This window comes from Rhinolophus ferrumequinum, chromosome X, assembly GCF_004115265.2.
Source record: "Rhinolophus ferrumequinum isolate MPI-CBG mRhiFer1 chromosome X, mRhiFer1_v1.p, whole genome shotgun sequence".
NCBI classification, from domain to species: Eukaryota; Metazoa; Chordata; class Mammalia; order Chiroptera; family Rhinolophidae; genus Rhinolophus; species Rhinolophus ferrumequinum.
Window position 1 is genome coordinate 107,793,788 of NC_046284.1, and position 72,089 is coordinate 107,865,876.

The 72,089-nt window shown below is 38.5% G+C and overlaps 1 protein-coding gene and 1 non-coding gene across 5 annotated transcripts; one reads left to right on the plus strand and one right to left on the minus strand.

Annotated features, from left to right (window-relative positions):
• Positions 1–9,539: 9,539 nt before the first annotated feature.
• Positions 9,540–50,518, minus strand: ZFX (zinc finger protein X-linked). Of its 4 annotated transcripts, none has more exons than XM_033108041.1 (8): positions 50,363–50,518; positions 32,897–32,985; positions 29,413–29,976; positions 13,968–14,117; positions 13,623–13,766; positions 13,101–13,253; positions 12,422–12,562; positions 9,540–11,629 (listed from the first exon to the last, which is right to left on the minus strand). In XM_033108041.1, the coding sequence occupies exons 2-8, from the start codon at positions 32,955–32,957 to the stop codon at positions 10,446–10,448; spliced, it is 2,397 nt and encodes a 798-aa protein (XP_032963932.1). In that variant the 5' UTR covers positions 32,958–32,985; positions 50,363–50,518; the 3' UTR covers positions 9,540–10,445. The 4 variants fall into 4 exon arrangements, with proteins under 4 accessions (XP_032963932.1, XP_032963921.1, XP_032963942.1 ...); XM_033108030.1 differs by lacking the exon at positions 50,363–50,518 and adding an exon at positions 49,844–50,274; XM_033108051.1 differs by lacking the exon at positions 50,363–50,518 and adding an exon at positions 49,472–49,595.
• A 15,576-nt stretch (positions 50,519–66,094) lies between these two features.
• LOC117030322 (U6 spliceosomal RNA) lies at positions 66,095–66,199 on the plus strand. The gene has a single exon (XR_004424366.1). It is a non-coding gene; the product is annotated as a U6 spliceosomal RNA (small nuclear RNA).
• The last annotated feature ends 5,890 nt before the right edge of the window (positions 66,200–72,089 follow it).

The window sequence follows — 72,089 nt, forward strand, 5'->3', positions numbered from 1 at the left end:
CTGAAGCTGAAGTGGAATAATATTGAATGTCTAAATATATAGGTATATTACTAAATATATAGGTATATATAGTCATGGGATATGGAGTACAACATAGGGAAGATAGTCAATGATATTGTAGCAGTTATATAAGATGTCAGAGGGGTAGTAGCTTGAGGGGTGGGTTATCACTTTATGAGGGGTTTAAATGTCTAATTATTATGTTGCTTTGTACACCTGAAATTAATTTTTTAAAAAAACTGATATGTAGATGGGGTGATCACTTTGTAAGGTATATAAATGTCTAATCACTATGCTGTACACCTGAAACTAATATAATATTGTATGTCAACTGTAACTGAAAAATAAAAAAAATTTTTAACTGATATGTAGAACTATCTAGAAAGTTATGAAAAAGAACAATATACAATGGGACACAGCTAAAGTTGTATACCAAAGGAAATTCACTGCTTTCAAGGAGTTCATTTTAAAAGAAATTAAAATAAATAATGTATAAAACAGAAGACATTTTAACTAGATAACAAAACAAACCAGAAGAAACTAGGAAAAGAAAATTAACAATAGTACATGAGGAATTAATTAAATAGAAAACAAACAAACAAAAAAACCAAATAAAAATATTAAGAGCTGTTTCTTTGATAATATCTGTGAAATAGCTATAACTCTGAAAGCCTTTTTAAAGAAAAATGAGAAATAAAATAAAAACATTCAGGATAAGAAAGGAGACATAACTAGATACACAAAAGAATAAAATAATCATAAGAGAATATTGTGTGCATCTTTATGGCAATAAATTGAAAATCTAGAAGAGTGGTTCTCAACCTTGGCTACACATTGTAATCACCTGAGGAGCTTGGAAAATCACTGTTGCCTGAGCCGCGCTCCCAGAAATTCAAATTTAACTGGTCTGGGGTGTGGTCTGGGCACTGGGATGTTCAAAGCTGCCCCATGTGATTCTAATGTTCAACACAATTGAGAACCACTGAATTCTTTTTTTAAAAAAAGATTTTTAAAAAAAGAAGGGGAACAGGACTTTATTAGGGAACAGTGTGTACTTCCAGGACTTTTTTCCAAGTCAAGTTGTTGTCCTTTCAGTCTTAGTTGTGGAGGGCGCAGCTCAGCTCCAGGTCTAGTTGCCGTTGCTAGTTGCAGGGGGCACAGCCCACCATCCCTTGCGGGAGTCAAACCGGCAACCTTGTGGTTGAGAGGACGTGCTCCAACCAACTGAGCCATCCGGGAGGCAGCTCAGCTCAAGGTGCCGTGTTCAATCTTAGTTGCAGGGGGCAGAGCCCACCATCCCTTGCAGGACTCGAGGAGTTGAACTGGCAACCTTGTGGTTGAGAGCCCACTGGCCCATGTGGGAATCGAACCAGCAGCCTTCAGAGTTAGGAGCATGGAGCTCCAACCGCCTGAGCCACCCACTGAATTCTTATAGGGTTTGGGCTGTGCGGTCCATGGACTAGACTAGTAGCATCAGCATCTCCAGAATGTTTGCTGGAAATGCAGAACCGCGGGCCCCATCCCAGACCCACTGAATCAGAATGAGCACTTTTACAGCATCCCGCAGGTGATTTGTATGCACATTAATATATGAGGTGGACTGATCTAGAGAAAATGGATGATTTCCAAGGGAAATATAGATACCAAAATTTATTTAAGAAGAAAAGTTGATGGACCAATTAATGTAGAAGAGATCAGAAAAGTAAAGACCTACCATTTCTAAAGAGGCATCAGACCCAAATGCTATCACATCTGGGTTCTGTCTAATCCTTAAAAATCAGGCATTGCCTCTCTCTGGTTTTTAAACCATTCCGAATTAGAGAAAACTCTCCAAGTTTATTTTATGGAGCCAGCATTACATCGATATTCAAATCTGACCATAGCAGTATAAAACAAGAAAACACCAGAATTATGAACATAGATACAAAAATTCTCAATAAAATACTAATCAATTTAAGCCTCAGTATATTGAAAGAACAATAAAAATTGCCTAAGTAAGGTACTTCTATCGTGGAAATGTAAATGTGGTTTAACGTTAGAAAATCCATCACTGTAATTCAATATACTTTATTATTAATTTATCATACTTTAAAAATTTTTTAATTTTTTTATTATACTTTATTATTTATCAACCATTAAAAAAGCAAATCAAGTATTTATATCAACAGGTGGAAAAAGACATTTCATAATATTAATTAGTCATTTCTAATAAAATTTCTAAGTAAAATAATAATGGAAGGAAACTAACATTGGTAAATGCTATTTTATAAAAGCAACATTATACTAAGTGGTTAATTAGTAAAGTATTGCCATTAAAAGCAGGCATAACATAGAAATGCCTGCTATAATATATATTATTCAGCATTGTTTTAGAAGTTCTAGCTAACATAAGACACAAAAAGGAAATCGTTGACATCTTTTTGCCATATGACTGCACACATAGAAGTTCAAAAGACTACTAAAGCACAATTAGAATTGGGAAGATAACGTGGAAAAGTAGCTAGGTTATGTGGTAAACATAAAAATCCAATAGATTTCTCTACAACCTAGCAGTATCTAGGTGGCTAAAAATTATAATGGACTTAGGAAAAGTATAAGATCTATATATAAAGTTATGACATTTTATTAAAAGATGTAAAACAAGATCAGAATATGAGTAAGTGGAGAAACATGGATGGATATGAAGACAATATGATAAAAATGTCAGGCTCAACTTAATATTAAAAATTCATGCAATTTGAATAAAAAATCTCAATGGGTCTTCTAAGGGAAACTGGGTAAAATGATCTTAATGTTCCTATGGGAGAATAGATGTCAAGAAAACTATGGAAAAGGAAAGGACTTGCCTCCTAGATATTAGAGTTCACCACAGAGCACTGTAAGTAAAACAATATATCGGCACAAGAATAACAAATAGATCAGTAAAACAGAATAGACTTCAGAAATAAATCCAAAGTTATATATGAACTTAACAATAACAAAGAGTCATTTCCGTTCATGGGGGTCCAGGATGACTTGTTCAATAAACAATACTGTAATAATTGGTTCTCCAAAAGAAAAACTAGACCTCCTACCAAACAGTATATACCAAAATAATTTTAATTGTATAAAAATCCAGGGGTGGCCAGATGGCTCAGTTGGTTAGAGCACAAGCTCTGAACAACAGGGTTGCCGGTTCAATTCCCACATGGGCCAGTGAGCTGTGCCCTCCACAACTAGATTGAAGGCAACGAGCTGCCGCTGAGCTGCCAGAGGGGTGGCTGGATGGCTAAGTAGGTTAGAGCACGAGTTCTTAACAACAAGGTTGCCGAACGGCGACTGGACTTGGAGCTGAGCTGCGCCCTCCACAACTAGATTGAAGGACGACTTGGAGCTGATGGGCCCCTGAGAAACACACTATTCCCCAATATTCTCCAATAAAATTTAAAAAAGAAATCCAAACAAAATTAAAACAATACAAATATCAGAAGAAAATCGAGGCATATTTTTGTAGAAGCTTGGGGTAGAAAAGACCTTTTTAAATAGGACAAGAACCCCCAGGAATCATAAAGGGAAAGGAAACATATTTGATTATACAAATTTTTAAGATTTGTGTATATCAAAAGGCAACATAAACAAAAACAAGATAAATCATGGACTAGAAAAATGTGCAGCAATGTATTAGAAAGCTAATTGGCCAAATGTACAAAAGACTCTAAATAGAAAATGGAGCATGGGATTTGAATAGGTGATTTACCAGAGAAAATTCAAAGGGCTATTAGACATATGAATGTATTACTTAACTCCACTAAGAGACAGGTCAAAACAGATTGAAACCATGATGGCATGGAGAGAGGTTTTCTTACCTGTGGTACTGCTCTAACATCCACTGTTTGTAAGACCGAGGATAGTGGCCCCTCCCATATATTTCTGTGGGAGTGTAAATTGCTACAAGCCTGAAAACTTCCACATGCAACAAATATTTCTTTAGCACCTGCTACATACGGTGTTGTTCTAGGTGAACAGCAATGAACAAAACAGACAAAAATCTTTGCACTCCGGGAATTTACATTCTAACAAAAAATAATTTGCTAATATCTAGTAATTTTTGAAATAGCACATATCCTTTCCCTTGGCAATCACATCTTGGGGGAATCTATCCTACAGAGATCGAAGCACAAGTGTGTAAGGATTATATGCACAAGGATAGTTATTCTAGCATTCTTGCAGTGGCAAAAAACTGGAAACAATCTAAGTGTCCATCAAAAGGGGAATAGTTGACTAAATAACGGTGGGCCATCTCTAGAAAGTTATTCAGCTATTAAAGAGAATGAGCTAGAGCTTGGTCTACTGTCACAGAGGGATGGATACGAAATACGTGACTTCCAAAGATGCGTAATCTCATTTTAGTAAAAAAATTGCAAATGCCCCCAAGCTTCCTCTTGCTATTTCCATATCTTTCTTTGTAGTTTTGTATGAGCATGGAGGGAAGGTGTAGTCTGTTAACTACGATTACTTCAATGTAATCAGCTTGGAGGAAGTGTGGAGGCAAAATCATTGTCTTTATACTTATTTTGTGTTGTTCCAACATTTGTTACATGTATTTCGCAATTGAAAAATCGAACAAAGTTAAAGCTCAGTAAAGACATTTTTAAAAGGATAATGTTCTGGCTGGCGGGATTGAGGCAGGAAGGCATTTTATTTTCTTCTTTGTACCATTCTGAACTGTGCATATTCTCTCCAAAAAAAATGTGCAGAAAAATTTTAAGGCAACCAACAGATATGGAAATACTTGATGTTTGGAAAGAAAATTGCTGAACATAGAATCAATGTTGTGGTTACAAGACAGTTAAAAGATTTATGTGTATGGACTAAGATTGGAAAAGAACAAAGATGAACAACCCCTTTAATAAAGCAAGTCACATTGTGGGTGATCATTTTTCCAAACTTTGGTATGAAAACATGCAATAAAAATAATCCACAAGGTTTCCATCTTTGCAAATTTAATTTGCCCTTTAAAAGTTTTTTTTTTTTTTTTTTAACAAAAATTAAAGCATACTGCCCTGGGAGAAACAGGAAATTAACCTTCAAAATTCTGTCACAACCACAAGATGGGACAGTAAAAGTCAACAGGGGGAAATGAATATGTATACGCAAGACTACAGGTGAAAATCTCACTTTACTATTGGGCTAACGCCAGAGGGCCGCTCAGAATTGGACTAACCCTTATTGTTTTATGAGGATGGCATAAGGGAAACTCCTTCACCTTCCGAGTCCCAGCCTGGGAGGGCTGGAGAGGCTGCTGCAGCCATTCTCTCTCACTTGCTCCGCCTTTCTGGGGGGGACAGCAAGCAGTCTCTCTATAGCTCACACGGGGTAGGGTGGGCCCCACACCTTCCAGGGACTGGCCCCAGTCAAGGCCTAGACTGGGGGGAAACAGACTCGGCCTCTGGGTCTCCTCGTCCAGCTTTACTAGATGAAGTCACACTGTTTGTGGTTTCTTGTGTCTATTTTCAATGTGGTTAGAACCCAGAGAGGACAGGTATAATTAGAACCTCCAAAACCACAACAGATGGCTCTGCAATACTTCCCCTTATTTCAAAGCTCAGGCAAAAGAAAATGGGTTCTGCTTTTAAAGCTAAACACAAGCATGAAGGAAAAGCAGAAACTGGCCTCTCTTGGAAAGCAAAACAATATAGGTCTAGTTAACTATTCTATTTTCATCAATGAGTTTAGCTATTTCTGTGATAAATCACATCATGAATAAACAAATGCCATCTGTAATTCCTAAGTAGGCTTTCTGCAGCCAAGTTCCCTAGTGGCTTTACAACATCAGCAGGTCACTACAATGCCAAATCCTGTGTTCACCAATACCAATAACACAAGAGACCAAGCGAATAGGAAAAACCAAGTAAAGGAAAATCATTCTGGAATTTTACCTCAAACTTAATAAGACTAAGAATTTCCATCTTATACAGTGTTGGGAATTTAACTGTCATTTGTTTCCTCATCTCCGTGTGTGTGTGTGTGTGTGTGTGTGTGTGTGTGTGTGTGTGTCTATAGCCAACACTCCACTAGGGTAACTTAAAATAGGAATTTATTTACAATAGCAAAGATGTCAAAAATAACAGGAACAACATATAACAAATCCGATAATTATTTTATGAAAAAGGCAGGCAATATATACACAAAAGGTAAAACAAAATCCAAAAGGGCAAACTTAGTTTCGACCTTATCTAAACAGCCATAGAATGTGGCAAAATGGTTTTCCAGATATGAATTACTTAATGTTGGGCCAATTAATTACACACACTTTTCAGCTCTTCTGTTTTATGTGCTTGACCTTCCTCTGAGTTCTATTTACCTTTGAGAAATGTAACTTAGGGGAGGCCACACAAGATTTATGAAGTACAGGTTATTTACATGTGTACTAAAGGATTTACTCATTGACTGGCAGGCTCACACTTTAAAAGGGTTAAACCCAAGGTATAATTCGTCTTAGCCCCATTTCACCTCCAACTGCTTATTTCTGGTGCGAGTGTGTTCATGTGTGTGTGCATTTGTGTTTCTTGTCCACCACACAAATTGTTGCACCAGTAATCTCTGAAGTTCAAGTGCTCTAAAACAGTTTCCCAAACTTGAGCACGCATCAGAATCACTTGGAGGACATGCTAGGACATCAGATCACTGACTGGGTCCCAAGCCGTTTCCCAATCCAGTGGGTCTGGGGTGGGGCTGAGAATTTGCATGATTAACAAAGTCCCCTGCTGCTGCCAGACACCGAAAACCACTGCTCTGAAACAGCACCCCTTTAAGATTTGGACTGGTCATGCTTTTTACATGAATCCTAGAACTTGTGGGAAATAAAGGAAATTGTTAATACTAAGTAAGATTCCCAGAGAACAGTGCAATACATGATCTGACTGCCTGGGATCAGACTGGTAAGGTGTTGTCTGTCAGGCATTTTATCGCAACTAAGTTTCTCAATATGCTGATTTTGTCTCCTTTACGAGTCTGGACAGATGCTCACCATGCCCTCTTGATCATTTACCTCAAGTTTTGATTATTCACTGTTTGAAGGATTAGGCGAACACTTGTTCCTACATAGCTGAAGATCTGCAGGATCTCATCTTTAAAAGTCAAAGATGCCTCAAATCTATCGTGTTCTTTTTTAAGGAATGCAGGTAACTTTGACCTAACTTCTGACTTTTATTATGACAATGACCATTCTCTAGTATGTTAATGTCTACTAGAGCCCTCCAAACTGGGCACAAAGGGCTAACTCTAGGGCAGGGCTTCTCCTGTGGAGGTGGGGACAACCGCCACTGATTAAATGTGCTGTGGACTGATACTGAAATGAACTTTAAGTGCTCTCAAAAACAACTTTATGCAAGGGAAATTTATCTCAGGGGAATTAGAGATGCTAATAAATCCTTTATGAAGATAAAAGAAAAAAATGAATTCCAAGGACATGCTCATCAAAGGACTCACGAATCACCTCTTAACTTCTCTGAAATATTACTTGTAACTTAGCAGGGCTGAAATATTATCAGTATTTGCATCCGGGTCAACAAAATTCAAAGCAATCAAGCATTTGGCATTCCACTGCTGCATAAAAGGAATTAAGAAATGGGGAAATGAAAATAATCCACTGCTTTTGATGTTTATTAGGTTTACAAAAACTGTACATATTTTTTTAAGAAAAAGCATTAACTTAGTACTGGTATCAAATAGACTAAACATTCATTAACAGGAAAATATTCTGATTTTTATTTTTGCACGTTATTCTCAAGTACACAATTACAATAATGTCACACATCCCTATATGATTTTCTTTTTATGTATTTTACTTTTTTTACAAAGTGTACAGAGGGAGGGACATACAATATTTAATAGGATATTTCTACAGAACAATAACTTATATTATGTCCTTGTAAAAATCTGTACCTCTTTAAAACATTTAACTGAAACATCCATTTTTTTAGCTTTGCTAATCAAAATTGTTTTAAGAATTAAAACTAGGTTGTAACTAATGTCAGTATATAATAGTGACTACAATTTAATTTTCTCTTTATACAGACAAATACATTTTATCATATTCACTTGACCAAACCCTTAAATACCTTTTAAAGGTTTCAATATTGTGCTTTAAAAAGAAAAGAACTGTGTATGATTCCAGATTATGTAAGAGAAATATAAAGTGTGTAAAATGCTGTGTTCTTTATCTTTCAGTTTATTTAAAAAAATATAGTTAAATGACCAATTATTTATACTTTCAAATTTTACAGAATGTTTTAAAATTAATAAATTTTTACTTTCATTTGTGTTCTTAATCATCTCTGGGAAAAATAAAAAATAAGGGAGATTTTAAAGGTTCTCACAAAAAAACAGACAGAGCTTTCAAGAATAGTACTGCGGGGCAATGAATCACACAATTTTAAGTTACCTTTTTAAAAAAAGCACGTAATGGAGGCCAAGAGGGCATAGGAGTTCCCACAGGGATAGGCCCATGCCTTGGTTTTGACTGGCATTCAGGTTGGAGTTCATACCAGCCCAAAGTACTTGATTTAGACATGGGCTAAATCAATCTAGCACTTCAGAGGCTTGCCAAACACCAAATATTTAGATTTCTAACCCTATCAACTCTTGAATACAAATATCAACGGCAAGAGAAAGATGAAAGGTAAAAACCTAAAAGCACGAAGGGGACGGAGCACCATAATGAAGTGGCAAGGCAGCTATCAAGTGGGAAGAGAAGTCCTAAATCTCCCACGATGTGCCAGATACTCATGTGCTGATAGCCAACTTAAGGACCCCCAAAAATGTTTTGTTCTCCAACATTTATCTTAACATAACCAAATTCGAATTAACTGAGTTCATTTTTTTAATGTATTACTGATTCAGAACTATTTGTTTAAAAATGGCAACTCTCAAAGAAACACAAAACTGTGAAAGACTTGGTGATGTTTCAAATAAGGCCTCAGATTTTCCTCACGCACTGAAAACATACCTTTATCTTCTAATCAATGCCAACTTGAGTGTTAAGTCTTTTAAAGTTTGCTAACTGTAACTAACAAATAACAGAGCAGGCTGAACTTGCCAAGTGTAAATCATAATTAGCACCCAATCTCTGGTACGTGGAGCGGTAGCTTCCGTAGTCCCCCTCGTTTGGTGACACCGAGTTCCCTCATGGGCTTCTCAGAGAGAACTGAGGGAGGTACATTTGGATACTCAATAGCTTTTCAGAAAAATATAAAGGCGTGGAGCTGAAGTTGTATGAAAACATTCTATCTAGAAACATCTTGACTTCTATTTTTTCAATTACCAAAGATATTTAAAAGAAAATATCTTTACTCTTTAAAAATACTAGTGTCCTTATTTTCCTTCCAATTCTTCACCTGAGTAGTCTCTCTGAAGAGCATGATTTACAAAATGCTCTCTCATACATCCCTGCATCTTTCATGTTATTGTAAATTTCATTATAGATTTTAAACTACTACTTGGGGTTGTGTGTATAAATATGTAAAATAAGCAATACACACAGATACATGTTTTATATATATATATATATATATATGTGCATATATATAATTCAGGGTACATTTACATATATAAAGTTGCAAAAGATTCTATGAGCCACAAATTACCTCTAGGAGATTCCAAAATGCAGTCCTCAATAAGTCTCATTGGTAGCACACAACCATTCCAAGACAAAGCAGCACAGACAAAATGATCAAAATACAACAGGATCAAGCAAAATTTTTCAATAAAGTTTACTGAAAGTTTGCTACGCTGACAAAAGATGTAAATACTCCAAAGAAAGCCCCCCCCAAAGTATATTTCATCTGCTAAACAAAATGAAAAGTAAACACAAACCCAGCCACTGTTCTTTACTCAGCAATGCCAGGGATGCAAAAGCGCAAGTGGAAACTTTCATTGTCACGTAGTCTGAAAAGATTAAGCAAGACAAGTAAATGACAGCCATGTTAGTATAATTAGACCTGGCGGTAAAATCTCCCATTTTATGTTAGTAGATGTCTCTGACAATTTTATTGTGAGAAAAATATGGGGGGAAAAATGAGTCAAGATGATTACTTTTGGAGTAATCAATCTAAAGTTACCTTAACTTTAAGTTAAATGATCTTAGAAGAGTACCATGAAGGTAAGCAAGGTAAATATTTAAATAAATATAAAACTTCTAAGATAGAAAACTTCAGTATAGAATCAGGGATTACTTTATTAAAAGCAACTTTGCTTGTTGCTGCTTTTCCCCGCTGATTAAACAAACTGAATAGAAATCAGAACACACTGTTGAACAAAATGTAAAAAAAAAGTCAACTAGAGGCAATACTTCTATTTGTACACGGCATAAATCAATATACAGTATTTTATGTGAAAGAGACTGGCTTTAAAATTAATTTTCTGCTTCAAGGCCAACATCTCTGCAAATGTCTGAAGAAGTATTGTTAGGGCAGGCCAACTTCTTTATGATGCCGCATGATGTGCTGGTTCTTTTCGGAAGGTCTTCGGAACCCTTTCTTGCAGTACTCACATCGGTGAGGATAGTCTTTTGTATGAATGGAAATCACATGCCGTTTAAAGCCTGAGGCATCTGTAGTGCTATACTCACAGTACTCACACTGATACACTTTCCTGCCACTGTGTGTCTTCATATGCTTTTTAAGCTCATTTTGTTGCCTAAATCCCTTTCTGCATCTCTTACACCTAAACGGAAGATCTTTCGTGTGAACTGAGAGAATATGGCGACTTAGAACAAATGGATCTGCAATCTTAAAGTCACAATGTCTACACTGGTGCATTTTTTTACCCTTGTGGGCAGCCACATGCTTCTTGAGTTCTGAAGGCCTGTGAAAGCCTTTATCACACATGTCACACTTATGGGGGTAGTCCTTCGTGTGAACTGAAATTATGTGTCGTTTCAAATCACTTGAGTTCGAACTCTTGTGGTCGCAATGCAAACACTGGTGTGTTTTGCTTTCTTGGTGGATAAGAGCATGTTGCTGCACCTCTTTGGTATCTGAGAAAGTCAGAAGACAAATGTCACACTTGAATGGCATCTCTTTACTGTGCTTAGTTTTTACATGCGTTTTCAAGTTAGAAGAGTCTGCAGACCTATATTCGCAGTACTGGCATTCGTACGGCTTCTCCCCAGTGTGGATTCGCATGTGCTTTTTGAGCTCTGATGGGTGACGAAAACCTTTACCACACTCCACGCAAATATGAGGAAAGTTCTTGCTGTGGACCGCCAAAAGGTGGCGATTCAATAACCCTTGTTCAGCTGTCTCATATTCACAAAACTTACACTTGTGCATTTTGTTGGCTCCTTTTTCCTTATGCACCATTTTGTGAGTAAACAAAGCCCCAGCATGAGAGAAATGCTTCCCACACTCATCGCATTCAATGGCCTTCTCTGCCTTGCTGGTCAGCTTGTGGCTCTCCAGGTGGTTGTGTAAACTTATCTTCTTGTTGGTAGTGTAATCACAGTCCGTACAGCGGTACTTCTTCTTGGTAAGGTGTTCAGGATGGTTTTTCATGTGCCTTTTCAAGAAACCTCTTGACTTAAACTTTTTCCCACAAATCATGCAAGGATAGACAGTCAAGGGATGTCCATCAGGGCCAATAATTATTGCTAAGAAAGGAAAAGAAAGGTGCATGAGTGATCAAACCAAGTTCTGTTCTGGTATCTTCAAGAATTTAAAGTGTGTGTTCTGAACACTATTGGACAAGCACTGTTGAGTTAGGCTATTTGCTACTTAACATTCCTATTACCAGTTTTCAACATGAGAGATATAGCAACCTCATCATAAAGAGGAACCTGGTCTGGAAACTTCATTCAGTAGGACTGTATCAATCTCACTCCCTCCAGTTTATAAAAATAAATGAATAAATATATAACTTCCATCAACTAGTGATTGAAGCTGTATCAATTTGGAAATTGGTGGGAAATTATGCATGAGAATAAAGTTTCATAGTCACAATTTCTGCTTTGGTTATTCCAAAAAACAATTTAGATCCATTTACAGTAAAGCTTGACTATACCTATAAAATTTTTAATATGTAACTCGGCATATGAGAATAGATAGGAATATGTCACATGAACTGAAGTCCCTGTCCTGCTGCTCTGTAAATTATGCCTGCTTTATGCTGACATAATCAGATTCTTCAAATCTATTTACTTAAAAAAAAACAAAAAACATCAGTTTTCAATTTTTTCATCCATCTTTGATCCATTCCATTTTATCCAAGGAAATCATTCATGAATATCACTGAATTCTTAAAATTATATTTTCCAATTCAATACACAAAAACTACATGTGGTCTAGCAGCTGAAATGCCATCACAACACCTCTGTGGATACATACGAGAGCTTCATCTGAGAGCTCGCAAAGCACGCTGCGTTGTGGGACTCATGTGCCCTCACCTGTTTGGTACTGCCTGGAATCAGGTCTTCTCCTTTTCTTTGGTTTTTGTTTAGCCAGTCTGCCGAGCCCAGCAGACTCATCTATGTGCAAGAGGGCACTTGCAGTGCCATTCCGGTTTTCAATTCCATCAGAATTATTACCTAACAATGCGCATTAAAAAACAAAATTATACTGTATTATAAATTATAAAGAATTAGGGATTCTTTATTAACTACAACAACAAAATGTAAACCATGATACTCATGAATGACACAAATTCTCCATTCTAGGTAATGGGTTTCATGACCACATTTATTCTAGCGAGACCGTAGGAAAATGGCCTAGCTTCCAAATCTAAAAAATACATGTCAGCATTTTGCCCCATGGACTCCCTTGTTGTCTCCCAAAATTGTAAAGCTTGGGCCAGATATAATCAAGATGAAAAGTTTCAGCTTGAAAGCCTGTGTACTTCTTGCAGTACATCCTTCTACGTAATATACACATGAAGGAAAATCCTGTTAAAAATAAAGACAAAAAGTAGACTTTATAAAATCTTCCTCTACTCTTGTCCAAATCTAAAAACCCTTACAAGGTACTGGTATTTCAGATTTCTGAAACCTAAGACGACAGAAACCATCTTTCAATCATGAATTCATGTTCAAGAACCAAGTCAATCCTAAGAGCTGCTATGCGACTTACCGTAAGCTGCTGCCCATGCTATTGGCATAAAGGTTTTGATTTCATTGTCATCGATTTGCTGTTCATGTGCGGCGGCGGCTGCCGCTGCGGCAGCAGCATCCTCTTCTCCTACAATCACTTCCATATAAACTTCATCAGCAATTTCAGCAACATCTAAGTAGAAAATCATATAAACTTTTGTGGCCAGGTTTACAGCGATCCCGGGAAAGAGAATTTCATTTAAATGCAGTAAATAGATAAGTACCAAGAAGGTTCAGATGTTCTATACCTACAACAGCGCTTTCACATAGTAAGCACCCAAGTATTTTAGTGAATCATTCAATTCTTGGTTTTCGCCATAGTTTGTTTGTAAAGCAACATTCTAAGCATACATAATGAGTCACTGACGTTTACTCTGGAATATGGCAGCGTAATAATCTCTACAATAATGCTACTTATTTCCTTCAATTACTGGTGTATTTTTTTTAAAAAAGAGCTACAGGAACATAAATATTTTCTCCCACAGAAAGGCCACCTACTTACTTAAGTCTTCATCTTCTTGCTGAGAGTCATTGACAGTCATATAAACCATCTTTTCCCTTGGCACACGAATACTGCTAGTCTGATCAAGTAGTTCAACTCCATGATCATTCTCAGGCTCGCTCTCCACAATGTCTACGGTGCCACCTATCAGGGAAGATGACAGCTCCAAGAATTCATGTGAAAACTGCATTTCTACCTGTTTTACTTATTACACTTGACATACTTTGCTATTGCTACATTGGAATCCTTGCTTACAAGTCCTCTTCACAAAAGATTTCAAATGTTCTCAATCGAAACCACCCAAAAGTTATCAGGATGTATACTATGCTGAAGGTTTCCTCTTACCTAAGTCATCCTCTCCGGGGTCAGCTTTAAAAATGTACACCTTGATGACTTCTGGGCAAGTGCCATCCACTTTACAAGGATCGATTTCCGACTCCGCATCCAAGGTCATTCCAGAGGAACCGTCGTGTTCTATTTTGCCAGCATCATCCACTAAAAAGGCAGGAAACACGTTACAAATAATAGTGGCTACTTAAAAGGTTACTGTTTTCAAGTCTTTTTCATAAATATAAATCTTTAGCCTGATTCACATAAAATTGAATGATTTTGAACTCAACACGCAGGGCATGATGGGAAATGTGGCCAACGGCTAAGGCAAAGCCTGATCACGGAGGGCCTTGTGCAACCTGGCAGAGAAGCTCAGACTTGATCCTGGTAAGCTGGAGGTTTCTCAATCTGGTCAGGTGTCAAAATCTCTTAGGGAACTTAAAAACACTGGCCAGTGCCAGCAGTTCTATAGAATCAAAATCTATAGGGATGGGGCTTAATATATAGACAGATTTAAAGGTTCCCTGCACCAGGGATTCTGATCAGAGGTTTGAGAACCTCTGCTATAGGTGACAGGACACTTTTACGCCGATCAATGACAGGGTAAGATTGCCATTTTTTCTACACTATACTGGCCTTAAGAAAGGTAGATCCAAAGGGATCAAGACGTAAAACAAGGATACCACTTGTGAGTCTACGGAAATAATGCAGGCGACACATGGCAAGGCCTCGAATCAGGACAGAGGTAGTACAGACAGGGAAGAAGGCTGGACTTGAGGCCTTATCCTAGGACGGAAATGGTAGGACTTGGTGGCCAACTGAAAACTGAACATGACAGAGCAGCCAAGGGTAACTATGGGATTTCTGATTTAGATAACTGCGTGACTGTGGGAAGAGATGTTAAGAGAAACGAGGAAAAGGATCTTTCTTCCCACACGTTTAATTACTTTAAGGTCCCTAAAAGCTCTCAGAACTGGTGCCTGCCCCTCTCCCTGTGCTCCCAGCACCCTTTGATCGTTTCTCTCCGAGTGTACAATTCACTGTATTGGCATCTGGGTTTCCCCTATTATCTTTCCACACTGATAGAGCAGAACCTGTATTTTCCTTATTCAATCTTTTAAGACAGAGTCTGGTGGTAGATGCTCAGAATATTGATGAATCGATGATTCAATGAATGACTGAGATGTGAAATCAGCTGCTGGATATTCCAGTCTGAAAGCTAAAGGCCGACAGATTTGGGAGTCATCAGCTCCGTGGTAACTAAGCCTTGCAATCACACAGTGAGAACCTGTAGTGTGAGGCCAGAGTAGACTGAGGAAGTCCTAGGAGTTGTCACAGTTTAAGGAAGGGACAAAAGGAGTTCACAAAGGAACCCAAGAAAGGACAGCTGGAGAGGTTGGTGAAAAGTCATGAAGGAAGCTAGGGCCTTAAAAATTCCAAGAATCCCTAGTAAGGTGCATGGCTAATGCAGCATGCACGCAAGTCAAGGAGAGATATCTGCACTGACTGGAGTAACCCAGAAGCCACTGGTGTTCCTGGTGAAAAGCGGTGCAGTGGAGGCTCTACGGGGTCAGATTAAAGTGAGGGGAGCAATCGGTGGAAGGTGTGAATTTCTTTAAGAAGTCTAACTTAGAATGGAGAACAAAGGGGCAGTAACTAGAATGGGTTGCAGGGTCAAGGCATTTTCTGTTTAACTGATAAAAATAGTTGTGCGTGCACGATCTGTGGGAGAAAATATACTAGAAAGTGAAAGGCTGAAGTCAGACACAGTGAAATTTCTGGATCAAGATGTCAGAAGAAAAGGGAGATGAAGCTAGGTACAAAGATAAAGGAATTTTCCTTAACTAGGAGGAGAAATATGCTATCCTTCTGAGACCTGAGGAGGTAAACGTAGATGAGAACATAGCTACTTTGTGTTTAGAGAAAGCGGAAATACAGAAAGTCAGAGGAGTTCATGGCTGGTGGCTTCAACAGCGGATATGAAATAGGACGCAAGGACTTTGGTAGTTACCAGTGAGTTAAGAGGTTGGGAAGCTAGAGAAAATGAGCTGATCCAGGACAAGCTTAATGATATGAAGAGTCAAAAGGATCAGTTGGGTAAACCCTTTGGGGTTTAAAAAAAGAGAGAGAGGTTCTCTGAACTCTGCACATAACTACCTAAATTCAAGTTTCTTGACTATGCTTTATAAAAATGGTTTGTAGGGAGAAAGAATCAGCATTATGTCCTTATTTCTGGCCCGATGTATACTTCCCCTTTCTCAAAGCTAAATATTTTTATGGCATTCGCAGCTGACGGAACCAATATTATTTTCTTACAAGTGGCTTTGGAATGTTAAACCGAGATAGCATTAGAAGGATGAAGATCTCACCAAACCAGCAGGAGAATCCTCAGTAAATCTGTTGTATCTTCAGAGAACTCATCTCTGACCGTTGACATTGTTGATGAAACTTGGCCTCTTTTGGCAAGATTTGTCAAAACTGATTCTAACAAGTATTAGAAGATCAAATGTCCTTGTGTTTACAAAGAACAAGGTCAGACTGGCTGTTTTTGTGTATATTAGTTTGTCAGTACTAGTAAGATAAAACCTTTGATGACTGGAAAATCTAATCACTTTGGAGCTTGCAAAATGTCATGTATTTAACTGTAACTTGGAGTAAAAGAACTTTCTGTTTGCTTTCATAAATGTGTGGGAATTTATGCCTGTACATTTCAAATATACAGGCTTATCTGAGCTGAGCATAGCTATTCTGTCACTTGGCAAGAGGAGAATTCACCTTTAGAATTTGCCCCACCAACTCAACCTATGAAATTATTCCAACTATGAAATATACATAAGTGATTTCTTTAAAAAATATTTTGATGGTCCTGTTAAGTACTCAAAATTTCACTGTGATTTTAAAGCTACCATTAAAAATGAATTCCTAAAAACAAAGAAGGCTTCGATAAAACTGAGTGAGTCGTCATACGTATGATTTCTGTGTAAGTGTCTTCTTCTAATGTAGTAATGGAGAACTAGAGCTTTAGAATAAGGCGTCTCCAAAATAGAAGAGCATAATTTCCTGAAATTAAGACTACTTCTAATAACAACTACCACTTACATGGCATTTCACAATTTCCTTAGCATTTCTAGGTACTTTTATTTCATTTGATTTTCACCTTTTCCAGATAAAGGCTCTGAGATGGTATATGACCTGTCCAAAGTCAGTGAACTAGTGAGGGGTGGGAGACAGAGTGAGGAGGTGCCTGTCTTTAGAATCCAGACATTTTTATCTCCTGACTTAAGAAATGTTCACTATGTAAAATTTAGTATTTTAAAAAATTACAAATAGTCCCACCAATCAGATTCCATCATTATGTTAATAAATTTCCTTCCCAGTTTTTTTTCTATTTAAAAAAAAAAACATGGCATCACAATTTCCTCAAGCCTTATAATTATCTTTACATCTCATCTAGCATTTTAAATTTCAAAACTGAAGAAAAATTTGACTTAGCAACAATCTCATTAGCAATAGCAAACCCATAGCAAAATATAGGCATACTTTATAATGCTTCAAAGGAGCTTCAGTAAAATCCCCTGAAGACCGAAAATTGGGGGATGGTTATTTGCAATGCTAATAGATACTACAGTATCTAAAAATATAGTCCATTAAGATTTCAGAAAACCCAGTAGTTCCTGGAAAAGAAACATTACTTGGAGGGGAGGGGGGGAAATACACCACTTCAAGTAAATTGCTTGTTAAAGGAACATTGATCTAAAATTTAAAAATCAGCAAAAACTAAGCTTATATGGAGAACATTTCAGCGGGAATCTATACAATAAGGAACAACAGTGGTTGTGACAGATAACACCAAACAATCACCCACCACAACCACATGTCAAGCATGATGCTAAGCCCTTAAAATATATCATTTACTCCTCACAACAACCTTATGAAATAGGTGGTATTGTTTTGTTCTTCTCACCTCTCTAAGCTTCTAGAAAATTTTCATTATAATTTTTGCCAAGATAGAAAAATACGTCACTGGATTGCAGTGTACATTAACATCATAAAGAGATCCCACTAAACACCCTTAGACGCTGCCCTCGGTCAGCTTTCCCAAAACAAAGGTCCAGGCACCTTCCTCTCTAGCACAGAACAGTGCCATTTCCTAGCAAGTAAATTCCTATCTAGCAACTGACCAAACTGCCTTTAGTTCTGTCTCCCCCAGCAGGCCCCCCGAGTACCCCATGTACTCTGAACTTAAACAATGTTTTTATTTCCATTCCTTTGTTTCTGCAACTTTGCTTTAAGATATATACATAGTTTATTGCCGAAATTATACAGCTTATTATTTAAGAAAAGGATTCTAAAAGTATAAAAAGTAATTAAAATATGCTCAAAATCCCACTACCTGGAACTATCAATAGAATGTACAGATTATTCAGACATTTCTATGCATATTTATAAATAAAAGGATGGAAGTATGAACAGTTTTAATGAAACATGCTAGTCTTAAAAATTATTACATTAGCATTCACTCGACCTGTGGTCAATGCCATTCCCATTCCCCGGCTCTCTAATCCCTTGCCCCACCCCTCTTCATTTCATCACACTGGCTTGGCCTAACCACAAACTTGGCTAAATGCAATTTTCCTCTTTGTCTCTCACAAGCACCTGTGCAGCTCAATCAGGTTGGAAGCATTCCTTCTCTCTTTCTCTCTCTCTCCCCCCTCCCCACTACCCAGGCGGTTTTACTTTGAATTCATGACCCTGAACCTGCAGTTGACCTTTTCTACTTTCCCCCATTTTCCACACCCTCCTTTCTCCTCAAATCTCTATTACCACCTCCCCAGCCTCGCTCTCAGGTGATCTTACTGCACTGGAAACAGAAACAATCAGAAGACCCATTGCCTACAGCATCTACCCACCTACCAGCAACTAAAGCCATGGACTCTAACTGGAGCCAAACCATCTGTGTTCCTAACTAAAGCCGCCTCCTTACTGCTCCAGCACCTCTCCCCTCTGTACCCCTACACCCTCCCCTGGATCATTTTCATTAGCATACAAAGCTATTCCCCCCCCAAACAAAAACTCTCATCCCGTTTCTTTGCCGCCTCCTTTTCTCCAACTCTTATTCCATATCCTCTAAACTCACTTGAATCAGGCCCGTGACGTCCCCAAAACATCATCAAGGTCACCCGTGCTCACCCTCATTTGACCTGTCCCAGCTTTCCCCACTCGGCTTCCGGGACCCAAGCTCTGGGTTTCATCCTCCTCAGTCCTTTGCAGGAGCCTCTTACTGTTGTTGCAAACCCCAGGGCCTTAGTTCTCAGTCTTGGTTTATCTCCAATCCCTCCTTTGGTGATCTCATTCTGTCTCAGAGTTTAAATTTCATCTATATGCCAGCAACGCCCAATTTTGCATTTCCACTGTAGTCGTTTCCCAAATTCAGATTTGTACATGTCTTTGATGTCTATGAGACATCTATCTCACAACTAAGTCTCTGCTCAAATGTCATCTCAGCAAACCCTGACTACTTCTGTAGCCCCAAATCTATCTTATTCTCTTTTGTTTCTCCCCAAGCAGTTATCATTTATGCCCGTGTACCTCTGCTAGAATATAATTCTCAACAAGGAAAAGGACTGTCATCTATTTTGTTCACTGATGTACTCCAAGTGCCCACAATACTGCCTGACATATAGAAAGCACACAATGTTCACTTGTTAAATATATGAATACTGATCTTGAAGTAAATGTTTAGTTATAATTAGTTCTTAACCTTGTAAAGAAAACTATAAAAACAAAAAGTCACATTTTGTTTATACTACATGACTTAATTTTAAAGCCAGTATCTACTGTCACTCTGAAAGATGTGGAAATAAACACATTTATACCCCTCCACTTCCCAATATTTTATAGTTTTATATTAAGTGAATTCAATACTCACTACAAATCCTTTTATCACAATTTCTCCATTCTAGAGTTCTTTTTATTGATTGATCCTTTGGTTCGCTAGGTTCATTATCAAATAAGGCTGTCAAGAAGGGCTAATGGATACTACAGTCTCTGAGTTCCTAAATATTTAAAAATGTCAATCTATGACATTTTGGCTGAGCATAAAATTACTGGGTTACATTTTCTCAGAACTTTGTAGACAATGTTCCACTGTATTCTAACACAGTATTTGTGTGGATGTCCCTATAATGTTTTAAAGTTCACTAAATATTACTATGATTATGGCTTGGTGGTTTCATCATTCTGTCAATTTCTTGAAACAAAAAAGATTTGATCTCTATTTCAGGAAAATTTCTTCCATTACAAATATTTTTCTAGTTCACTGGTTGTGACCCCTTCTTTTGGATTTTTCTTACGTGTCTTTGTCTCCTTTATCTGTCTCCTATACATATCCATCTTTTCCATAATCATTTTTGTATCTATTATTTTTTAACCACTTCATTTTTGTGATTTCATAAAGCCCAGTCCTTCTGCCCCTGTTTATACTGAGTTTCTCCGAAAATAAGACCTAGCCGACCATCAACTCTAATGCGTCTTTTGGAGCAAACCTTAATATAAGACCCGGTCTTATTTTCAAGGAAACACGGTAGTAGCCCCTAGAATCATTAGATTCTAAGCCATTAGACTGTATTGATCTCCAGAGTTTATGCAGTAAACACAAGGGATTGGACTTATTCATTCAGTCATTCCCGAAACCACTTTTTATTGGATGTCTACTATGACCAGGGTTGTGCTTAATTAGAAGCTAACATCAGACCCACTGGTCAAAACACCTAAACTGAAAGCCGAGGCCACCACACTCCACATCCGCAGTGGTGCCTTTCACACTGCAGCTGGCCAGATGACAGCTGCATGCAGCAACCCTGCAGACAGATCAGCATGTCCAAATGTGCTCCGCCTCTAGTTAATGGGTTTGCCATCTGCCCAGCTGCACTAGCCAGAAACCAGACAGGGAGCCTCACAGCCTCCCTCTTCCTCAACCCTAAATTTAATCCAAATTCTACTTCCAAAATGTGTCATGAAGCAGTTTCTGCCAAACTCTACTGACAGGAGCCACTTTCAAATTATCATCATCTGTTGCTTACCTAAACGACTCTCAGTGTACTTTTTGTTTCTGATTTTACTCCGATGTCCACTCTCAATACTGCCACTAAGATGACCTTTCTAAACCATAAATCTAAGTATATTATTAATCTGCTTTCAACACTTTAACAGCTCCCTACATCAGAAAGGTAGAGCAGGCTTCTTAGTGTATTCAAGGGCCTTTATGATTTGTGCCCTATTTTGCCACTCTTACTTCTTATTGTTTCCTCCATTTTCCTCACCAAAGACATTTGCACCCCAAATAAAAAGTCTCTGAACAAAGACCTTTCATACCTCGTGCCTTTAAATATGCCCTCCTTTCTGCCATTCCTCCCTCCTCAGCCACCCACTGAACGTTGTATTCATCCTTCAACTTGAGTTCACCCCAAATTATTTTAAAGATGTAATAATGGTATTATTGGTTTGTTTCAAATCCCTGTCTTTGAGAAATACATATTGAAATGCTTATGAATGAAATAGTATGTCGAATTTGCTTCAAAATATGGGAGGGAGGAAAAATAAATAGGAGAAGAGATGAAATAAATTCATTTATGTCTTCAACCAAGGTTCCACGGAACTTTGGTTTATAACACTTTCACAGCATTTACCTCACTCAAGTGTACCAAAAATTTCCCACCATTTCTTCCCTTAGTGCTTCCAAAATACTTTGTATACCCAGTTATTGATCTTTTCACACTCAACTATAATTACCTGTTTCTGTTTGCCTTTTCTCCAAGACTGTGTACTCTTAAGCCAGAGATTTTCATTGTTTATCTCTAATAGCTAGCAAGGTTCCTAGCTTATCGTGGCTGATTAATAAATGTTTTTGAATGAATGAAGACATAAGAAAAGTAAACATGGACAATAGTAAAAACAGTTTATATATGATTCCTCTTTTTCATATAAACATAAATTGGGGAAAAAACATTTTTGAGGTAGAAAAACAATGGAATAGGATATATGGAGGCTGTATGGGGTGGCTTCTGCTATAAAGAGTTAACTAAGACAATGTTTAACTCTCCTCCAAATTATTTCCTTTGTTGAAATTGGGTATTCAGTAATATTGTGGATTTTAGTCATCACTGGACTTCTTTCTATTGGGCTCCTCCGTCCGCCAATAATCACTATTTATCCCAAACTCTACTGCTTTGTAATATTCATTTTAAACACACATACATATAAACACACACACACACACACACACACACACACACGAAGAAAGGCAGTATGAGAGTGGAGAGTAGACACTTTGGAATAAAACACACTTGATTTCGAACCTTTATCCTAAGGCTAGCTGACTGTGTAACCTTGGACAAGTTACCTAAACTGAGCCTGAGTTCCCCAATCTGTGAAATCGCGGTAACACGAACATTACAGGGTTGTTGCAAGGAAAATAACATATATTAAGTTCTGGCACAGAGATACTATTTATTAAAGGTTTACTATTACCTATTTTTATTATTACCAACTTGTTACAAATATCCAACTACATAATCTTTCTTGGGATAAGAAAGACTTAAGTCTTTAAAAAAATTTTTTAATTATCCATATTTACTTGATAGCAATCAAACCACAAATACAATCCTAAACATTTTTCCCCTGAAAAAAGAGAGCTTCATTAACAACAAATCTCACCAAACTAAATTACGTCTTCTGATAGAAATGCCAATTGCCTCATGGGTCATTAGAAGATGGATCTGATGAGTCTAAAAGCATTCTGCACACATTAGCACCTGAGCTCTTCCTTTGAAATATTAATTCAAATGGACTTAAATTATATATATGCCACCAGCCCAAAAGAGTTTAATAAGAATTAGTTAAGAACTAAGCGATCTAATGATTTATTAACATTCAGCTTTTATAAAAGTAGTTGCATAATGTAGAAAATAGTGTTTTAAATACAACTTTATCTTAATGAAAAAGTCATTGGCCTTAGAATATAAAAACAGCTAAATGGGGAGAACACAGTTATCACGGTCATCAAAGTTTTATTCCAGTTATGGTCTGTACAAAGCAAAATTTCTAATTTTATAATCAACATGTTAAAAATGGTAACATTCCTTCACTTAACCAAACTAGTTTAAAGGGTTCTAAGCTTAAATTATTTGCTATAATTTTTGTTAATTTGTCTCTTTTAAAACTGCTTAAAATCACTGGAAGCAATTTTTTATTAAAATGTATATTAGAAATGAAGCATCATATAGGTTTACATTCGAATAGAGGCTCCTGGCCAAGTGTTTGGTTTTTGGCAGACGGACCCCACGCTCCAGCGGCCTCTGAGCTGTTTTCTCTGACGTTACCTTTGTCTTCCATAAGAATGCATTATGTCGCTACCACATTCATTTTGCTAATTCTTTTAAAACTGAATTATGCATTTAGCCTGGACTTTAAATTTTAGACTGTAATATTTAGGGTAGTAAATTTTGCAATCCACTCCTCACTCCTGACAGCATGAAATTAGTATAGGCATATAAATGGCATGGAATTAAGAGTCCAGAAATTAACCCCTCATGTTTACAGTCAATTATTTTCCACAAGGTTGCCAAGAACATTCAATGGGGAAAGAATAGTCTTTTCAACAAATGGTGCGAGGGTAACTGAATATCCACATGCCAGAAAGTGAAGTTAATTCCGCACTGCACACCATATTAAAAAAATAAACTCAAAATGGATCAAAGCCTAAATGTAAGAGCTAAAACTATAAAAATCCTAGAAGGAAACAGGTATAAATCCACATGACCTCGGATTAGGTAACAATTTCTTAAATATGACACCAAAAGCACAAGCAACAAAAAAAAATAGAGATAAATTGGACTTCATCAAAATTTAAAACTTTTGCACATCAAAGGACACTATCAAAAAAGTAGAGAGGTGGTCGATTAGCTCAGTTGGTTAGAGCGTGGTGCTAATAACACCAAGGTTGCCGGTTCGATCCCCGCTTGGGCCACTGTGAGCTGCGCCCTCCTTAAAAAAAACAAAAAAAAAAAAGTAGACAACTGACAATAGGAGAAAATATTTGCAAATCATGTATCTTATAATAAAAAGACAACAAATGGCCAATGAGTAAATCAAAAGATGCTCAATATCATTAGCCATTAGGGAAATGCAAATCAAAACCACAACAGGACACCACTTCACATCCAGTAGGACGGCCATGATCTAAAAGACAATATTAACAAGTGCTGCGGAGGATGTGGAGAAATTGGAACTTCACACTGCAAACTAGGTAGCGCTTTAGAAAAGCCTGGCAGTTCCTCAAAAGGTTAAACATACTATTACCATATGACCTGGCAATTCCACTCTTACATGTATTATATGTACGAGAAATGAAAACATATGCCCACAAAAACTGTACACAAATGTTGATATTATAGTCATAACAACCAAAAAGTGGAAACAACCCAAATGTCCATCAACCGATGAATGGACTAAAATACATACCCATGCAACAGATTATTCAGTAATAAAAAAGAATGAATAATACATTTTTTTTAAAAGGAAGAAAAGATGTGGACCCAAGAAATACTGCAAAGACGAAACTAATAGGTCATGGTTACTGATTGAATATGGGGAATGATCAATGGGGACGATTCAAATAAAACTTGGATTCTTCAAGAAAGGAAATGTGGTGCCAGTAACAGAGGGGGAAAAAAGGGAATGAAGCGCTGACACATGCTACAACATGAATGATTGTTGAAAACATTATGCTAAGTGAAAGGAGCCAGTCACAAAAGACCACATATTATAGGAGTCCATTTACACGAAATGTCCAGAATAGGCAAATCCAGAGACAGAAAGCAGACTGGGGGTTGCTTGGAGTTGGAGGGGATGGAGAGGGTTGATGGGAGTAATAGCTAAAGGGTATGGGGTTTCTCTTTGGGGTAATGAAAATTTTCTAAAATTGGTTTTGATGATGGTTGCACAAGTCTGTGAATATATAAAACCATTCAACTGCACACTTTAAATGGGTGAACTGTATGCTGTGTGTGTATAAAGCTATTACCAAAAAAGTTACTGCAACACTTACGCTGAATCTAGGATTAGAAAGGAACACCTAACTCCTGCTCACCTTCTACCTGTTCTAATTAAAAGACGTGGGAGATGTCAGTAAGATCTAGAGTGACATCTCATTGATCATGTTAATATGAGAAGCACTCAAAGACAATTTTGTTTGCTGCAGCTATTGTAAGGCAGTGTCTGACTTATCAGCACCAGATCTTTTCCAACTTTCCCTACTGTACAAACTGATGGTTCACAAAATAGTATCTTGACTATGCAGCTGCAAAGAGAAACTCCAGAAGGTTAAAGACCAGTGCAAAAAAATTAGGGATGTCTGGTAGCTGTCTCAGATGAAGAAGAACTAAGAAACAACTTGAATAAATAAAAAAGGGCACGACTCACACACTTCACCTCTCAGAGAACCAGAAAAATCCTCAGCACTATAGAGCAGTACTACCATATCTAGCTCGACCAGAACCAAGTAAGAGCCAACAGGTACAGGAAAGGACGTTAATACCTTGGGTGAGGCATGTTGCCCACAGACTTTCAGCTATGGCATTTATATACGCATTTATTCAATACATATTTCACAACTAATATGCACAGGGTTTGATCACAAGTGATACATGAGTGGCTAAGATGCAGTGGACAGTTCCTGTCCTCAAGAAACATACAATTTAGAAGCAATCATAACATCTAAACTGCAGACTAGATAAAGAGGTCACCTTGACCTCAAAGGCAGCTATACTTTAACAACGACCATTTGTGTCAATGTACACGACTGCCATACAAAGAATGAAGACTGCTACTTCACCATCATCTTAAATGAGACCTTTAGAGGGAAGAAATCTGACAACATGGACACTAAAAACTTTATAAAAGCTGTTTATTAAATGACTTACTGACATTTTTAAAGAGAGAAGTATTTGGACATCTGTTCATGTTCTCCTTTGGTCGATGAAATGATAAATAGGTATCACAGGAATTCAGAGCTACCACCATCTCCCATCACACTACAGAAAGCATCCCGTTGCCTGTTACCACTGGGATCTCAGCATTCTCTATAGCGGATGAAATCAGGAGACAGCTCCGCTATGTGCTTACCACAAACCTGTCAATCCCAAACTTCTGAAATCAATGTAGGTTTTAGGTCAAAATGCAGCATAAAAGAAGTACCTTTACCAAGAGGCAGAAACAAGAGAAACGCTAATTAATCCCAAGATCCCAAAGCATTCAATTGGTTTGATTCCAAAGCCAATAGTAAATTAAAATTTTTAACATGATCATTACTTTGAAGGGAAAAGGGATGATGGTGCAGAGGAGGAAAAAGGAGGGAAGACGTACCTGTATAATAAAGAAGACCAAAGATACTACCAAAAGTCACCATTCCTAAACCCAATTTAAAACCAATCCAACCACCATTTCATTACAGTAAAGTAGGGGAATAACATAACCTGTGCGTGTATTCTTCGTATTCTTTGGGCTTAGATGTAACAGTCTACTTTAAAAGGGAAAAAATTATAATTGTATTATTAAAAAACGGTATATTATATACACACACAAAATATACTAAAATACACTACAATAGCAGTTTGTGTCCTCTTTTTTATTTTTTAGGAACGTTAAAATCTATATAAATTAGCAGAAATCCAGGGCCTAAAAGAAAGATGACTATAAATAAGATTTTTAATGAAAAATTTACAAGTCTGGGCTCCGTAATACAACAATCTAGTACACTATAGAAACTGTTACTAAAGCAACTTCGGGCTTTTTTTGATGACTTTCTTGGAGGGTTGAACTTCTAAAAGAAAGAAAGGCAAGAGATAGCGTGCAGTTAAAAGTCAAACCAAAACAATGCATTTTACTCTTTAGCAACCAAGTTTAAGAAGCCAGAAAGGGCAGAAAATGGAAAGAGAAGGAGAACCAAGAGCACTTTCTCTTAAGTACGTCACCAGGTCCTCTTCCCTTTGTGAAGCACAAACCGGACTCCCTACTTTCTCCAGACTTGCCCCTGGGTTGCCTGGTCTTGCGATAGAAAACCTGGCGCTGGTGTTTGAAAATAGCATTTTCATAGCAAACAGAGCATCTTTCATACAAACGTAGAAGACTCCCATCCCAGCTGGCCCCTCGGTGCAACTGACCGATCCATCTCACTAGCTCTCAGCTTCCTGCCCTGGCCCATCCCCATTAAGACAAAGGCTTTCCAACCCTTTGCCACTAGCCTTCAGCTTTCCACCCAACCACTGCAGGTCTTTCTATATCAGCAGGTGAATTTGCTGTACAGAGAAAATAGCTCCCAACATTCAAACACTCCTTTTACTTTCTGACCCTGGCTCTCCTATGTCCTCCTCTCAGGTACCCATGACCAGGTACCCATCTCCCAAGGTAGAAACCTTAGGGTTCTCCTTGAACTCTCTTTCTCTTTCAAATTCCCACCCCTATTCTGTCACCGAAATCTCATCCATTTTACTTCCTAACCTCTCTTGAATCCAGCTCCCCTTCTCTGTCTCCATTACTATGAAGGTATGTAGGATCTTCTTTATCTCATACGTGAACCATTTCAACTGTTCTCTGCCACTCATCTCTCCCTCATCTGTTCTTATTCCGTATTACCACCAGGATTCTCTTCCTAAAATAAATTCAAACTTGAAACAGGATACCGTACTTTTCCCTGTAAGACTGGCAAAAACTAAAAAGGAAAATAATACCCTGTGTTGGGCAGAGCGTGGGGAGATGGACATTCTTATAAACGTTGTGGGGGAAGTTATACTAGGCAAAATACCAAGGCGATATAACCAGATTTGTAGTCTACCCTTTGATCCAGCAATTCTATTTCTAGAAATTTATCCTAAGGAATTAAACAGAAAGTGCACAAGGATATACACGTACATCCTATAAAGTTCCCATCATTCCCAGCGAAGTCCAGGACCTTTTTTACCATTTCCCTAAGAATGTCTCCCTCCCACCCATGCCCCTCTTCATCTTGTAAAACCAGAACTCATCCTTGAGTTCAAAGGTCAGCAACTCCATCCTGTCCCCACAGCAACTTGGTCACATCTCCGTATCACAGCACCTTTCTCTCCCCCAGTAGACGATGAGTTCTCCAAGGGCAATGGTTTTATGTATGCTTGTTACGTAGCGCATATCCCTATCTGTACTACCCACAACGTCTGACTCACAGCAGGGGCCTTAATAAACATATTGAATGAAGGTGTTTTTCTTCCCCTTTACACAAAGAATTCTCTGATTTCCAAAATCTCAAGAATTTTAAAAGGCATTTACTAAAATGCTGGTCTCTAATATGTTATATTAAATTCCTGTATTATAATAGGTATTCAAGCAAAGAAATGGTCTTGTGAATTTATATAAGCGAACAGTCTGTGGGTCTTTATTTGTTTGACGTTTAGTTCCTAAAGACAGGAATTTCCATACTGGGTCAGAACTGTGGTCTATCCAACTCAGGACTTTATCTCTGAAAGTGGTACCAAGAAATACGTAGTACGAAGACACAGCTATCCTCCCAGACATTAAGTTAAACATTTAGCAGTGTGTTCTAAAACACCTTACTTTTCTTCAATAACCTAATATGAGTCCATCATGCTTGAAATCATGTTTCAGAATCATTTGTGTTTCAAAGCTATGCCAGAGCTCTTTTCCGTACTGTATGTTATACAAATAATGTTTTACATATGCACGTTAAGTATTACATAAGTAGTACTGTACGTCCACATACAAGAACATAAGCAGTTTGGTTATACATTTTTTCCCAAGTTGAAATCCTTTTAACTTTCAAGAGGGTTCCCAATTCTAATAAAGGCTGGTAACAGCCTAATCACATCCTTCATGATTTCACAAAGTTCAGTTCTATTCCTTTCCATCTTTGTCGTTCCAGACCGAGCAAATCTCATCTTTCTATTGCATCCTTAAAGAGAAATGACTCTTCACTGTGTACCATTTCACTTTTCTTAATTTTGAGTTATCTTACAGGCTCCAAACTGAAAACAATGCAGGCAAGTCTATGACATTTACTTTCATTTTATGGAAGTCAAGAAAGTTTTACCCCTGGTGTAAGTTAGGAAAGACAGCCTTCAAAAATTCATTGACAGGGCGGCCAGATGGCTCAGTTGGTTAGAGCGCGAGCTCTGAACAACAGGGTTCCTGGTTCAATTCCCGCATGGGATGGTGGGCTGCGCTCCCTGCAACTAAAGACTGAAAACAGCAATTGGACTTGGAGCTGAGCTGCGCCCTCCACAACTAGATTGAAGGACAATGACTTGCAGCTCATGGGCCCTGGAGAAACACACTGTCCCCCAATATTCCCCAATAAAATTTCTAAAAAAATAAAATAACACACTGACAGTCACTGCGCCCCAGGACTTACAGGAAATCATAAGGTAATCCTCACAGTTGCCTTTGTCATCATCCTGCTGGGCCACAGGGATCCCGTTGGCATCTATGACCGCTTCGGAGGCACAATCTGCTACCAATACTTCTTCGGAAACTACGTCAGTTGTCAGAGGATCAGTGACGATTTCTGCCTCTACTACACTATCGTGAACCACGTGTTCAACGTGTCCAACGTCAGACACATGGATGGATTCGCTTGTCAGGACGTGTTCTGGGATAGACATTGACGCTGAAGTAATGTCGGAAGCTAAAACATCATCTGGGACTGTGCAATGTGCTAAAGAAACTTCTTCGGTTACATCTGAGTCCAGCACTTGCTCAGGAATGATGACCGTTTCAGACACATCTGCTTCTTCCATGATATCTGGGCACTGCACATCTTCTATAACAACGTCCTCAATAACATCTTGGATTACCACTGAATCTGGATCATCAGGAACAAAGTTATGCACAGTTATGTCTGAATCCACAACGTCTGAAACGAAAACAGTTTCTTGTACTTCCACAACAATCTGATCACCATCCATGTGTGTAGCACCTTAAAAAAGAAAAAATTAAAATCACAAATTTCAGGTCGGCATTCATGATTACCTCAATGAATACAGATGTTATTTAATTTCTACCAGGAAAACAGACTAGCTCCTCCGTTTTCTCAAACAGTAACGTAAAGAAATAAAGAGGGAATCCATTTTTGAATCATATCAGAAATGAACATTTTTAACACAAGAACTTTTATACTCTTCCCAAATCAATTAATCAATAAGGAAATAAGAGAAAAATAAAGCAATTGAGGCAGTCACAAAAGAAAAATATTCATGAAAGTAAAATTCCAGGCTCACTAAAATTAAACCCATATGCGTAGGTATTTAAGGGATGATTACAAAAAATTATTAAGTAAAGCAACTTCAGGTGGCAAATATACCATTTTCCTTCATTATATGTGTTTTCATTTCTTTTCCTTCTTGCTCCATTTTTCTCTCAATTCGTATTTTTCTTCTTTCCATGTCTCCTATGTATTTCTTTTACTTCCCTTCTTTTTTTCTCCTTTCTCCCCCTTTGTGCTGGTACAATATTCCACCAATATCCTCCATTCATGACTACGGAAATTTAGAAATTATCCTCTGAATCTAGGGTAGAAAAGGATTGGGGCCGATATGAAAAGAGGGCTAGAAAGCCACAGTTAAAGAAGAAAGGCAACTGGTTAAGGAGCCTCTGTGGATAGATAAATTGAAGGCAAGTGCAGCTGCTCTGGAGCGGTGAAGGGTGAGCATAGTTGAAGCGGGGCCTGCCCCCACTTCCCCAGGGTACTGTTTCCCTCCCCATACTCCAATCTCCCAGGCAGTTCCTCAGAATATAAGAAATGCTACTCTAGTCCACCCTGCAGTCAAGAATGAAGGTACAGGGTTGAATCCATGAAAGCCCAGTGAGATTAAATGACTTCACCAAGGTCACACAGTTTGCACAGATTATGGTGCTCAGTAAATATTACTCTGAATGAATGCCACAAATGGGACTCACAGTCAGGTATCCTTGCCAAAAACGTAACGTAAGATAAAATAAAATAAATCTGGTATCTTGGCTCCTGGTCCAAAGAAAAAGCAAACGAAGTTTTATAAAAGTCTTACCTAAAAAGCTATTCATTCGATTAGTGTTTCTGGATGAGACTCAGACCAGGCTGAGTCCAAGCAGCTGCCTAATTCAATGACTGTGTTTCACTGGCCAGGCCCTCAGAAGAGACACATGGCTTTGTTTAACAAACACAAATGATCAACAATGGCCAAAGAACCTTAAAAAACGTAGGAAATCTTAAAGCCAGTTAATATCCCTTTTAATTGCATCTATAAATAATACAGAGTATATATGCTTTAATTTCTATAGAACTTCTACAAAATGCTTTATATTCATTTGTTTTCAATATTGTCAATATTATTATCAAGCAATAGATCACTGTGATCTCCATTTTGCAGACATAAAGATGAAAGCATTTAGTGGCAAGAGCAATGGTTAAAAAATCTAAAGCAGAGAGCAGGGTTTGGACACTTATTAGTTTTGTGACCTTGGGCAAGTCATTTAACCTCTGAGTTTTGGTTTCCTCCTCAGTAAAATGAGGACAGTAGTATCTGCCATGCATACCTCACAGGACTGTTGTGATGATCAAATGGGAATGTATGGGAAGTGTTCTGAAAAACTGTAATGAGAGGTTTCATTATTATTAGGACATATGAAAATGGAGGCCCTGGCAGATTAAGTGACTTGCTCAAAGATAAACAAACACCATAAGTGTTAATAATCAGGGCTAAAATGCAATAGCCTTTCAATCTACCACTTAGCCCATGATCCAGGCTTGCTTGTGGCGAGACTAAAGTAGCAAATACTGTGTGTTTTTCCTCAAAGGCTTAGTCTCTCTTTCAAGCACATTAGTTATTCTTCATGTTCTAATGAAGAAAGAATTATAACTTTGCATTTATCATTATCAAACTGAAATTACCAAACCTGAGTCAAAAGACTATCCTAAATTGTTAAGAAAAATACACATACAGCCCCCGTCCCCCCGCAGTGGATTTAGAGATTACAGAAAAGTTAAAATTAAAAATCACTAATATTTAATTTCCTGATATAGTTAATTGCAACTTCTTTAATATACCACAATATGATAATTTCAACTCCAATGGAAAACTCATTAATATTTTATTTATAAGGGTAGCTAGCTAATGTGACATAAAACCATCTTACCTCATAAAATCAAGCACAATCACTTTGCAATGTTATATAATTGGAACCATGGATAACCTAAAATCGGGAATAATTTTTTTCTATTTTTAGAACTTCATGAATTTAATTTTCCTTGCCCAGTTTGGGGAGTGAGGTAAGACTCCCTCTTCATGAAGCAAAAGGCTTCTTCTGTCAACCTATGAGAGGGGGTTGTAAAAGTAGGATGGAGTGAGAATGTGGAGGGCCTCGGGTTTCTACTTTATGTTCTGGGGAAAGGAAAACAGAAATGACATGGGCCACATGTTATTTCATGATGAGTACTCTGACTGGTGGGCTATACAAAAAAGAGACTAAGGGTAAGGATAAGTTAAAAGTTATTGCAGACTAAGACTGAGGTGATAGAGCCTGTCTATGTGGTAGGAAGCAGAATGAAGAGATGTAAGCAAGGAACATTACAAAGGGAGAACAGGACGTGGTGCTATAACTGGGCAAAATGAGAATAACTAAAGATAACACTAAGATTTTCATACTGCTACTATTCCTGACAAGAATATGAGAGTTGGTTGTGAGGGAGCCAAATTTTTAAGGAGGGGAATAATGTGCTCACTTTAACATTTACAGGCTTGACAAGATTACAAGATACCTAAGTGTGAATATCAATGTGAGAGTCGAGCAATTCATCTACTCGATAACCAATTCCAAACTTGGTAGTTGGAAAGAAAGTGGAACAGCCCAAGTAGTTATACCTGTTGCATCAAAAAATGAGTTTGGCTCTTGTGGTTGTAATTCAAGTCCATCTTCATCCATGGCCTTTAATTCTCATCAGTCACAGCTCCTAAATTAGGGAAAGAAGTAAACCAAGTATTACTTTTTTTATATCATGTATCTAAAATGTCACCATGATATTTACATTTCTGAAACACTCAGAATTATGTGACAGATGACCATCTATCAAAAACATTATCTAAATAAAATAAAAGAGAACTTAATTGATTTCCAATGATACATGGGCATCTATATGACAAGGCAAGGTAGATAAATCAGACAAGTCAACTCCGCCTAGACTTTTTAATTGAGATACTGGTTACATACATCAAGTGCACACATTTTGATGAATTTTGACACACGCATAAACCTGTGTAATCACTGTAATACCCAGGTCAAGATACAGACCATTTCCAGCACCCCAGCACTTGTCTCCTCTTAGCCCATATACCCCACAATCCCCAGGGATAACTAGTTTTATTAAGGCTTAACTTAAACACACTCTGTACCTTACTGAGGGGAAATTGCTGCATGATATTTATATTACTTCTCTAAATTTAATGTAGTCTGCTATCTTCTAACCAATACACTAAACATCGGTAAAAACTCAAAGTACATAATTATAGTAAACGCCCTTTGGGATTTCTGCCTAATGTACAGTGAACTCTCTTAACCAGCCCTCCGATCTGGAGAAGTAAATTCCCACAGTGTATTTATACTCTCCTGGCCAAACAGCTGATTGGCACTAGCTATAAAATGGAAAAAATAAGTTCATCTTTGAGCACAATAAAATCAAAGTCCTATGACCAAGGGTCAGTCTGTCTCAGTCTCTCCCTTTCCCCTAGTGGCTGGAATATAGGAGCTGAGGAAAGCCATTTTCCAACTTCCGCTTAGACTAGTGAAATCAAGTTTACAAATAAATAAACAGAATCCAGTGATTGCCCTGAGAAACAGAGCAGAGGGAGTGGGGAAGAGAGGCTTACCAATAGCTTTTCAGCTCCCGGTTCTAGACCTTTCTCAGGTCCAGCTACAGAACCTTATCTGCCTTGAGTTTTTGCAAGACATCCCCGTGACCTTAATGCTCCCTTTTCTACTCAAGCCAAAAACTTACGACAAAAAGAACTTAATCCATAAAATAGTACACTACTTAATACTAACGACTGTTTCAAAAGAGCAGACATCAGGGATTGTGGTTTACTCATGTTGTAAGTAACTGCATAAACCTCCTCCCTCATTGGTTTCCTTATGTCTACTTTTTCACTTTCTAATACAACCTTAATGGTACTATTAGACACATCTTCCTTTTACCTTTATCATTCTTTGCTGATGACATAAGCGCTGCATGCTTATTAACATTTCAAATAATAGAAGAGTCATTTTTCTAAAGCATCGGCTAGGTGATGTCATTCCTCTATTAAAAAATGTTTAATGGCTCCCTGCTGCTTCCAAATACAGTTCATACTCCTGCCATCTTCTAAGTCCTGGCCCCAAACTACCTTTCCATCATTTCCCTGATGTTCCTTCAAGCGCCTCCCCCCACCACCACGGGCACACATTTCAGCCAAACAAAAATGCCCAATGTCCCCATAAGACCTCGACTCTGTATCTGGCTCAGGGTTTCTTCTACCTGGAACACCTTTCCTCTATCATCTCTGCTTGGACCTTTACCCAAAATCCCCTTCCCCACAAAAAAAAAGAAAAAGTTGAAAATATCTTTTTCTCCTCTGAATTTCCACAGCAATTTGTCCTTTTTCCTTTTTCTCTGATTGTACTTGTTTGCTATAAATTATGGTTATTTACGTGTCTTATTTTCAGATGCTAAACATATAGGTGTGTGTGTGTGTGTATATTCCTTAAAGATATATTCACGAGAAACAACATTAATAAATGGATTTTTCAACAAGTCAACCCTGAGACATATCCATTTTCAAGAAAGAGCATGTTTCATGTTATTTTTTTCAAACAGCTTTAAGCCAACAAACCAAAAAATTTTCAACTATGAAAAATGGAAAGAGTACATGTCCTGAGTAAGTTGTCACTGCTTTCTGCCCACCAAAATCATCTCTGGCTGTAATACTTTTTCCCCTTTTAAAAATCTAATTACAAAGTGATAAAGGTGAATTAAGCTTTTAAGTCTAATGACATACTACGACGTGAAATTAAGCCAACTAAGAAGGCATGAAACGTGATTAAGGTATCTGAAGACCCATCTCCTCAGTTTCCCCACATAAAGCCAATCCCCATCGGCTCTATGAATTCTCCACCTGCACGATAAACTTTTCTTGGCGTTCTTCCTCCTCGGCTTTTTCTATTGGGGTTTGACAGATAATCGATACCCTCAATTTTGAAATTCTCTCCTTCCTCAGTTTCTTTAAACTGAGTTCTAGTCCTCTTCCCACCTTCCCGACGGCTGTTTACTCTGCCTCTGCCTCCCTTGACCCATCATTGCAGCCTGGCCCCGGGGGGTTCACTCAGCCCTCTTCTCTTCTGCTTGCTTTCTCTTTATTCCATGGTTTCAACTACCACTTACACTAAGCTGATTCCCCAAACCCACGTATCAGGCTCGCACCTAACACTCCCACCAGACTGTCTGCCGAACATTTTCATCGAGAGAAAACCCTGCTTCTCCTGAACGACTACTGTGGCCTTTTGCTTTCTCCCTGCATATTCAGTCAGGTTGGCAGATCTTGTCCATTCCTGGACCACAAGTTCTCAGGAACCTGTCCCTTTCTTTTTATTCTCACTGTCACCATTCACTCTCAGCTTCATATTTCCTGATCCCTGGAGGACAAAAATAACCTCTCAACTGGCCTTTTGCTACTTTCTGCCACCCTCACACAAATGACTAGGAACCTTATTACAAGTAAGGGCTGGTGCCAAGTATGGAGGCAGACTAAACCTCTAAAGCACTGCTGTGATCACGGCACTCGCCTGCTCAGAAGCGTCAGGAGTTCCCCAATACTCTGTGTGCTTTAAAAAATGTACCCAAGCTACCATAACAGACGTATTTGCTATTACTCCCATCATTTTACATCAGATCTCTTTCCTAACAAACGTAGCACAAATGGAGAATGTCCCCTCACCTTATTTTGACTCAGGTGATCAGTAATTGTTCAACAAACAGTTCTGACTGGTCATTTGTCCTTCTATTTTGTCATTATACAAACTCAAATCAGAAAAAAACATGTCTCGTACTTCCAAGCAGAGATGACTATACTTCAACTTTGTAACCGTGGGGTTAGAAGTAACTCCTTGACACTCAGAATGAAACCAATGTTCTTAGAATGGAACCTGCTCAGCAGAGTTCTCAGGATTGTGACGAAGTAAGGGTGCCCCTGCCTTTGCTGCAGGAACCAAGCTCAGAGACCAGCTGAATCTGAAGACAAGCAAGCAGAAATAATCTAACAATTGGAGTGAACACATACTAAATATTTCGTCTACCTTCAAAATACTTCTAGGACCCCTCTTTCACCCCAAGCTCAATAAAATATTCCCTTCCCAGTTACAGGAATCATGATCCGGAAAATGCTGTGGAAGAATTCAGTTTTTAAAAATGTAGTTTTAAGGGAAATGGAGGGAGAGACTCTCAGGAAATTCACAAAAACTTTCTTCCATTCATTAAAAGAAGCAATATAAATAGCATACCAAGTTAATAGGTATAGCAATGGCATTTTAACTATCTTTTAAAGTAGGGATAATGAATATAATTTATTTGTTTTATATCTCTTGATGCCTAGATACTTTCATGATCTCCCTCTTGGGCAAGTTAACAGGGTGCTTACATGTTCACTTTGCTTTTTGCAGCTAATATGCATACCATGTTTCCCCGAAAATAAGACCTACCCCGAAAATAAGCCCCCGTTAAGATCAGCAGCCAGAGAGACGCATTTAGTACATTATGACAATGTTCCAGAAGATGACGACATGACTGTATTTGAATAAATGTAGATTGTTATACAGGAAAAAATAAGACATCCTCTGAAAAGACTCCCTGATGCGTCTTTTGGAGCAAAAATTAATGTAAGACCCAGTCTTATTTTGGGGGAAACACGGTACAAGAATCACTTTTCTGCTTTTGGTTTCCCAAAAATTCAATGCCTTTCAATTTTATGACTCAACTCTAGTCCCTCTCCTTAAGTCACGCTCAGAGAACCAAATTATATTATACACGGTAGATGGAATTGCTCAAGCTGCAGGAAAGGCAAACAAAAGCTACATTTCTTTCCCCATTTTTTTTCCCACATTGCTCAATGTAAATCATCATTTCTTCAGATTATCTAATTTTTAAATCTACAATTATATTTTGCTTCCCTTACCAATTCAGCCATTAAATTTACCTCAAAGCCAGCCACTCCTCAATTTGTCACATCCTCTTTATTGTCACGACTACCACTCCAACAAGCTCTGGTCATCTTACAGCCAGTGAGCCCTTCCAATCAAAAGACTCAAGCCCTTCTTGAACTCCAGGAACTTTCTTCCATTTTCTCTGTTCGTTCTTCCTAAAATTTCTATTAGAGGATTGTGAGGACTCCTAAATCTACCCTCATACTGCTTTAACTTTTCTGCCATATTTTCTATCTTTGTCTTTCTACTACATTCTCAGAATCCCTAAACTTTCATCTAAGCTAGCTAATTTGGTCTTCACTCCATTACTGAATTTTTATTTAAAAGATCGTATTTTAATTCCAAAGTAAACTTAGTTTCTTTTTTTACAGTAATCTTTTCTTTTCTTTGTGGATACCTCTTCCCAAATATCTGAGGACTTCAAGTTTATTCTGTACCCTGTATTAAACTATCTCCCCGGCTGTTTCATTAGTCAGTTGACTGCATTTGGAGCCTCTCTTTCAGAGTGCTGGTTTTCCTCCAAAGCATGGTTCTTTTAGGTTGTTCCTTCCTATTTGTAGATGAGGGTCTGAACTAGAGTTACATTCTGATAGCTGGGATGGATCTCCTCAGCCCACATGAGAATCCCTGTTTGCCTAGCAATGCACCTAAGTTCTGGCCACAAGAGTCCTGTCTAGAATGAGTCTATGGGAGAGAAAGGAACCATGTAACCAGCCAGGCTTCCCTTTAATTGTGGATGAGTATCCCATCCTCCAGGTACCAGAGGTCCAATATCCTTCAGGATAGCTAGCGACAAGCTACCCCAAGTACTGCCACTACCTTTCTCCCCACTACACATTTTACTTTTTTGTATTTTTTGTTTGTTTGTTTGTTTCTTTTTTTTCCTTTTTCCCCACTACACTTTTTAGATGCCTTTGTATTTAAGACTGTAGCTTAATATTAGGAAATGCATACACTTCCTAACTGGTTTCCAATAAGTAAAGCAGTACAACCTTAGTGAGACACTGCTATTTAATGTCCTCAAGAATTTATCAATCCATGTTCATTACATTAACACTCTAGCATAATCACAATGTATAACAACTCATCTCCTTGGATCATTCTTTGTTGATTTTGTAGTGAAATTTTAATAAATAGTAGCTTTTGCTGCGATTTCGAACAGAAATCCTATTCACATACCTATTTCCTCAAATGAGGTCTTCTGCCTTTAGCTGAAAGTGTACTGGAGCGCAGTGTTTGAAATACTTGATGTGATCCAAGGATGAAGACAGTGTTTTGACATAATATGAAGTGGAGATTAATTTAGACTATATTATACACAGAATAAACTAAATAAAACTGTCAGGAGAAAACTTTTTAAAAGGGTAATTTCTGGCAAACGTAGTACATGATGAAGAACGGTTGGTATTATCTTACTGAACTCCTTAGTGAAAAATATGTCTCCTTGTATTAGAAAATCTTTCTTATAATGCATTACAATTATGGGGGGAGGTGAGGGTTAAAGTATTCTCGCTTTCATGTTATTTTTCCAAGCTAGTAAGTGCTTTCCTTAGTTTTTAGTAACTACTTATAAAAGTCATATACTGCAGCATTTACAGTTTTTAAACTATTTTAAATATTCTTAAACTATGCAACTTCTTTAAATTGCTGTCTTGCATTATCACCAACACAGTAACTTGACTAATACTGCCCCTACTCTTAACTACATGAACACATGCTTCCTATTACTGCTTTTCCTAAATACGTTACTTTGGGTCTGTAAGGATCTGTGCCGACTAACAATGTTCTCTGCACATCTTAAATCCTGACAACAATATAGTATCAAGCTTTTCAACAACTGTAACAAAATTTTTAAATTCACAATTGCAGAGTTACGGAGTGTTTTTACACTGATCTACCTATAACTTAATAAATACTTTAATCATGAAAAAAAAGAAAGAATAGGTTTGACAAGGCAGGGGCTGGTTTGCAATACACCAGCTTCTTACATGACCAACGACGGGTGTGGGTATGTATGTTCCAGTGAACATCAGCGCCACTGGTTATCAGCGACATTAATTCCATGATCATTCTTTAGAGAGAGGGGGAGCCAGCTCATTTGTACCCAAAACAAAAAATTCCAAACGTGACTTTTTTTCAGGTGCTGGGGATGATAGTAAAATACTACTAGACAATAACCTAAAGGGGGTGGGGAGACACGAACATACATAATTTGAAATGAGAAAGAAAAAAAACATAGATACAAAAAATAAAAACTTGTAAGAATATGCATAGTCCATAATTCTATTCTAGCACATTGAGGGGAAATGTAAGTTACCAGTGTTAACTCAGTAACAGACAGAAAACCCAATCACCATAAAATTGAAAGAGAAAGTTATCTGTTACCCATTCAAAAAACTCCAGGTTTTTCCCAAAGCTATCTGAACTATGCCAGAGCACAGAGGAGGAAAGCTTTCTCAATTCCGTTTACAAGGCTAATTTACCATTTTTTAAAAACCTAACAAAAATAATGTAACCAAACTGTAAATTTGGTTAATTATGAATTCCAAGTCAAGTATTTGCACATGTGATCCATCACGTAAAAAAATATATACACACACATGTATACACACAGAGACTTTGACAAAGTAGGTTATTCTAGAATTCAAGGATGGAGCCAAATAATAGCCAAATTAACAGGTCAAAAAAGTAAAACCCTGATTTTTCTCAATAGCTGCCGAAAAATTGAAATTCAACCTCTATTTTTTATTTAAATTAATCAGTCAAATTGGAATAGAAAGATATTTCTTAATAGTTAAAAACATACAATAAGAAACACTAACACATGCTACAAAATGGATGACCCTTGAAAACAAAGTGAAAGAAGCCAGACCAAAAAGACCACAAATTACAGGATTCCATTTACATGAAATGTCAAGAACAGGCAAGTCCATACAGGCAGAAGGTAGGGTGGTGGTGGTGGGGTAGGGGGCCGGTGAGCAAGGGCGGGAATGTGATGATAAGAATGACTGCTCCTGGGCACAGGATTTCTTTTGGGGGTGATAAAACGTTCTAAAATTAATGGTGATGGTTGCACAATGCTGAACCTACTAAAAACCACTGAATTGTACATTTTTAAAGGGTGAATTTTGTAACAATAAAGCTGTTAAAAAAATACACAAGTATATGCAAACCTTAAACTACTTTATGTTATATGTGTTCTGGATAGGAGAATGACATGAGTATCTACAAAAAGACATGTATTAAAACTAAGGTAAAACACTAGAAGTTTGCCTCCTAAAGTCAAAATTAAGGCAAGCATGCCCATTAACAACACTATTATTATTTAAGACTGTATGGAAACTGACAGTCAATGCAATTAGATAAGATAATGAAATGCAAGATACAATTATTATTTGAAAAAGTTAATACTTAGTTATATACGATCTAAGAAATCCAAGAGAATCAAGTGAAAAATTACTATCAGTATGAATTCATAACATGCGCTGGTACAAAATTAATATACTTGAAGACAAATGATTTCTTATAAAACAAAGAATGGAAAACGCCATTGATAAGAACAATTGAAAACTCTAAGTGATTTCTCTATATATGTGTCTTTTCTTAATCTCAATCTTGCTTTTGAATATGTTAGATCTGTAGTATCAATTCTTTCTTAATTAACCTCCACATTCAATCAAAATCCCAATACACTTTTGTTGTAAATCAATTGACCTTATATATGTAGGTCTGCTTTCAGACTCTATTCTGTTCCATTGATCAATCTGGCTTACATTCATTGTTTTAATCACTATAACTGTATAATAAGCTTTGATATATGGTAGTATAAGTCTTACAACTTTTTTCCCAAGATTGTGTTTGCTATTCCTGGCCTCTGCGTTTCCACATAAATTTGAGAACTGGTTTATCCAAAAAAGAAAAGGAAAAGAAAGGAAAGCAAAGGAAAGGAAAGGAAAGAAAAAAAGTCCTGTTGGGGTTTTGATTGAGATTGCATTGAACCTCAATACAACAAAACTGACATCTTTGTTTAATATTGTTACTTCCAATCCATGAACATTATATCTCTCCCCATTAATCTAGTTCTTCTTTCATTTCTCTTAGTAATGTTTTTAACTAAAGATCTTAGTATGCTTTGTTGAATTTATTCCAAGGTACTAGGTGTTCTTTGACCTCATAAATTATACTGGCTTTTAAATTTGATTTTTAAATTGTTTTTTGTTAGTATAAAGAAACAGAATTGATTTTTGCATATCAATGTTCCCCAACTATAATGCAATAAATTAGAAATACATGTCACAGCGATAAAAGAAAAAAATCCCATAAACTTGAAAACAAAGTTCCAAATAATTCAATGGGCAATAGGAAAATTATGAAAATCACAATATATTTATAACTAAATAAAAATCAATTCATGTTAAAAATCACAGCATCTAATTATAGCTCAGAGGAATATTTATAGTTTTAAAGGCACATAAGAACAGAGATTAAATACTAATGAGCTAAATCTCTAACCCTAAATTTTTTAAATGTTAGAATGCAAATAAAGTAGAAGGAAAGAAATATTACCAGAAAGGGTCAATAAGAACTATTTGAAAAGTCTTAATAATTAATATAATTATATTACTGGCAGTACTGATCAGAAAACAAAAGGAACAAATTAATGAAATTAGATATTTTAAAGTCATTAAAGAAACATATACCTTATGCCAGTATATTTGAAAATTTATATTTTTTTAGATTATTCATTTTGTATAAGTAACAAGAAAAAAATTCAAGAAAAGCCAGAAAGACTCACCACCATGAAGAACCTTACTAAATCAAAAACCAACTCATAAAGAGACAACAGGCAGCTTCACAGATGAATTCTATCTAACTTTTAAGAAACAGATTATCTCTACTAAATACAACTTGTTTCAAAAAGGAATACTCCCCAATTCATCTTATAAATTATAAAGCCTTGTTTGTTATCAAAACAATACAAAGCCTACATGAAAAAGGAAAATTACATGGCAATAACAAAGGGATACAAATATCCAGGGAATCCAAAGATAGCTTAAAACAGAAAATCTATGAATGCCATTCATTACACCAATAGATGCAGCAAAAGCATTAGAAAAATCAACTGCTGTTCATGATGAAAACTCTAAAATGATAAGCAGAAGAGAACGTAAACTAATAAATAACATTTACCGCCCCACAAAAAAACCCACTCCAATGTTATACGTAACAGTAAAATTTGAGCACTCCATTAAAGTTCGTAGACAAGGATGTTATCAATGCTTTTATTCAACACTGTGCTAGAGACACTAGTCAATGCAGTTAAAAAAAAAAACAGGAAAAGAAAACAGGAGGCAAAAAAAAAGGAATGGAAAAGAATAAAACTTCATTATTCACACAACTACTTAGAAAATACTGAATTATAAACTATTATTTCTCCCACATTTCATTGCATCTAAAGATACCAACTGTAAGATGCGTCCTTATTTTATATACAACTAAGAAAAAAACACTACCAATTAAACTGATGCCATACTTTATTATCTAGAATTTTCATTTTAGACTTATCAACTATTTTATACTTATTAAGACTTTTTTTTTTTTACATCACATCTTGTCCATATATAGAAAGAAAAATAGAAGCAAAAGAAATTGGTAGGGTTCTTCTAAAACTTCATCATATTCAGGGTCCTACTATGGATTGCTTTTCTACCCAAAGCTATTCAATCTTTCCTAATAATATTGTTCTCTGCCAACAAGTGTTGGTGATGCAGCCTTTTTTTTTAAATGCTCCATTATTATCTATGGGATTTTCTTTCCAGTCAGACACCCACTTTCCCATTTCTTCTGCCTTCAGCTGTACTGTTTGGCATGAAATAACAACACAACAATGCACATACTCATTTAAGTGATGACAAAATGAAGTCTTGAGCAAGTTTGTGCATATGCTGGCAATGATAACTACATCATGCCTGCTGCCTGGACAACGCTGATTATAGGACACCATCAAGTCAAGATCTATTTTGATTTCAGAGATGTTAAGAGGTAAGGGGGGGAATGCATCTCAGGATCTATGGAATATGGTAAAAGTTCAGGAAGGTGACATGTTATTAGGTTGATGCAAAAGTAATCGCGGTTTTTGCAATTATTTTTCTTTAAACTGCAATTACTTTTGCACCAACCTAATAAAATACGTGTAAGTCCACAGTGTTCCCTATGCATCTATGATAACGAAAGAGAAATAATAACTAAAGGAAAATCTTATTCACAACAATTACAGTTACCTAGCAAAAAAATCTAACAAAAGTTGTGCAAGAGCTTTATGAAAAGCAGTAGAGCATGCCCAGATTCAAATCCCAGTTCCACTACTTAGCATGTATCTATATGTATCTATTTATCCTATAAATTTGATGCAAATACAATAAAAATCCAAGTTGTTCATAGAACTTGACAAACTGACCCAAAAATAAACAAAGGGAGGAAAACAGTTTTTAAAATCCTGAAGAAAAATAACATTAAGATTTAATTACAAAGCTATCACTATTAAATCACAGTGGTCTAGGTACAGTCAGACCAATGAAACCAGAAGAGAGAAACTAGAAACAGATATGTGTCTGTGAGAAGATGACAAACCTCAGGAGTTGCATTATAAATCAGTGGGGAGAAAGGCTGAACTACTCAGCAAATTCATATTAAAAAGACAAAATTAGATCCCTACATCACACAATAGAGAAAAATAGTTCCAGATGAATTAATGACCTAAATATAAAAAGCACAGTATTGTTATGACCTTGGGGTAAGTGAAGAATTCCTTGCAGACACAAGAAAACATAAGCCATAAATGAAAAAAAAAAAAACCGAAAAAACAAAAAACTGAGGAAACTGACTACCTTCACATTAAGTCCCACACACACACAAAAATCCATAACCAAAGTTGAAAGATATGCCACAGACTAGGAAATGGTATTTTCAGTGTGTATAATTACAAATCATTAGTATTCAAAATATAAAACGTATATCCATAAGCCAATGGAAAAAAGGCAACAACCCGATAGAAAAATGGGCCAAGGACAGGCACAAGGAAGCCACAGAAAACTCAAATAGTTAATAAATACATGGGGAAAAAAGCTCAACCTTACTAGTAATCTAAGAAATGCAAAATGAAATCAGCAATTAGATACCATTTATACGCAATAGACTGGAAAAAATTGCAAAGTCTAATCTTTTGGCAGTGGTCTGGAGAAACAGGCTCATACACCGCGAGTGGGAGTGTCAAATGGAACGTAAAACTGCAAACAACATAATGGCCCCCTTCATAATAAATACACAATATATTTATTTATACACTGAAATACAAGTAAAATGAATGAACTAGATCAATAGTTTCCAAACTTCTTGGTCTCAGGACTCCTTTACAGTCTTGAAACTTGAGGACCCCAAAGAGTTTTTGTTTATGTGGGTTCAATCTATAGATATTTACATTATAAATTAAATGAGACATTTAAAAAATATTTATAAATTCATAAAAATCACTGTATGTAAAAATAACACTTATTTTAACTATTTAAAAAAAAAAACAGTGAAAAAGAGTCGCACTGTTTTACATTTTTGCAAACCTCTTTAAAGACAAGCTTACTAGAGGCCAGCTGGATTCCCACAACTGCTTCTGTGTTCAATCTGTTATGACATCATGTGTCATATAGCCTCTGTACCGAACCCGTGCAGTGGCCAGAAGAATGCAGCTGGAAGAATTGGAGAGATCCCTGGGAATTCCTAGAGCAACATTTTGAGAGCCGCTGAACTAAATCTACATATAACACAGATAAACCTCAAAAACATACTTAGTGAGAAAATATATACAATGACAAACACAGGATAGCATTTATGTAAAGTTAATACACACAAAGCAATACATACTTGTTTTCTGTACATACATATTGGGGCAGTGGTTACTTCTGGTAAAGAAAGGATAGGAATGGGATGAGGGGCACTCTTTAACTGGATCTGTGAGATTTTCTTTCTTTAAATAAACGAAATACATCATGAAGCAAATATAGAATACAATACTAAGATCTGTTAAATCTGAGTGATACTTTTCTGACATATTTGTAATTTGATACTTGTAATTCTGAAATATTTCATAATTTAAAATTGTAAACGTATTTTTTTAAATCCTAATAGCTGTACTTCAAGGCCACACCGTTTCCGTAAAGTGGACCTCCCTTTGAGTAAAATATAGTACAAGATACCTGGATTTTATAAAACGTTTGGAGAAATAATTTGACAGGAATAAAAATACACTGGCCTATTAACCCCAAAGTTAAGCAGTGGGGCTGGTGTGCCTTAATATGTATACTCCTTGGTCAAAGGACACACGGACTAGATGCTTGAAAACTATTTAACTACATAAAATTCTCTGCACTCAGTAATTGAGATCATTGTTTTGAGATAATGACCATGTGCCAGGTACTGCTTAGGGACAAGGATAAATGAGAAAACTGACTCTACATTCAAAGTTTAGAAAAGATGACAAAAATATAAACACACAGTTAAAATATAATAGGTTAAATGCTAAATTAAAGATGTCCACATTGCTAGTATATGAGACAGAAAAGAATGAGCCTGGGAAAATGAAGGTGCCATTAACAGAAAGTCAGAAGCAGTTGTTTTAGGGGCTCTGGATTAAAAAAAAGTGTGTGTTTTTTTTCAATAAATAGTATCTACTGTGTACCAGATAAATTTGGTTTCAACCATGTTGAGACACCTGGGTGGAGATGGTCAGTGGGCAAGCGGGCAACTGAAAAGGCTAGATGAAAAACTAAAAGAGAGAGTGGGCATGGTATGAAACACTGAAACCAGGGAAAAAAAAGATTTGAGAAAAAAGGAGAGGATTGACTTTGAGGGAAATCCTATGATAGAAGACAGAGAAGGCAGAGTTTCTGAAACACAGTGTGTTTTATGACACACCGGGTGACATGCTGTGGAACAGTTACCCTCTTTAGGAGTAAATGGGATGAAAAGAAATAAAAGTACTGGTGAAAGAAAGGAAAGAGAAGACAGGTGAGGTTTTCATAAGATGAGCAAACCTAAGAATGTTTTTAAGAGGAGGGAAAGGCACCGGCAGTTAGCGAGCAATGATGCAAGCGACAGAATCACTGACAGAGCTCCGTCCACGGGTGGAGTGCACAAGCAGAGCAGCTGGGCCTGAAGGGGGCCGATTCTTCCTGCAGCAAAAAAAAAAAAAAAAAAAAACAGGAGGGAGGAAAAGCCTAGGTAGAGGCAGAGGAAGAGTGCGAAGGAGAAGGCAGAAAACTCAAAAGCTGAGATCAGATGATCATGTAGCCTTCTGACTTAAATCAAAGATTAGGTAATCTCTGCTGAGGCTGAGGGGTTTCAAGGGTGGGCTGAGAAATTTAAGAGTAAAAAAGCCTGGAATCACCAGTGTGCACAAAGATGCACAAATAAGGTCATCAGTGACAATACAAGTCCAGATGGGGTTAGAGAGGAAGCATGTACGAAAAACAATGTGGAAAAAAATTCTTTTTAATGCATTGTAAACATGTTTTTTAAAAAGGAAACTAGAATCTCTTTGAAAGAGCCACATAACTTAAAAACTAACACCTCATTTACCCAACATGGTAGGGTAATAAGGTGTTCCACTAGTTTTCCAGATCATCAAGGCCTACCCTTCCAGGCAAAAAGCATTTTATAGGAAACTGTTTGGGATAGAAATCCGTCCAAACTATGCACTTACCCGTCTTAGTTATACAACTTGAGTCTAACTGTTTTTACCTTGAATATCCACTCTCGCCATACTAGAACATCTACTGCTGCTGTACTGTGCGTGCAGCAATACAATTCTCTCTCTTAGAGCCCTTCTATGTCTCTCCCAGCTGTCAAGATAGAAAACAACTGGTTCTTCTAAGTGTATGTTTACTCTTACCACCTCCACAACCCAGCCTGCCTTAGCAACTTGCTTCCAGTGGGCCTCCTACAATGCACTGTTTCTCAAACTTCTCTAAACCACAGCCCTTTATGCTAACCATGAGAATCTCCAGTTCCTTCCCATCCTCTCAGTGTCACTGCTCTGACTGTGGCAGTCTAGGAACGGCAAAACTGAAACAAGTTTCTAGTGAATACTTATGCTACCTATAGTTTTAGATCATAAAATTCTAGGACACACATGCCCCACACGTGGATAGTCAAACGTGAATCAAAACACGAGCAGGCTTGGCTCAGCAAACAGCATGAGTTACCCTCTCAAACAAAAAGTTGGTTACTCTCACCAGGAGGAAGAACAGGGATTGCAAAAGGCCATCTGAAGACCGCTGCCATTTTAGTAATGAGCTCTCTAACCTACTTTTGAAAACTGACTTCTTAAAAAATTACCATGGGAACACTTACAGGTTCATTCCTCATTTTAGTCAAGTAATCAATCCACAGCACTAGTACTGTGTTTTTCACTATAGTAAGTGAAAAGTTAGAAATCCCTATTTGTTTACTAGAGAAATTATAGTAACTCTGAGCAAAAGGTTATTTGGAGAAGTTAGGATAGAAAAAAAAGGAGCAGGCTGTATAGTAGATGGATTATTCAGAAAGTAGCAAAATTGGCTTAACTTCTGAACATTTTTGGTAATCATTCCGGTAGTGAAAACATTGATCAACTTGCTACTCTCATTATTTCTGAGCTTTGGAACTTCTCCTAGTCTAATGGAACTGCTACATGAATATAAAGCCCACTCAGGTGTGTCATCGCCCTGCTACTTGACGGCTACCCTGGCCTCCTCTCCGCGTATAAAGCCTTTCCACCTGAGAAGCAAGCTCTTCCACCATCTACCTTTACTGGCCAGAATTCCCACCATTCCCCTACCTACACCATCTACCCCAGCCAAAGTGTAAATACTTGTTTTCTGAACAAACTTCATCCTTGAAATGCCCTTTCCCCACCCCAGCTCTACCTAAAGAAGTCCTACCCATCCTTCAGTCACCTCAAAATGTCACCTGCTTCACGAACACCTTTCCTGGTGCTCCAAAAGGAAACCCTGCCTTCCTATGAAACCTCAATAATTGTGCCTTTCCCGCAGCACTTTCACCTCGTCTCATCTACCTCGGAACAACGAACTTCTTGCAGCCGCACTCTGCATTACAAGAACCGTTCTAACCTTTCTTAGCAAATAGCACAATACATTGCTAACGCTGAGCTCCGAATTTACAGGCGAGTTGAGCAGTATGCAATCAAAAGTACTTTAAGGGATGGAATTCCACCTTCGACTTTTTCAAATCAAGTAAGAGAATTGCAAATACCATGATAGATACAGGAACAAAAAAAAACACTGCATTACATTATGTTGTTGTTCTTCAGTAAGAAAATTAACTTTCTGGCCTTTTCTTACTCCTTAAAAACAGTAAGTACTACCAACAAATCACTAATAGCTTAAATGCACCTTTTCAAGAAAGTTGTTTCCAAATAAATGAGTTCACAAGACTCCCCAAAATGTTGTTCCTCCGTTTTCATACAGTGCAATTTGCAGTTTTTCTTCTATTGGATAAAAGTGGTGAGAACTTACTTCCTATCAAATTTTATTTTTGTTTTATTCAGATACTCGAGAAGGCAATGATTTTTGGATAACAATTGCATCGAGGGCACCCTAATGGCCACGTATGCCTTTGCTTGAGTAATAATAAATTGTCTTGGGGTTCCCATTTGCCGTGGTGACCCCAGATGCCTGGGCTGCCATCCGCCCCAAGGGCTCTCGGGTGGTTAACAAGCGCAAGGGAAAGGCGCGGGGCCGGAGGCGCTGAGGGACGAGATGGCCCCAGCGGCGGGGCGGCGGTGATGGCCGCCTGCCGCAGCTCAGTTAAAATGCAGCGGAAGCAGCAGCCAGTCACGGGGCTGGGGGAGGCAGGGCAGGAAGGTGGCGCTGCCGCCGAGCGCCTGGAGCCCATCATGGCGGCGAGGGCGGCCGCCATGGGGAGAGAGCACGCCCCCTCCGCGCGCACACGCTGCCGTGCCGGGCCTCCGGGACCCGTCACCGGAGCCGCCGCCGCCGCCCGCTCTCCCACCCCCCCTCACGGGCTGTAGCGGAATTTTCTCTTCCGACACCGCCTTCAAGATGGCGTCTGCCCCTCCCGACAACCCCCTCAATCGTCCCCTGCAGCAGGCGCCGAGCCGCCGCCATCTTGTCCCCCATCCCTCCCCCCTCGCCGATATTTACATAGCGAAAATCGGCCCGGCCGGCCTGCGGCCTTCACCTCACGCCTGCAGCCTTCGCCTCCTTGCCAGGCCTCGCCCCCACGCGGTGCCCAAGCGGGCCGCGGCGCCGACCCCGGGCCCCTCAGCCGCCTCCCGGGCCACCGGGCGACCCTCCCCCAACCCCCGCCCGTTTACGGAGCGCGCCTCCGCCGCCGCTCGGGGCAGCCGGGCTCCTCCCCGGGCCTAACTGCGGCCTCCTCGGGGCCTGCTCGGCGCCGCGCGCCACGCCGCCCGGCCTAGCGCGGAAGGGCGCCTTGCGGGCCGCCGACCAGGCCGGGACCAGGCCGCTGCGGGCGCGCTAGGCCCCACGGGCACGGCGGCGCCCGGAACTCACCGGACGGGCGTGCGGGCGGGCGGCGACGGTGGCGGGTGCTGCAGGCCGGCCTTTCTCTGGAGCACTGGGCCGGGCTCCGGCTGGTGGGGCGGGCGGAGGGAGGGAGGAGGGGCCGAGCTCGGAGCTGACAAAAAGCGGCCCAGCTCCCCGGCACGGGCCCGCCGTCAGCACGTCACGTCACCGCCCGGGAGAGAGACCCAGGAAAATGCGGAAGGGTAGATAGGCCCCCTCCTCCGCCCGGTGGGTCCCACTGGAATCCCGGGTCGACGCCGCTTACGCCTCGCGACCGGGGAGCCCAGTGGCCTCTCTGCGGCGGGGTCTCCGGCGGCCGGAGTCTCCGTGACAGCGCCCCCCTTCTTTCCACCTCCTCCGCGCTCCCGCCCGCCGTCGCCGCCGCTACACACGCGCCGCTGCCGCCGCCTCGGCCATAAAGCCCGCGCGGGGCCCGGCCCGGCCCGGCCGCCCCCCACCATGTCCTGTGGGCCGCGGCCGCCCCCAGGGCCCTCCCCGGAGACCTACCGACTCTCCGCGCCCGTCCTGGCCGAGGCGCCTGCTCGAGTTGTTTGCAGGCCCTCAGACCCCCGCCCGCAGTAAATGTGTTTTCTTCATCCCCGTGGCTGGAGAAGAAGATAAATTTAGCAACCCCCGCCGTCCCCTGCTTTCGCTTAAAAAAAAAAAAAAAAAAAATCTGAAATAAAATGAAAATAGGCTTGCCAGTCTAAATGGGTATGTGGGCAAGAGGAGGGGGAGAAGGGTGATCCTAAAGCAACTACAGAAACATTTTTTTTTTTTTAATAAGCATTCAGCTAGAGAGCCTAACTGATTTTATGTTGCTGGGGGGGGGCGGAGGGGAGTGAGGAAAAGGGTTATATTTTGAAACTGGTTTCGCACATTGCAATGAACAGGAATTTTTAATGTGTATTTTCTATATATCTTAAAGAGCTTGGGAACCTATGAAAAGGAAGCCTTGTGGAATTGTTTCATAGATAATCAATTTTTCACATTCTCGAATAAATATGGAGAGAGGTAGCAGAATTGGGTAGTTTTACAAACTACTTAAACAAGCCTCTTAAAGTTTAAGACTTAGGAGAGAAGGGACAATATGTATTTGATTAAACAAAACATTTATCAACTCCAAAAATGTGTATTTTGCGTTTTTATTAGTTTAAATTTTTATGTTCTTTCCATACTGAACTTGGGACCCAAACTGTTTAAAAGTTACTAGTTAAATAAAAATAGTGTGGTCTTTAATCAGGAAATCTGATATGCTTTATTTTTTTAGTTCACTAAATGTTAGATAAAGACATTTTTAACAGTACAGAACACAAAAGTTATAAAGCAAATAGCATACTGGTGTGAAATCTCTTTAAATACAGAAGCCATATATTTTACTTTCCTGTCATAACTTTTTAAAACTCCCAGAATGCAAGCTGTTCTTTCTTCAGACATCTTACAAACCAGAGACACAGTAAGAACTCTTACAGAATGTACTGGATAGTAATTTTCCTCTCAAGGCTTCAGCTTTGATTTTTTTCAAGCAATTAAATTTCCTTTCAAAAAATGATAAATGACAACATGTCTTCATCATTTATAGAAAACCCCATCAGGCTATGATAGAGACTATATTCACAGAAAGGTAAATAAAATATTTTTTTCACGAAGGAAAAAAAATGACAAATACAGTAGCTTGTATACTCACACTAACATAATTTCAAAAAATTGATAAGCAGCGTTTTAAGTAGTTTTACTTTCCAAGGGCCTCCGTTTGATTCTATGGTATGTAAAGAATGGGGTTTCATCATCCATGCAACTATAAACAGCATGAACAAAAACCTAATCCACATTCTTGTTAGCTCTTCCATAATTATGATAAAATACTTCAAAGTCCACCAGTATAAAGCAAGAAGAGTGTCAAGGAGCATAAATGAAAAAGAGGTTTCCTCAATTTAAAAGACCTGAAGTATAATAGTTTAGGTATTGATACTTTTTTAAAGAGTCCTTTGCCTGTGCTTCCTTCAATAGCTCACTTGGTAGAGTGGAGGACTGAAAAGAGTCCCTTGCCATTACTTTTCATATATGGAGACTGTTAACTTTGATGGGAAACAAGGAAAGGATGCCCTAGTTCTACTAATTATGTTAGACAAACCTTTATTGAAGTCCAACAAAGATTATAGATGATTGTATAGATGAGGTTAACTACACTTTTTTTTTTTTTGAGTTTTCAAATAAGGGAAAGTAACTTCAAACCAATTTATGGAAGGCTATAAAGAATGGTATATGATAAAAATCATTTAACTAGAAGTACCCGTAATATAAAATGCTCATGATAAAGTGAAGGCGCAAAGGAAGTGAACAGCAGAGATCAGAAATCATTCAATGTTACAATAAAACGCAAAATACAGTTTATGATAATATTCACAGTAGGACCTTAAGGACCTAAGATCACTGAAAGCATTTGGTAATCAAGCAGTGGGTGATTAACCTGACGTCTTGCACTTAAAGGACCTACTACAGCCTATATTGCACTGATACTTTTGTTCATTGTTTTAGTATTAGGGACCTATAGAATTCTGGACACAGGGAATACAAAGATGTGGCGCTTGCCCTTGGGGAACTCCAAATAAGGAGATTGCCTACGGCAGAATAAAAACATTCTTAAGTGCGGTTCATTTTCTCACTTAAATAAACACAATAAAGGGAAATTTAATTTAGGGAGACTGAGAACTTTTCCAAGGCATATGCTGTGAATACAAAATAGGTGGTTTTCAAAGCAGTCAAAGGGATTTTGGTTATGTGCTAAAATTTATTTATTCCTTCAGAGCTGTTAATGTATATCAGATAGTTAAAAGCATCTACTCAAGGTTTTGACAGTGTTTTAATAACTTAACTAAAGATCCCTGACATGTTTATAGGTCCTTGAGCCAGAAATAATACAAGGCCTTTCAATCATTTTTCCAGAGAAAGATTAGTCAGAAAAGAAGCTATTTTAAAAAAAGAGAAAACGCTGTTGATTTCCACTCCACATCACTGATGGAAATCCAAATAAGAGAAAATAAATTATTGGATTATCAGAAAATATAGACCTTCTTGAATAAAGTTGTGATAATTGATATTTTATATCCCAAAGGTTAAAAAATATTTACTTTCCCCTACAAAGGTCCTGATTTTATTGAACTAGGCACACCCTATAAAAAATAACCGTTTATCTGATACTTAAGTTATATGTACTTAACTTGAGCAAGTTGCGTCATGTTGGAATTCAGCTGGCTATAATTAATGGCAAGTAAGAATTTTTAATCTAAGTGTTTAAGCCACATACCCCGCCCCCAAGGGAAATATTTTTAAATAAACAATGACTGACAATTAGGTGATTTTCAAATAGTATTTTTCACTCCGTCATTAGTTGAATAAGACATTGTTTAATTCCTGAAAATCACCAACAGCCAAATTCTACCTCACGGATTATAAATCACAGGACATAGCAAACAAACTAGCTCCACTAAAGAGGTGAAAATCATTATGTGAGACCTAGAAACAATGACCAGTAATAATGAGCACGCTGGGTGCCCAGATTGGGACCTCTGTGTACAATTTTCCACTAGAGGAAACAGGGTTCTGGGAGAAATAACATTACTGGGCTAGAGCAGAAAACTACAAGATGAACCAAGAATATCTCCTCATAACAGAAAGCATCAAAGCTTACTAGGGGTGTGTCAAAAGGTCTAAGGGGCCCGTTAAAAGAGGTTCCAGTTGGCTAAGGTTGAACATCAAACGAATAATTGCTATGGGGCGGCCGGATGTCTCAGTTGGTTAGAGCGCGAACTATCAATAAGGTTGCCGGTTCAATCCCCGCATGGGATGGTGGGCTGCGCCCCCTGCAACTAAAGATTGAAAACGGTGACCGGGCTTGGAGCTGAGCTGCACCCCCCACAACTAGGTTGGCTGCGCCCTCCACAACTAGATTGAAGGACAACGACTTGGAGCTGATGGGCCCTGGAGAAACACACTGTTCCCCCATATTCCCCAATAAAAATTTTTTGTTTTTTTAAAAAGAGTAATTGCTATGGATTGAAATGCATCAAGTGTGTTGGTGAGTTTATAATGGGATTTTTTTTAAATGATCAACTAGTGGTGATGGTTGCACAACTTTGTGAGTATACTAGAAATTAGTGAATTATACACTGTGGATTTTATGGCATGTGAATTATATCTTGATTTTTTAAAAAGGATAACCTTTGGAGAATGCTAGAGAACCAACTCATTATTTTGAAAAGTAGTTAAGGGACAGATCAGGCACGTATCCTTCTCAGGCTAAACAAATAGTTTATGGAGGGAGTTTTCTTTTAATAGTTTTTCAAGCAACACATGAAGAAGTCTTGAAAGAATTAGAATATCACCATTTTGCAACCCCTAATTAATCAATGGATCTAGGCAATGATCATCAATGGCTGCTAAGCAGAGTGACAACTGGACAGACATATGCCTCAAGATAGAAGTACACAATGCCACTAGCAGAAAAAATCAAACCTGAACATGATCAACCCTCTTGCTCTGTCAATTTACAGGAAATACAGGGGACACCGAAGCATATCAATGAAACCACAGGAATGCAATCAACAAAACCCAGATGGTGGGAAACTCTATGTGACCTGCTTTCTCCAACAAATAAATTATAAGAAAAAAAATGGAAGGGGAAACCAATAGATGAGAAAAGACTTAAAAGACATATCAATCAATTGCAGTATATGAACTTTATTTCAATCTTTATTCAAACAAGTGTAAAAAAAAATGATGAGACAATCAAAAAAATGTGAACACTGGATTGTTGGCAACACTGGCGAGATATATGATGATATAAACAAATTGTTAATTTGGTTTAGGTGTAATGATGGTGTGATTATATCTTTAAAAGAGTCCTTATCTTTTATCTTTTAGACATACATTATCAAACTATTTATAGATAAAATGATATACTATCAGAGATGACTTTCAAAATAATATGGGAGAGGGGTGGCCGGTTAGCTCAGTTGGTTAGTGTGGTACTAATAACACCAAGGTTGCTGGTTTGATCCCCACATGGGCCACTGTGAGCTGCACCCGCCTTAAAAAAAAAAAAGTATGGGAGGGTGAGGGCAGAATAGGGGTTGAGGGTGCATTGGGGGGAGGATACAAATGAAACAAGATTGGCCACGAGCAGACAATTGTTAAAGCTGGATGATGGGCACACGGGGGGGGGGGTTCATGTATTATTCTCTTTGTGTGTATGTTTAAAATTTTCCATAGCAAGTTTAAAAAACAAACAATAATAAACATACATAAACAAAAATACCTTCAAATTTCAAAGAATCTTTGGAGTGGATCTTTGGCAAGGAGTGGATCTGTGGCAAGGATTACAGATATGAGTTACTGCCTTTCTCACTTAGCTGTGGACTGTATAACACCATTTATTTTCAAAACAATTAGCATAATTAAGCAATGAAATCAATAAAACTAGACCACTTATGGTTAAAAAAATGGCAATGGTTTTCAAATTTGCAAGGGAACAACACCTTGCTAAAGATGCAGATTCCTGCGCCTCGATTCCTGGAAATTCTGATTTTTTACTAGGTCTGGGGTAGTGCCAAGGAATCTGCAATTTAACCAGAAGCTCAGATGATACGTAGACAAGTGGGCAAACACCACTGATACTGTAAGAAATATTAGTGCATCCTGGTAAATGCCTCTTTGCCCATATTTATAAGAGTTTCTCTTGGAGTATAAAGAAGTAAAATTGCTGGATATGGCACATTTTCAATATTACTCTCCAAGATGACTATACTAATATACATTCCCTCCAGCAGAAGAGAATTCCCAACTCCCCATTCCTTGGCCAGTTCCTGATGTGCTCATACTTTTTATTTTTTGCCAAGAACATAACTACCTTACAGAATGACCTTTCAGTTAGCAACATTTGTTAAGGCAGCTCTTGAAAAATCTACCACATTTTGAGCAAAGACTCCTTTTTAATGACTTTTCATTATTGTGATTATTTTCATTATTATAATTATAATGACTTTTCACCCCAAAATAGTTAAATAAATATACTCAACGAAGTGATAATTCAACATTACAGTTTGAAGCCAAATGTTCTCACCAATTACAGGACATAAGAATTCCTTGTCAGAGAATCTCATATGGAACAAATTTGAATTTTGCTGTGTTTACATGAACCACAAATGTTTTTTCCTTGTTTTTGCATACAGACATCAAGCAAATAGAAACAACCCGAGATGAGAACAAAACAGGAAGAAGCAGCTGGCAGAAATGTGGAAAGTTTCGTAATTCTCAAAAAGGTGAGGCAAGCCAAGGACACAGCAGGAATCTGACTGAATAAAATTAAGGTTCCAATAAAGTGTGACTTGTGCATAAGACTCCTAGGTGCCCTGGCAATGGAGCCCCCACCTTATGGTAATAACATCATCTCGAGGGAAAATTCACACGAAAATGGAGTAAGTAGTTAAGGGTCAGAACATTACATGATCTGGTCTGCTGAGGAGTTTGAGAAGCTTTTTGCTGTAAAGAATGACTTCGTGAGTAGACCCTCCACAACCCCCAAAACAAAACTGAATGATGAATAAGAGGGTTAAACTGAGCCTGTGTTCTGGAGCAGAGCCTCTCAAACTTGAACATGCACACAGCCACCTGGGGATGTCGTGCAAATGCTCCTTCCGATGCAGTGGGTCCAGGGTGGGGCCTGAGGGTCCGCAAGGCTTTCTGGGATCCTGCACAGCTGTTGCTCCTCCGTCTGCCTTTGCATGAAGTCTGTCACTGAGTTCTGTAGCGCAAATACCTGCGCCTGCTGGCACTGCTGCTAGAAAGACAATGGGACGTGGGACTGGACAACAGAAACCCATTCCCTCAGAAACCCTCCCGTAGAAGGGGCTTGAGGCAGCTTAGCGTCCTCCCGTGGGCATTATACGGGCTGGAGGGCTGGGAGAACAAGGAGTCAACAACTGTTGGCATTAACACTATCACCCACATGCGCGCCCTCAGGAACTCCACGTTCAGAGGAAGAGACAGGAAATGATGAGAGCAGAGCAAGATCGATATGGAGGACAGACAATGAACACCAAATTACAGGTGCTTGATGTTCCTGGCCAAGAGACGCATAATGAGAGATCTGTTAGAAAAAGGTTTTTCTAAGCTCAAGGAAGATCTCTATCTGCAGACTGAAAGAACTTACCGCATTTCAGGGAAAACGAACTATCAGACACACAGACACATTGGCAACTATTTTTAACTACAAAAGAAAAAAAGCTGCAATCATCAAGACAGGAGAAAACAAATCATTTATTGAGGGCTTACCCTGCTCTGCACACTTGGTGCTTGACATGAATTCTCTCATTTCGAGGTCACAGCATTCCAGTAAAGGGGTGGTGCTGGCCTTTAAGATGACTGGATTCAGGAACTCACACCATGTTGTCAGGATGCCCTTGCTCTCCAGCTGCCCGGGCTCTTTCATTCCTCGTGGTGGCAGACAGGCTTCCTCCAGACGTGGCACAGGCAGCTCCGGGCTCACATTCTCCCAGCTCAGGGACCCTAGAAGAAAGAGACGGAGTCTCTCTCCTGGTTTCACCATAGAAGGTCTCCAGTTGTCTTTACACCATGGGCTCGCCCTTGGACCCATCACAGGGGCCGAGAGAATGGAGCAAGATAACTGGCCAGGGGCTGAGCGTACTATGGTTAGAAGTCCCACCAGAATTAAAAGGTTGGAGTGACAAAAAATAAACAAATAAAAGAGAGCAAGGAAAAAAAAAAGAGAGCAAGGACAGTTTGGCCAACAGATGCAAGGGGTCCACGACAGGGAGGCCTATGAGTTGCCCCACTTTACAGATGACGACAGTAAGGATTAGAGAGGTCAAGCAACTTGCCCAAGGTCACACATCCAGTATAAGTTGAGGAGTCAGGATACAAACCAAGGCGGTCTGACTGGAACTCTTAACCGCTATGCTGTAAGGCAACAAAGTCAGTTTGGTTTCAGACTTCTCTGCAAATCAGCTTTCAGAAGAAAAGGGAGTGACAGCGAGACTTTTTAGAGAAAAAGACTGTGACCAATGATTTGTAGGCTCTGCCTCATTGTCTTTCACAATAATAGCTAACAAATATTAAACACACACTGTGTGACGGCCACTGTCCTAAGTTCTATGAGAACTTCTGCACTACTATGCCTGAGCTTGGGGGAAGGGAGGATGGTGGCCTACTTCTCCCAGAGTGACACATCTGCTCTGAAAGAAAGGAACTAGCAGGGATAGTCGTCCCTGGTCTTCTCGTCTTGCTTCTCCCAGTATGGAAACTCTGCCCTGTGAGCAAGTTGGGCAGTACTACAGCCTGCCACACATGTAATAGAACTTCTGTCATACTGTGGAGGTAGGGTAGGTGGAGGGAGCTCCAATCCTCTGCCCTGCACCTGTCTGGATGCAACTTCGGCAACACAGAGCTGGCACTGATGAGAGATGCTGCTGGTCCAATACTGGGAGCTGGGAGGAAAGGGAACCCCGTCTTCTTGGCTGCATCTTTCAAGAGCAGAGGCTCCACCACACTGAGCTGGGGATTGGGAAACAGTTCGTGTCTCAAATGCCAGATTCATTGTTCTTAGGAAGGTTTAGCAGGAGATCTTCTTAAATCAATGTTTCTCTTTTGCTGTGTGTCCTTGGAACAAATTCCAGAAACTTTAAATGGTTGGGTTTTTAAAATAATTTTCACCAGCGGTTAAATGGTTGTTTTGCTGGGGAGAGTATCTATCAGCCTCCTCACTCCACCATTTTGGAAGTTGGCTACCTCAGTCAGGTTTTTTTTTAAAGGCGAAAAATAAGTTTGTTTAGCAGTATTTTAAATCCACGATTCAAACATATTCCATGTGTTTCAATCCACTGCAATTATTATTTTTTAAAGGCTTTTAAATGAATCAGATATACTTTATATCTTTTTTTAAAAAATTACTGGGGAATATTGGGGAGCAGTGTGTTTTTCCAGGACCCATCAGCTCCAAGTCAAGTCATTGTTTTTTCAATCTAGTTGTGGAGGACGCAGCTCACTGGCCCATCTGGGAATCGAATCGGCAGCCTTGGTGTTATAAACACTGTGCTCTAACCACTGAACCAACCAGCCGCCCCACTGCAATTATTTTTATTGGTGTTCAAATTATCTCAACTGTGGCTAATGGAAATTCCTTTAAGTTAGCTCTTGAGTTCTTTTGACATGACCCTAACAGTCGTTGACAGCTTTCTTGCCATTGAAATACTGTGCATATTATCTCCCCCAGATCCACAGAATGTTTTTGAAAAACTTAAAGGTCACCTTACCAGTATCAAAAAGAGTATATGCGCCTTCCAAAGAAATGAAGAAGGTAAAAGCAAACAGTCAAAAGGGAAAGACAAACAAATTGAAAAATCATTTAAAAAAATGATAAGGAAATATTAAAAACAGCATAGAAAAATATAACATGAATAATAAAACAAACATATTAATGATCATGATAAATATAAATGGAATCTACTGCCCTATTAAAAATTAAGATTCACAAATTGGATTAAGAATTCAATCTTGCTATTTGGAACAACAAGGATGGGCCTAGACAATATTATGTTAAGTGAAATAAGTTGGACAGAGAAAGACAAATACCGTATGATTTCACTTATATGTGGACTCTAAAGAACAAAATAAACGAATAAACAAAACAGAAACAAATTCATAAACAGAAAAGAACAAACTGATGGTTGCCAGAGGGGAGAGGAATAGGGGTTTATGCAGAAAAGGAGAAGAGGATTAAGAAGTACAAACTTTCAATTAAAAAATAAGTCATGGGGATATAATGTACAACAAAGGAAATAGAGTCAATAATATCATAATAACTATGTACAGGACAGATGATTACTAGACTTATTGTGGTGATCACTTTGTAAGGTATATAAATGTTGAATCACTATGTTGTACACCTAAAACTAATATATTATAATATTGTATGTCAACTATAATTTAAAATAAACTAAAAACAATAAATCTAAAAAATTTCAATTTTATGTTATTTAAATGAAACACAAAATGAAACAAAAAGATTAAGGTAAAGGAAGGAGACATATATAAAACAAATTCAAATTAAGAGAAATCAAAGAAGAAAATACTTTCATTAGTAGACTTTGATATAAAAAAATGACGCTGAAAATTATAAAGCCAAAATATGAAGGATAGAGAATCATTTAATAATATGACAAATAAATTTTGCTTAATAGCTTTCTGGAAAGAAACATGCATACTAGGCAATACACATTTTTTCCTAGTGCCCATGGAACACTTAACAAAAATTGAATGTATAGCTGCACTAACAGTGGCACTTAAACAGGGTTCAATTGCTAAAGAAGACTCACAGGATCCAAAATGACAAAGCTTACAAATGTAGAGTTTATTACCAGGAAAAGACACACTAGATATAGCAGGAGTGTGCAAGTCAGAATAAACATCACATTATATGACTCACAGAAGGAGTCTGGAGAGGCCAGGTATAAGCTCCTTGTCTCTTCCCTGCAGCAGCCCGAGAATAATTTCTTCAAGGATCCCTGGTTCCATTTATTGGAGAATTGTATTTAGAAACAAAGATCTGGGTGCTAGGTGTTTAGAAACAAAGATCATTGCTGCTGAGGTGTCACTGCTTCTAAGCTATCTAAGCTATCTCAGCAGTCAGAGCCAGGAAATATATCTAAGTATACTATCCCATGGATACATGCATATATATATATTTCTGTATCTGTCTACCAACTACAGTACAGTATTTACGTACAGTTCTCTTTGTCATTAGCCTTACATTATCTAGTCAAAATACCACTTTTTCTTCACTTAGGTATAATTGGCATACATTATATTAGTTTCAGGTATACAACATAATCGTATATATTGTGGAATGATCACCACAGTAAGTCTAGTTAACATTCATCACCATAAATAGTTAGATATTTTTTTCTTGTGATGAGAACTTTTAAGACCTACTCTCTTAGCAATTTTCAAATATGCAATACAGTATTATTAACTATAGTCGCCATGCTGTACATTATATCCCCATGACTTACTTATTTTATAACTGAAAGCTTGTACCTTTGATTCCCTTCACCCATATCATCCCCACCCCCATGCCTCTGGCAAATACCAATCTGTTCTCTGTATCTATGAGCTTAAAAACACTGTTTTTCAAAGTTTCCCTGCCCTCTTCAGTGAAGTTATGTCATACATTCTTAACACAATTAGATTCATTTATCATATTCTGCATTCCATCCTGGGATCGCTGGCAACCAGGTTGATTTTTTAAAATTTGCATGAAGTTCATTCTCGGTGGTGTACCATTCTATCGGTTTTGACAATTGTAGAGTCATGTATCCACACCACCCTTGATCAGCCTATTATGTACTCAACCCTTCTCTCTCCCCCAATCCCTAGCAACCGATTATCTGCTTTCTGTCCTGTGGTAGACTCAGTAATGACCCCAAAAGATATCTATGTCCTAATCCTGCAACCTGAATGTTTCATCATATGGCTAAAGGGACTTTGCAGATGTGATTAAGTTAAGGATCTCACGATGGGGAGATTATCCTGGATTATCCAGATGGGCCTGAAATGTAATCACATGGGTCCTTAAAAGAGAGCAGCAAGAAAGTCAACGGAGGTAGGAGACATGAGGAGGGAAGCAAGAGGCTGGAGTGAAGTGGGGATGGAGTCACAAGTTAAGGAATACAGGTGGCCTCCAGAAGCTAGAGAAGTCATGGGAATGAATTTTCCCCTTGAGCCTCCAGAAGGAACCAGCCCTATAACACCTTGACTTTAGCCTACTGAAACTGATTTTGGATGTCTGGCCTCCATGTATAAGATGAATAAGAGGCCAAAATGTATAAGAGAATACATTTGTGTTTTAAGTCACCAAGTTTGTGGTCAGTTTTTATAGCAGCAGTAGGGGATGTAATGTGCAACATTAGTTTTGCCTTTTTTAAAATGTCCTGAATGGAATCATTACAATACTTTTGGCTCTCTTGAGTCTGGCTTCTTTCATTTGGCAAAACGCATTTAAGATTCATCCTTGTTTATGTTATGTATATTTTACCACTGAAAACAGATTCATTCATGTTGTTGAGTGAATCAATAGATCTTTCCTTCTTATCACTGACTAGTATTTCATTGTGTGCATGGACCAGTTTGTTTATTCATTCACTTGCTGAAGGACATCTGATTGTTTCCAGTTTTTGATTAATGAATCTGCTACAAACATTTGCATATACGTTTTTGTGTGCACATAAATTTTCAATTCACTTGGCTACTAAAACTCATAGGTATTCATAGCTTTTAAGATATAGAGATGTCAATTTAAATATCTTTACCAGGGAAACACATTATTAAGTAATACAAACAAAAAGAATCATGGGCTCTTTAAGAATCAAAGAACAAGCCATAAGTTCTGAGTTCCGGATGTCTGACAAGACCTCTTTGTTAGAAATAACATTTTCAAGGACATTTTAAGAAACCAGAAAATCATCTTATTCTGTTGCCAGGATTTCTTATACTAGCAGTTAGGAGGGCCTCTGGTTTTTCAGACCAAATGCTGAAATTCCATTATTTAGAACTGAGAGAAGTAAAGACAGATCTAAGAAGATAAAAACTACTATGGAATACGAGAACAAATTCAAAATGGATTAAAGACTTAAATGTAAGACCTGAAACCATAAAACTCCTAGAAGAATATATAGGGAGTAAACAAACTTGCAGACATTACCCTGAGTGATATTTTTAGTGATATATCCCCTCGGGCAACGGAAGTAAAAGAAAAAATAAACACATGGGATTACATCAAACATAAAAGACTTTTGGCTGGCCGGTGGCTCAGGCGGTTGGAGCTCTATGCTCCTAACTCCGAAGGCTGCAGGTTCGATTCCCACATGGGCCAGTGGGCTCTCAACCACAAGGTTGCGGGTTCAACTCCTCGAGTCCCGCAAGGGATGGTGGGCTCCATCCCCTGCAACTAAGATTGAACACGGCACAAGATTGAACACGGCACCTTGAGCTGAGCTGCCGCTGAGCTCCCAGATGGCTCAGTTGGTTGGAGTGTGTCCTCTCAACCACAAGGTTGACGGTTCGACTCCCGCAGAGGGATGGTGGGCTGCGCCCCCTGCAACTAGCAACAGCAACTGGACCTGGAGCTGAGCTGCGCCCTCCACAACTAAGACTGAAAGGACAACAACTTGAAGCTGAATGGCACCCTCCACAACTAAGATTGAAAGGACAACAACTTGACTTGGAAAAAAGTCCTGGAAGTACACGCTGTTCCCCAATAAAGTCCTGTTCCCCTTCCCCAATAAAAAAATAAAAATAAAAAAAACGTAAAAGATTTTTCACAGCAAAGGAAACCATCAATAAAACAAAAAGGCAGCCTACTGAATGGGAGAAGATATTTGTCAATGATACATCTGATAAGGGATTAATATCCAAAATTTATAAAACACTCATTCAGCTCAACACCAAAAAAACTAGCAACCCAATTAAAAAATGGGCAGAGGACATGAAGAGACATTTCTCTAAAGAGGACATACAGATGGCCAACAGACATATGAAAAAATGCTCAACCTCACTAATTGTTAGAGAAATGCAAATAAAAACCACAATGAGATACCACTTCACTCCGGTCAGAATGGCTATCATCAATAAATCAGCAAACAACAAGTGTTGACGAGAATGTGGAGAAAAGGGAACCCTAGTGCACTGTTGGTGGGATTGCAGATTGGTGCAGCCACTATGGAAATCAGTATGGAGGTATCTCAAAAAGCTGGAAATGGAACTACCTTATGATCCAGCAATTCCACTCTTAGGTATTGATCAAGAGAAATCCAAGACGCTAATTTAAAAAAATATATGCACCCCTATGTTTATTGCAGCGCTATTCACAATAGCCAAGACAGGGAAACAACCAAAATGCCCATCGGTAGACGACTGGACTAAGAAACTGTGGTGCATTTATACAATGGAGTATTACGCAGCCATAAAGAAGAATGAAATCTTACCATTTGCAACAACATGGATGGACCTGGAGAACATTATGCTAAGTGAAATCAGTCAGTTGGAGAAAGACAAATACCATATGATCTCACTTATATGTGGAACCTAAAGAACTGAATAAATGAGCAAAGTAAACAGAAATAGTCTCAGAGATACAGAGGAAAAACTGATGGTTGCTAGAAGGGAGGGGGGTGGTGATGAGGGAGAAGGGGAAGGGATTAGACAGCACAAATTGGTAACTACAATATTGCCACGGGGATATGAAAGACAGTTTGGGGAATATAATCAATAATGTTGTAAAGATTTTGTAGGGTGTCAGATGGGCACATGTCTTATTAGGGAGACCACCTCAGGGACAGTGTAGGTGCCTGACCACTGCAATGTACACCTGAAGCTGAAGCTGAATAATATTGTATGTCAACTATAATTTAATATATATATATAGTCACAGGATGTGGAGTACAGCATAGGGAAAAGAGTCAATGGAATTGTAATAGATATATATGACGTCAGAGGGGCAATAGATTGGGGGAGGGGATTATCACTTTGTGAGGGGTGAAATGTCTAACTATTGCATTGTTTTGTACACCTGAAACTAATTTAAAAACTACTATGGAAAGGAAAGGGGCAAAATAGAATTATAAACAATTGGAATAGGAGCATGTAATGTTATCCATCTACAGTGTAAGTAGAAAAAACAGACAATGACGACTTGAATTTTTGATTATATTGGCAATCCGTTCACCCCTAGTCCTCAGTACCGTTTGCTATGCAATTTGTTAAACAGTTTCATGAAATCATTAAAACTTATCTGTTTTTTCCAACAGATGCTCAGTGACACCTCTGCCAGTGGAGTTTTGCCTGAATAAAGTCATTCAAACATAAAAGTGGCAAAAATTTTCCCTAAGGAATCAAAACTACAGAGGAATAATTCCGAGTTGCACCCCTCAATACAAAATCAGGTACAAGTCATATAATATACAAAAGGTTTGTCAAACCAACTGCAACGTGTGTAACAAATATTTGTCAGGGTGTGGGATTTTCTCTTACAAGCTAACAAATTACCTGTTTTCATTTCCTGTATGTTAGCAGCGCAATAGGCAGTATAAGCATCATCAGCATATTTGCATGGGTCCCCCACGTCCCCAAGTCCCACTGGGGACATGCAGAGGGGCCCAGGTGCCACACTATGTACTCAATGCAAGTTTGCATCTCAACCCAGGAATACTGGTCTTTGGGAATTCACATCATTTATTGCAAGCCTGCTGTCTGTCCCAGAAGGAGACAGCTGCTCACCTCTCAAGGCAGCTCCCAGCAAACACAACCTGAGAGACGGCCCAGGTAGAGGATCAGGGCCCTGCATTCTTAGCACACAAAACAAGAACAACAGGGACACTCTGAGCTGTGACAAATTGCATCTCCCAACAATATTATGCCCAGAGAGAAAACAGGCCATCTCTCCTTCCACATGAAGTAGACAATAAGATGTGCTGCTCAAAGTTTTGCCCTGAGGAGTATTTTCCTTCACCACTGTCTTTGGGGGGCTAGAACGCAGCCATCCACTTTTAGCTGGTGCCAGCAAGCTGCATAAACCAGGTCTACGTTTTTCTCTGTTAACCAGTCATAGAGAATTCTCTGGGAAATCATGAATGTGGGTTAAGGGAGAGAAACACATCGGAGGAGCAAGTACCATGAGGGTTTAAAACACCTCTTTACACAGTTTACTTGTGCCTTCTGACCAGCTTGGACTCAATTGTATATATAGGTATATAGCATTATCATTTTCTAATGGAATGCTGTTGTCACATCCAATTTTCTATTTCCATGGATTAGATAACACCTACTAGTTCCTGATGGTCATTTCATGTGGTACACACCACTCTCTTTTCACCTTCTAGATCTCCTGCCCATGCTTTCCATTGAGTGAACCCACCCAGAAGCTAGAGGGCAAGTTCCTTCCCAGAGCACAGAGCAGGTAGAGAGGGTGGAGTGAATCTGGAAGGGCAAATGGAAGATATCCAGCACAGCCCATAAATGGCATTGATGTCATTGGTGTGATTTTCTAAACCATTAAACCATTCTTGGTAAAGTTCCAAACAAAACAACTCACACTCCTTTCAATTTACACAGTAGTTCCGTTCCTGGAAAATTCCAGGATATTGAAACTGCAAAAAATACTTTGAGTTATGCTTGCTTCGGTAGCAATATATGAAAATTGAAATTATACAGAGAAGATAAACATGGCCCCTGTGCTACAATGACATGCAAATTTGTGAAAGCATTCCATATTTTAAAACATCAATTTTAGAAAAAGAAAACAGTACTTTGAGTTTCTGTACAAAATGAAGTTAGGTTTAGGCTCAGACAATTACAAATAGGTTTTTCAAATACATGAATGTCTAGGGGGACATTTGAAAATTATGTAAGACATAGGAAAATTTATCCTTGTAAGAATGTCACATACATTGAAGAACATAGGACATTCTTGACTCCTGTCCATGAACTGCCTCCAGGGGTTTCCTACTCCTGCCAGGGGATTCCTGTCAACAACCGAAAGAGCCCCACGTGTTTTCAAAGCAAACCCTTGGGTGATGCCGCCCCCAGTGGGGCCCCCTCTCCTTATGTGAAATATTCACCCTTGCAGAATTTGAGTTGAATACTTAGTGTTTGGGGGAAACAGTGAACGCAAGAAATGATTTCTCAATTTATGGGTCCTTGTTCAATCCAACATCCTAAAGTCTCTGACCCAGCTACCAAACACTGCCATTTCTGGCAATGTGTAATTGTGAATTTGAATTTTCTGATTTAGTATGAATAAAAATTAAGAAAATAATTGGATGTGAAATGAAGCTCAAGCTTCATATGGAGCCAGATAAAAGTTTTAAAATAACCATATTTCATGTCACTTGATATTAAACTATAACATTTTTCTACCTTTGACATATATTTTTAAGTAATGTGTACACATTATATAAAGTTACAAAATATAGACACAAAAATAAAGAGTAAAAACATCATATACTGTCGTAGACAGAAGAATGGCCCCCCTCAAAGATGTCCAAGACCTAATCCCTGGAACCTTTCACATGTCAAAAGGGATTCTGCAGATGTGACTAAATTAAGGATCTTGAGATGGGGAGATGATCCTAGATTATCCCTGTGGGTCCAATGTAATCAAAAGTGTCTCCATAAAAGGAAAGCAGGAGGGTCAGAAGGCAGAGGAGGTGATGTGTTAGAAGCAGCTTCTGGAGTGATGCGGCCAGAGTTAAGGAATGGTAGCAGCCCCTAGAGGCTGGAAGAGGCAAGGAATGGATTCTCCCCTAGAGCCTCCAAAGGGAACCCGCCCTGCAGACACCTTGATTTTAGTCCCATAAAACTCACTTTATACTTCTGACCTCCAAAACTGTAAGAGAATAAATTTGTGTTATTTTAACCCACTACATTTGTGGTCATTTGTTACAGCAACAATAGGAAACACATGAACACCCATACCTCCCCTGCCCCCTCTCCTGCCGCAGAGATCCACCATTGTTAACACCTTAGTACCCATACTTCCAGATCTTTCCCTATGATATTATATGTGTCTGTGTACCTTTTGCAAAAATAGATCACAGTGTGCATGCTATTTTAATAACCTCCTTTTTAAAGTCAACAAACTCCATCTGTCCATTTCATCGAATACCTAGACTATATAAAAAATTTCCCAAATGACACAAAAATGCACTTAACAGTTGTTTGGTCCCAATCAAGGTCTGCTTGAAGGCCAACATTTGACTATTAGGTCCCTTCCATTATGATGTTAACTACTGAAGAGATAGTCCTACAGTTGTTTTGAGGAATGTGCCACCTTCTGGGTTTGTTTAGTTGCTACTTCTTGGTGCTGTTTACTTTGTTCTCCTATTTGTTATGCCCTGTAACATTTTTATTAAACGTTTTTGGCTACAACACTCCCTAGGTGATGGATATTCATGTTGAATCACATTAGAAGACACATCATACATGGTTAATTCATTAATTATGTTAAGATTGATTGCTAGATTAAGGTGATGACAGCCTAATCCCTCCATTGTACAGTTACACTTTTGCCCTGAAACTAGGAAGTGACCATTGTTACTTTCGCATTTAAAAAATATCCAATGCCACTTACCCATTTTAACACTAGTTGATAATCATGATGATGATGATAATGACCATGGTAATTTCATTAAAGTTTGTGATGTGTTGCAAAATCTATTATCTCTTCTGCATTTACTAGTTGAGTTTCATCTGTAAGGTAGAGCTTCCCTCATCTACTGGGGGTATTCGGTTACCTAAAATACAGATTCTACTGGAAAGGCAAGGAAAACAATGCTTAAATCTTTACTATTCATTACCAAATTACATAGTAGTAGTTGATTTAATAGCTGCCTTGAATGGTGACGAATAAAAATTTTCAGACTTTCTCTATTTTGAACATCATTATTAAATCATGGATTTTCATATTCCATCTGTTTCAATTCGTTGCCATCGTTTGTCTTTATAATGCTCTAAATGTCATGACTCCAGCCAGTGGAACATGACCCCATTGATCTTTGAGAACTTCACTGATTTCTAGCACAAGAAAATATCCCTGGCTCTCCTTGTACTTTCCCTGCCTCAGCCCAGGAATAAACTGTTTCTCCAAAAGTCTTAGCTTCCCTTTAATGGGGAATGGTTTTCAGAAACCACAACCTGAGTACTAGGGGGTGCTCATTATTTGAACAATATAATGAATGGTGACACTGCTTTTAGGCCATTTCAATGGACAGAGCTAGAAAAAAATGCACATCGTGGCAGAGAGACTCTACGGTGGCCCCCATGATCCCTGCCTCCTGGTGTTCATGCTGCTCTGTGCTCCTCTCCTCCTGAAAATGGGAGGAACAGTGATTTGCTTCTAGTCAGTAGTACATGGCAAAGGTAACAGGATGCACATGATTACATATACGAGCATATGATTATAACATGTCTGATTAATGCCAGTCTTCCAAGGAGACTCTCTCCCTTGTCGGCTGCCATGCTGTGAGCTGCCTATGGAGTAGGCCATTTGGCAAGGAACTGAGGGGAGCCTCTGGCTGACAGCCAGCAAGAAACCGAGGCCCTCCGTCCAGCAGCTTGCAAGGAATGAAAAGCTGCCAACAACCATGTGAGCTCGGAAACAGATGCGACGACAGCCCCGGCCGACATCCTGATAGAAGCCTTGCTTTTCCCTGAAGCAGAGCATCTAGCTAAGCCATGCCCAGACTCTTGACCTCCAGAAAGAGAGAGACATAATAAATGTGTCTTGTGGGGCCGGCCTGGTGGCTCAGGCGGTTGGAGCTCCGTGCGCCTAACTCCGAAGGCTGCTGGTTCGACTCCCACATGGGCCAGTGGGCTCTCAACCACAAGTTTGCGGGTTCAACTCCTCGAGTCCCGCAAGGGATGGTGGGCTTCGCCCCCTGCAACTAAGATTGACAAGATTGAACACAGCACCTTGAGCTGAGCTGCCTCCCGGATGGCTCAGTTGGTTGGAGCTGAGCTGCCTCCCGGATGGCTCAGTTGGTTGGAGCGCATCCTCTGAACCACAAGGTTGCCAGTCCAATTCCTCGACTCCCACAAGGGATGGTGGGCTGCGCCCCCTGCAACTAGCAACAGCAACTGGACCTGGAGCTGAGCTGCGCCCTCCACAACTAAGACTGAAAGGTCAACAACTTGAAACTGAACGGCACCGTCCACAACTAAGATTGAAAGGACAACAACTTGACTTGGAAAAAAGGCCTGGAAGTACACACTGTTCCCCAATAAAGTCCTGTTCCCCTTCCCCAATAAAATCTTTAAAATAAATAAATAAATAAATAAATAAATAAATAAAAATAAAAAAATAAATGTGTCTTGTGCTAGGCCTCTAAGTTTGTGGTACTATTGTTACGTAGCCATAGATAACGAATGCACTATTTAATCATGGGTTTATATGAATATTTTCAATTCAATTTTAATATTACAATGTTTTCCTTAATTTCTTGGATTTTACCCGAATATTTTTGCAAATAATGGAACTACTGGTCCTATCCCTGGGAGGACTACACACTAAATTGTGAATAAAAAACTGAAAATGAGGGATCTCCTCTCCTTTCTATTTTTCCATTATTCCTCTCTTTGAAAGGGAACATTTATTTATTCATATTTTTTCTCTTACGGCCTTGCTCATTTAAGTAAACTAATTCTGTGAAATCACTTCATAATAATTTTAGCCCTAGGGTTCCTTTAAATTATTATTGCAAATTGTAATATTTTCTGTTAATATAGTTCTTCATGGTTTAAAACGAATTTTTTCAATTATAAAAGTTTCTCTCAGAAGTTTTGAAATAGGGTTCAATTAACTTAAATTTGATTTAGACAAAATTATCATACAAACTAAGTGCTTCTAACAATGTGTATTTCCCCAAACAAGGCTCACCTATGCTTTTTAAATGTTTTTTAAAACAGTGAAATACATAGTTTGATTCTTTGTATTTTTAGTAAACATACAAACTAGAAATTCAAAGTCCAAGCTCTGGACAACCACTTATGATGAACAAAGATGTCCCTAATCTAAATCAACCACTTAAAAAATATTTAGTAACAAATATTTAATTTTGAAAATTATACAAGTACACTTATATTTGTATGATTTCTGCTCAACAATTAAATGTTTTCAAATGTCAGCTTGAAATGATGTTATTAATACTGATAAAAGAAAAAATACTCAGATTCATTTTGAATACTTATCTATTACTTTCAGGTTTAACACAAGATGTTATAGAGCAAATAATTCAACCCGACAAAATGACATTTCCCGAAAGTACTATTTCCAGTAACAATTTCTCTATTGAATGAGAACTGACAGTAAGTATTGTAAAATACCTCACAACAACCCTACACATCGGTCAATAAATATGACTGTAATGTATTTTATAGAAAGTAGCAGAATTGGCTTTACAGAAGCCTGAAGAACAATGGTTAAGTTCTCCTGACCAAAAATACCATACCAACTAAGAAAGAGATTAAATTAAGGCAAAGACTTTTCTGGCACATCTTCACATGTACCTTAAAACTCTGTTCTATGTCATGAAACTGTTTTCTCTGGATTAATAATGCACTGAAGAGGTTGAGGAAACCTCGAGAAAAGGGTCTGGGTTTTATTTACCTCTCTCTCCCCAGGTGTAGTATCGAAACTGGCATATTAATTAATGTTAAATAACTGAATGGATAATTGGAGGAAGGAAGGAACGAACGGAAGAAGGGAGGGAGGGAGGGACAGTAGGAGGGAGGGAGGGAGGAAGGAAGGAAGGGCAAAGGATCCAATGAATGGCCTTAGGTGGCTTTAAGTTACTCTGAAATATATGTAAACATTTTAAAAGTAATAAAATACAAAACAATGAAGAACTGAAGGAAGTTAGCCAAAACCTTAGTGAAAGCTGCAGATTTCCATGAATCAATGAAAGAAATAGGTATCACTAAGCTATAAACCCAGAGATGAGGATTATGTCGACTGTGGGTACAACCCCTACTTTAAAATTTTGAAATCCATGTCATTTTGTTGATAAAAGGGGATTAATCTAACCTTTGAGATCATGAGAAACTGGAGATCTACAGCCCAGATTTTACAACCCACCCAATCTCGGGCCAAAGAGCAACCTCAGTCAAAACAGACAGTAATTGTTTTGGAAGTGCTATGGGCTCAACAGGGACAATACTGCCCTCTAGGGAGTGTTTTGGAAGTTTGTGGATATATATGCTTATATGTATTTTTGGCACGTTGGAGTGAAACTGCAAAGCATTAATGATACAGGGACTCTTAAAAGTCACAAGAGAAAAAAAGGTATTACCACAAAGAAATGAAAATTAGATCATCAGCAGACTTTGCATCAGCGAACAACTGATGCCAGAAGACAATAGAATCATAGTGAAAGGGGAAGTTATTAGCAATGTAGGATTTTATACCTAAGTAAATTATCATTGTAGAGTAAAGGCAAAATAGAGACATTTATAGACATAAGAAAAAGAAGTTTACCACTCACAGACTCTCACTAAAAATACTGTGGGTGCTCTGATTTCTGGTGCCAGTCAAGATGGAGTAAGTCCACTATAGTCTATCTCTCCTACTTAGAACAACTAAAATCTCTAGGGGGGGGAACACAAAAGCAAC

What these genes read in the sequence shown, in the direction of transcription:
- ZFX (XM_033108041.1), bottom strand. Translation starts at nt 32,957, where the DNA reads ATGGATGAAGATGGACTTGAATTACAACCACAAGAGCCAAACTCATTT. An exon ending in GGATTACCTTATGATTTCCT is followed by an intron (nt 14,118 to 29,412) that starts GTAAGTCCTGGG and finishes CTGCCTTTTTAG; the next exon opens with TGGATGATGCTGGCAAAATA. An exon ending in AGCATGGGCAGCAGCTTACG is followed by an intron (nt 12,563 to 13,100) that starts GTAAGTCGCATA and finishes GCGCATTGTTAG; the next exon opens with GTAATAATTCTGATGGAATT.